This window comes from Mytilus edulis, chromosome 10, assembly GCF_963676685.1.
Source record: "Mytilus edulis chromosome 10, xbMytEdul2.2, whole genome shotgun sequence".
NCBI lineage: Eukaryota > Metazoa > Mollusca > Bivalvia > Mytilida > Mytilidae > Mytilus > Mytilus edulis.
This window is the reverse complement of record NC_092353.1, coordinates 67017558-67080379: the sequence shown is the minus strand read 5'-3', so window position 1 is coordinate 67080379 and position 62822 is coordinate 67017558. Positions and strand designations below refer to the sequence as shown.

Here is a 62822-nt window from a genome sequence, read left to right as displayed (position 1 = left end):
TATTATTTAAATCATCATTTAACCCAAGTGTTTGATTTTCTGTTGCAATTATAATTTTATTATTATAACCAACAATACTTCCAATTTGTAAAACCATATCACTGGGAGACATATATAAACCAAGTCCATAAGCATAATCAACTTTACTTCTTGCGTATTTTAAAACATTTTGATAATTTGATATCTGAGTGGGTAAATCAATAGGACTATTAATAACATCTTGTACATTTGCTAAGAATTGTTTTTGTGCATCAAATCCTGTTCCTACTTTTAAAATTTCTGTTTTTGTTTGAGATTGAGCACCCAACAAAGCCCATACGTAAATTTTAATACTTTCATTAATACGTTCAATACCTGCTCGTGTAAAACCTTCTGATTTATCTAAAATAAATGTTGTCCAAGCCATACTTATATCTTTTTCATGATAAATTGTATCACGAATATTAAAGAATGGACCATCCTTTTTATGATTTTGTCTATATTCACCACTTGGTTTATAATATTGCTCAAAACTTCCTAATCCTTGACATGATGATTCTAGTTTTTGTCTCCAATCTGTATTTGGAGAAATATTAAATTCATCACATAATTTCTGGTATGCAGCTTTGTCATATGGGTTCTTGTAATAACAGAAAGAAGAATCTGTTGGTAAAGGTGATTTAAGTTCTTTTAACATTCTTGCAATGCAATAATATAAATGAAACATATAAAAAGACTTTGTAAGATTTGAAGTATTTTGTATATGATCATTATAAGAAATCCCACATCCTGTACTTGCACACCATACTGCAAAGTTTAATTGACATTGCCACCAATCAAATGAAGAATGAATCCATGTATTCCATGGTTCGTTAGTGTGTATTGATGGGTTTTGATAGTTTTGAAATAAATCAGGAAAAGATGTTTTAAAGTTCTCTTTTTGATTTACAAATATCGTTTGATTTACAAGATTTGTTTTTAATTGATGATCTTTTTCAGAATATTTAATACCTGGATTATATGAAACATTAGGATTATATTTAAATTCTTTTGTTATCATTTTTTTATATTAAAAATGTTTCATACTATTTCAAATATTGATAATACAATAAACTTAGAACAATACATAAATAACAGAAATGGAAATAAACGTATTGGTTTGAAATTTATAAGATACAGTATAGGTTGGTATAATGTTTATCATGGGTTTATAACAAAAACCGGAGAGGAACAGCAAAGGATTATGAATGGTTATTATAGTTTTCAACAAATAGTGGATGAATTTCAAAAAGAAAATATTGTATTATCCGTAAATGAAGCAAATGGTATCGCTTCATTAAACACTACTACTGAGTTAAAGATAAGTAAGGGTTTGGGAAATATGTTAGGGTTTAATAATAAACGTAAATTCGAACCTAATGAATTACATTATGGAAACAAATTTGTGGATTTTGCTATCCATAAATCATTATATATCCATTTGGAACAAGTTAGCACTTCTCATAATTATCTTGATGGTAAGCCAAGTACATTATTGGCTGTTATTCCAGTCGAGAATAAAGAGTTTGGTGAAGTTATAACAGCGAGATTTGAGCATCCGGAATATAAGTGTTTAGTAAATGATGTTATAACAGAATTGAAATTAGAAATAAGAGATGAAAATAATAACAAGATAATTAATCATTTACCAATTAATTGTGTTTTAGAAGTTATATAATTTATTTAATAAAATGAGCATACTTGGTGTCAAAAAAAAAAACGTAGAAAAAGAAATATTAAATATGAAGAGTGAGCTTCAAACAATGGATACTAAGGATAAAAATTTACATCGGAGTGTCGCTGCCCTAAGCATCAGAGTTTTAAATGTTGAAAATATAGTTAGTAATATTAAAAATAAACCAGACAGAAAAATAATAAGTATATATGCTGGAATTGATGGTCCAATACATGGAAATAAAAAGTTTAATTTTGGTGATGGTGGTGGTTATTATGTAATGAACTTTCCAGGACAAATATTGGGTATTAGTTTAGTAAGTTTAAGAACAAGCACAGATATTATAGCCATTAAGATGATTGTTAATGATAAGTCAACTAGTTACAAAATGAGTTTGGATAATGGTGTCACACACGGTTTTAATAACTTTTATACACCTTTTGAAGTTAAGGCTGGAGATTTAATAAGTTTTATTAGTATGACTAATAATTATACATGTATCAATACTCTAGTATCAGTGGTAATTGAATTATTTTTATAACAAATTTAATCCTTAAAAATGTCGGCATACGGAAACAAATTAAATCCTTACAGAAAAATAAGAGAACCCCGTGGTGTGAAAGGTATTCGTCAAAGTGTATCAATAACAAATAATCCTTCAACTATTGATCAAAATCAACAGCTATTAGTGAGATTCCCCAATCTAAGCAATAATGATGTTATTGTTCCTGGAACAACCAGATTGGCATTTGAAATAGAACTCACATCTACAGACGACAATGCAACTATATATCAAAACATAGGAAGAACAATAGTTAAAAAAACAACAATTCGTATAAGTGGAAATGAAATTATGTCAATTGATGATAGTGATATTTATCATTGTTATGTTGATTTATGGAAATCTACATCTGAACGTTTAAATATGGCATACCAAGGTATTGGTGAAACAAACATGTTAAAACACAGAGTTGGTGCGGATGATAAAGCATCAGACACAGGCGATGAAGCAATTGCAACTGCATATGGTGCAAGATTTTGTATCCCACTTGATTTTGAACTATTAGAAACTCATATGCCTTTTTATCAAGCAGGTCTTGGTGATAGACTTGAATATGAACTTACATTTAATAATTATAGCAATGTTATTAAATCAACAGATACATCTGCAAGTTATACAATCAAAAACATTTGTTTAGAATTTGATATGGTTACTGATGCAGAATTAGCAAGACAGATAAGACAACAAGTTAATGGTAAGATGGTTATTTTGTACGATAGAATACTAAGACATAGAAAAATAACCAAAAACAAATCTGATACATTGTGGAATATAAATTTAAATGTTCCAGCTAGAAGTATGAAAGGAATTCTAATGTTGTTCGAAGATCCTGAAAGAACAAGTACCGAAACTTATTATAATCCTAACATAACAAAAGTAGAAATGACAATAGAAGGTGTTCCAAATCAACTATACAGTCAAGGAATGAAAGCATATCAACAATGGGATGAAATAAATAAATTCTTTGCTTTAAATTCAAAAAGAAATAAAACAACAGAAGAAGTTTTAAAGGATTTAAATTTATCCTATACAACATTAGAAAAATATCTTACAACTAATTATGCATTATGGTTAGATTTACGTTCAACAGATGACAATTCGTTACACGGTTCAGGTAGAAGAATTGAAAATGCTTCTGAAGGTATTACTATCCAAATAACTAAAACAGCAGGAGCAAATAAATTAATAAATGTTTATCTGTTTGTTATACAAGATGCACAAATTAATTTTGAAGATGGAAGATTTAAAGAAGTTAATTACTAGAGGTTCCCCTTTAAAAATGGAAGAGATACACTCCGATTCCCTTTATGAATTACCAAAATATCCCCATTGTGCTATTATATGTGGACAAACAGGATGTGGAAAAACAGAGTTTGTTCTTGATTTATTAGAAGGAGAATATAGTGGAGTTTTCAAATATATAATTATTCTTTGTCCAACCATCCAATGGAACAAAGCATACAAAAATCGTGAATGGATTGATGATGTTAGAAAACCAAAAACAAAAAATCTAATAATTGTTAATCCTATTGTTGAAGTGAGAGAAGCGAACGGTTCCCTTTATAAAGAAGAGAAGCTACAAGAACTACTAAGAATGTTCTTTAAAAAATATGCTGGTCATCCAACATTATATATCATTGATGACTGCAGTGCAACAAAAGAACTAACAAAGAAAAAAGATATGCTGTCCGAGCTTGCATTTTCAGGAAGACATGCGGAACAATCAGTGTGGGTCATTTCACAGAGATACAACTCTGTTTTAAAAGATTTAAGAGAACAAACAAAATGGTTATGCATGTTCTACACAAAAGATAGAGATAGTTTTGATAATTGTCTAAGAGAAAATGATGTTATTCCTACTTTGGAAGAAAGACAAAGAATAAAGGAAGAACTTAAAAAAAAGAAACATCGTAAATTAATATTAAAGACAGATCAACCTACTGATTATTGGTTACTTAATTGATTTTTTTAGCAATTCTCAAGTAATGCTTAAGTAATGCTTAAGTAATTCTTAAGTAATTCTTAAGTAATTTAACCAAAATAAGTAATTCTTAAGTAATTTAACCAAAATAAGCAAAATAATTCTTAAGTAATGCTTAAGTAATTCTTAAGTAATTTAACCAAAATAAGTAATTCTTAAGTAATTTAACCAAAAATAAGCAATAAAAAAAGCAATGCTGTTGGAAATACTAACAATTGCAACAAACACTGCAGTCTTATCATTGGTTGGATATGTTGTATTTAATTTTTTTAAAGTTAAAAATAAATTATATCCGTTTTTTGAAACGTATAAAATGAATGCTGAAGAATTATTAAGCGAGCAAATTGTGGAACACATAAATATTGATGATGAAGCGAGCGAAGTGAACGGTTCCCTTCAAGAAAAAAAACGCGAAAGATTATCAGCTGTTGTTGCTGGTGGGAGTAGTAAACAATATCTGGGTAAAGAATTACAACTGTCGGATATTGATAAAATGACAACAGAACAAATAAACAAACTATACTGTAAATATGAAGCAAGATTGGGAGCTAGTATGACCAAGACATTAGGAAACTCTTTTATAAATTTATATGTTATGGGTGTATCAAAGTTTTTCAAAGTTGTTAATCCACCAATTTTGATACAAGACTTAGAGGAAGATCCTTTTATCAATAATGCTTTAACTAATACATGTTGTGAACTGTACTATAGATATGGAATGTATCTTGCTCCTTTTACTGCAATATTAACAACAGCAAGACATATCGAACCACTCGCTTCGCTCGATTTCCAAAAAAAAGATGAAAAAAATGACATAAAAAATGATGAATGAAAATCCTGAACAAAAAGAAGTATTTAAAAAACCCAAACCAAAAGACCCAAAAAGAGTAGCTGCTGGTAAGAAAGGTGCAGAAGTAAGAATAAGAAATGCAGAATTGAGAAAAAAAGAAGTGGAAAAATTAAAAAAAGAAAATTCAAAAATCAAACAAATAACAAAAGATTCTGATACAGAAACAGATTATGAATCAAACGAACATATTCCTTCGGTTGAGAAACACTCCAGTTCCCTAGTTGATTATAAATTTGTACTTTTTTCTATAAGTATTGTTGGATTGGGATTGTTTTTTTACAACCAAAGTAAGAAACCAGAAAGAATGATTAAAGAAATAACAAAACCAGAAAAACAAAAGAAAGAAATTGATCCTTTTGAATTTAATTAAATTTAGTACATTAAAATGACAACTCAAAAAGACGGAAAACAAATAGCAAATATGTTATATCATGCTGGAGTGGAAACATTGTTAACAGTTGGATATGCAGAAATAGGTAAAAAGGTATTAAGGAGGCCAGCACCAAAAGTGGATTTTAATATGAATGATGTTGTAATGTTATCCATTGATATATTACTTGCAATGGCAACAAAAGATATGTTGATTAAGCAAGGTATTATACCTGCTGATATTATGAAGTAATTTTTGTTTTTATAAAATGGCAAGTGCTTTAACAATGATGCTTGGTGGGGCAATAACAAATGCTTTTGCATTTTCAGGGAGTAATTATTTATTTTCACATATTGGTAGTAATGCAAATGAAGAGAAAATAAGACATGATAAAGCTATAGAAAAATTAGAAAAAGCACAATCAGAATGGAATAAAAAAAGAATACAAAGATTAGATTTTATAAATGAACAATTACAAAAGGAACATCATGCGGTTCAGACTTTTGATGATGTTGACCAGGCAATGAAACTATACTATCGTGTCACGAATAAAAAATTTACTTCATTATCACCTAAACCTACATTAAGTGATTTTTATACTCCATCAGAAGACCAGAAAAATAGAGAGATTGCATTTGTTGTTGGTGGTATGGCATTAACTGGTTTTATTGTTTGGAAATTAAAATAAAAAATTGATAAAAATTAGAATCCCTAATTTCTTTACTTTTCCTGGTAAAAACAGCAAAATTGCAGAAAAAAGTATGTACTATTCCTGTACTTTTTCTGTTTTTAGGGGGTATAGAGAAATAATAAAATAAAATAAAAAATTCTTAAAAAGAAATTTCAGGACATGGTTTTTCAAAAACATATTCATAAACTTTATCTGGTCTAATAAAAGCATCCCAACCAGGAGGAAACTTAGATAACTTTTTACCATCAAACTTTTCCATTACTTCCATTTGTTTTGGAGTCAAAGGACATTCTCCATCATCTCTTAAACAACATATCTGATAATCTGATAACATTATTCTTCCTAATATAACTTTAGCGTCAGGATCATCTTTCTCAGTATAAGCTTCAATCATTTTTTAGTCTTTTATTTTTTAAAATAAAAATTTAAATTATATATTTTTTAATATCCATAAGGAAAACTTCTAATTAGATTTTCATTTTCACAATATACCATTCTTTTATCAAACATATAATCATAAGCTTTAACTTGTTTAACTGTTTTAAGTTGATGATCTTTTCCTATTTTTATATTATTATATTTTACAGTTTCATATTTTTCATTTTCATCAGTAACTATTTTTATTTTTTTATCTAATGTAATCTTGTTTTCTACTTCAGCATTTAATCTAAAACCTTTACAACAGCTAACTAGTTTTTCTGTATCTAGTTTCATAGAATAATCTTTTGGACCAGCAGATATAAATTGTTTTATATGATTAGCGTTATGTTTTGAAACAATTTCATCTGTTAAATCTCCTAATTTATTTCCCATCATACTTTCTATCTTTTTACAAGCTTCAGAACCATCATCATTATAAATACAAGAATCTGTATCCATGTATAAAACTCTTTCTTGTAGAATATCCAATAGTTCGTATAATTTTAATCTAGCATGTGCTGTTGTAAACAAAGCTATATAAACATTTACACTTGGATTAGGTTTAGAGTATTCTTCTTTATTTTTATATTCTGTTAAAACAATATCTTCATCTAATATCATAGTACTTATATCTTTATATTTTTCATTAAATACTATTTTAGTTATATGTTCTAAAGTAAAACAATATTCTTTTTGTGTAAAATTATCTCTCATACCAAAATGTCCCCATAAATTATTTAAACATATTTTAGCTATAAATCTTAATCCTGAATTGTACTTAACTTTGTCAATATCTAGATCATAAGCAGTATTATCTATAATGTATTGTATTTTTGTTTTACATTCTTTATCGTTTTTACAATCATTTTTACAATATTTAGGATCACATTTACATCCTGAAGCTTCTTGTTTATATTTCATAAACGTATCTACATAAAGTTTAAATATATCTGTAGATGTTTTTTCAAAATGTTCTAGTTCATATATTTTTTGTAATTCATAACCTTTTTCTATTGCTTTATCTATTTCTATTGTAGACCATGTACCTACTATAACTCTTTCCTCATCAGAATGTATACATTTTTCATTTTTAATATTTTTACATTCTTTACATCTTTTTATTTCATGTATTTTATCATGTTTATTTAAAGTAGGATCGCTTGACGCATCTATGTGTTTCCTATGGGGACATTTAAAAGATATTTTATTCATACATGTTCTACATAATCCAAAAAGTAATTTATGTGTATTATCACTAGTTGATTGTTTATAAGGTAAAACAGGGTGATACAATCCTTTAGGTGGTAATATTTTACATTTCATTATTCCGAAATAATTATTTTTTATATAATCATCTACAGAAATATCTGTATATGTAATAGGATGTCCTATAGGATATTTACAATATTTATTTACTGATGGATACAGAGAACAAAAATCTACATATCTACCTTTTAAATCAGAAAGATTATTGTATAATTGAATAGTTTCTGTTCTTCCTCCATAAAATGCATCTCTTTTATCAATAGGTTTTAAATGTGGATCAACTTCAGGATATTTTTGTTGATCAAACTCACATTCCCATATTGTATGAATTTTTACATTTGGTTTTAGATTATCTTTAATAATTTTAAGTCTTTCTTTAGTTTCATTATATAACTCTTTCATAGTTTTTTTATTTCTATCTTTTTTGCATATTTCTTCAGGACTATAACATTTTGGACATCCATGCCAATAACATCCAAAAAATTCATAAACATTACGCATTTTATTTTTTCTATCATAATAATAACCATCGACTTTATAACATTTATTATTAATGAATAATTTCTTTTCACCTCCTCTTTTAGCATGTTGAATCATTATATTATATTCTAAAGAAATATACTCTAACCATTGTATTGATTTTTGTGAATGTACTTCTTTAATTGTCATCTTTTTGTGAATTCCAATTGTTTCATTTGTCAACATTAATGTTTTAAATATTTTTGTACAACATTGAGCAATTGTAATATATTGAAATGGATCGATACAATTATTGAATATATTTAAAAATAATTTTCTATATAAGGTACAACCTTTGGCAAGAATTAAAACATCCAATAGACAATAATAAAATATTTCTTTATAGAATTTAAATTCTTTTTCTTTAACTTTATTATACCATTCATCAAATAATTCTTTATTTTTAATTGTCATAGTATTATAACCAAAATATTCTTTATCAGGATAAATTCCCTCATATTTTTGATTCTCTGTTGTATTAAAATAATGTGGAAAATAACCTTTGTTACCCACAAATCCAAATGTTTTTGGGAAAGCAGCTAATCCACATAATGTAAAATTTATAGAATCTATGAATCTTAAATTTATTCCTTTAATAAAAATAGCTGTTAATTTTAGTCCAGAAGAAATTATGTTATGTTCAATTTTATTTTTTACAATGTATCCTAAAATCGGTTGCATATCATAACCTTTTCCATAATGTGAAATAAAAGTGTAGTCTTTAAATTTGTCTCTTATGAAATATTTACAAAAGTTGTCTATTACAGAATTTCCTATAGGGGTTTCATATTTAATTTTTTCTACATCACTAAAACAATCATCTATGTCTAATTCTAACAAGTTTAAATTATCAATATTGAAATCACATTTAAATACTTTTACATAGTTATTTTTAAAACAATAAATATTTTCTAAATCGTAAGCTATACAAAAATTCATTATATGTATTCCTGTTTCTTGATTTGCTTCAAAATCAAAATATATATATTTATTATTTTTTACTTGTTTTGGTACTGATGGTTTCATATAACATAAGTGTTCTTCATTACTTTCCGTGTATTTTTCATAACATATTAAACATATTTTTTCACCACATTTGTGATTTTTGCCTGTATATGTTTTGTTACATTTATCACAAATATGTTGTTTTCTGATAGTTGTTACTGTGTTATCTTTGCATGTATGTTGTTCAGTATAACCAATTAAACATACTTTACAAAACCTACGTTTAGCTAAAAATCCTGTTATATTTGTTATAGTGTCAAAGTGTTCATCATGATAATATAAATATATTTGTTCATTATATTCTTCATTACCATTATATACAATATATTCTGTACTATTTGATGTAAAAACAATTATCCTAATATTAAGATAATTTTCAAAAGCTTTTAAATCATCTAAATTATTACCTTCTTTTTTTATTTCTACTCCTGATTGTTCATGTAAATCTTCAGCAACTCTTTTTTGTAATGGTCTACCTTCATTGATATGTTTTAATTGAGAATCTGTAAAATCTTTTAATAACTTATTTGAAGCTAAAGAAGTTACAATTGCCCTTGATAAACATATTGTATCATCATTTTTTATTTGGATAATACTTCTTTTATTTGTGACATCTAATATTTTTAAAGCTTTACCTTTTCCTTTTCTATTAGGGATAACAGTAACTTCAAAAATAACTTCTTCTAAATTTAATTCTTCAGCACTATTTAATAATCTTTCCATTTGATCCATGAATAACTTTTTAACTGTATTATATGTTCTTATAGGCCAGCTTTTATGTTTAGTAATTATGATTTCATGAATAGGTACTATTTTAATTCTTCCATTAGGGTAATCTTTTATGGAATAGTCTACCATGTGTTCAAAAGCATTTGTAAATGTTTCTTGTTTTTCATCCTTTAGACTAATTTTATAATTAAATACATAAATACTTGCTTTATGTTTATATTCTTTTGTCAAAACAAGTTTATATGAATCTCCTCGCTTGGATAAAATTTTATCCTTTTTTGCCTCCATTTTTTAAGAAAACATTTTAGTTACTTAAAAATGTCTAAAACAAATCTAACAAATAAATTAGCAGATGAATTACATCATAGAGTTATAAAATATTTTCCTAAAAGACGTGTTTATGTTAATTCAATAGATCAAACATGGGCAGTTGATTTGATAGATATACAACAATATTCAAAACAAAATAAACACTATAAATATTTATTAGCAGTTATAGATGTTTTTAGTAAATATGGTTGGTTAATCCCTTTGAAAAATAAAACAGGAGTAGCAGTGAGTGAAGCATTTAAAACATTATTTAAAGAAAGAAAACCAATGTATATTTGGTCAGATAAAGGATCTGAATTTTATAATCGACAAGTAAAAGAATTGTTAAAAGATAATAACATAAAGTTATATTCAACTGAGAATGAAGAAAAATCCAGTGTAGTGGAACGCTGGATAGGAACAATGAAACAACATATGTATAAATACTTTACTGCTAATGAAACTTTTAAATATTATGATATACTAGATAAATTAGTTAAAAATTATAATAATACAGTACATTCTTCAATTAAAATGACACCTGTTCAAGCAAGTAAATTAAAAAATGAATTAACAGTGTATAAAAATTTATATCCAGAAAAAGAAGAGAACATTAAAAAACCTAAATTTAAAGCAGGTACTAGAGTAAGAATAACAAAAAAGAAGGGTAAATTTGAAAAGGGTTATACTACTCGTTGGACTAAAGAAATATTTGTAATTGAAAAAGTTTTAAATACAATTCCTTTTACTTATAAAATAATTGATTTAAAAGGCGAAGAAATAACAGGTTCTTTCTATGAACAAGAATTACAGATGACTAAGTTTTAGATCTTTCTAAATGAAAGGTGCCACATGTGGAGCAGGGTCCGCTTACCCTTCCAGAGCACCTGAGATCACCCCGGTTTTTGGTGGGGTTCGTGTTTCTCAGTCTTTAGGTTTTTTTCTGTGTTGTATTTTGTGTTCTGTTGTTTGTCTGTTTGTCTGTTTCTTTTTTAGCCATGGCTTTGTCGATTTACTTTTTACTTATGAGATATAACGTCCCTTTGGTTTTTCGCTCCTCCTTTACTTACGGTTAATTTATTACCAAAACAATAATCAGTTTCAAAATTTTAATTTGAAAACAAAAGTGCAATGAATACATACAAATCAAACACTATAAACATAATATCACTGTTCAAAGTTAGATCTGTCACATCCACTAAAAGTTACCCGGTTATGAATAACCGTTACAATGTCCCACCTACTGATCATGTATGATCACTCCTTATATGGAATAAGAAAATCAATAGTAAAGAGTTGTCCCACCTACTGATCATGTATGATCACTCCTTATATGGAATACAATATCACATACATATCAAACTTCTTGTGACGGAGTAAGTTTATCATCTGCTGGAATAATGTCTACCTGTCTCCAAAAGGTGGCAAACTGATCAATTTCTAACATTTGTTTAATAAGTTCTTGTTTTGAAAGAATATCATTGATTGAAACATTAATGTTCAGAAAACCTTTAAATCCTTTAAGTAGATTAGAAAGTTGTCTTAATTTCCGAGCATGAGGTATAGATATATCTATCTGAGTTGATAACCATGTGTCCCACGTTGTATTGACCTTTGCTGAAATAAACCAGTCTCTCAAAGCATTAAGGAAATCACCGAAAAGAATGTTAAACAGCATACCTTGGGCATTATGTCTTCCCAAGTGTTTGTATGCTTCTTGTAACTGTTTAACAGGGTCGCCTTCTATATTAAAACTAAACTTCTGCCTCGAAATTGTCTTTGATAAATCCGCCTTTCTGCTCATTAGAAAGGTGTGAAGTTCTTCAGGGGTCGTGATAGTTTGCTTTTTTTTCTTTCCCAGTTTTTCTTTAAATAAGTCCTGCACCTTTCTTTTCGGAGCTTTTGGAAGTTTAACCGGTCCCAAACTCTTAGCTCTTTCGATTGTCTCAATCATGCTCTGATAGTAACTGATATTTTCTATCAAAATGTTACTTTCTTCTAAACTCCATGACCAGTTCTGTGGTTGAGGCTGCACCTGACACTCTTGAATTTCCATTTGTATTTCTTTTGTAGAATTACTTTCTTGAAACATTAATTCACGTCTTCTCACCACTGTTAATTTGAAACGAAAGACCGCACCAGTCTGCTATATGTTTACATGTGATGACAACATTGTCTAGGCAACATGTAAACATACTCTTGACAACCATGTAAATATTTCCAATGATCGATTTTGTCTATTTAAAAGTCATGTCCTATTAAATAGCAAATGTAAAAAGCAATTTAAGTTGTAGTAGTATTGATCCGTTTTATTACTAGACTATATTGATAAAATTAATTAAAAATCAAGGTTGGGGCGCACTGGGGAAATTATTTTTTCTCTTAAATCCCACAGAATTTTTTCTCTGCCTGTTATCCCGGTTTTTTTTTGGGAGTAAGAAAATTTGGTGTTTTTTGGGGTGTTTTTTTGCTTTTTTTTTTTTACTTTTTTTTTTATGAAAATTTAGGGCTCTTTTACTTGAAATGAGGGTAATTTTTTGGGGGTCAAATTTTTTTTTTTGGAGGGGGGTGCTGGAGTCGTTCAAGTACTATACTACTCCCCTTAGGGGAAAAAATGAGTTTTATAAAAAACCCCAGGATTAAGGTTTTGGTGTGCTCTTTACAAAAAATTTTTTTTATTTTTTTTATGGGGGGTATAAATACAAAGTGTGTTTTTTTTCTTCTTAATTTTGAAGTTAAAAATCACACAAAAAATGTTGGTAAAATTTTTATTTTGGATGTAAAAAGGGGTTTTTTTCTTTAAAATGGGGGGGTCAAAAATTGAAGATAATTTTTTGTTTGTGGGGGGGGGCTAAAGGAGTGGTATATTGTGTATTGCCTTCTCCTCTATACAGGCCCAATCTATTGTATTTCAATAAAACTTTATTTTTTTCACGACTTGAACGTGCATGAAATATTTGCCACTGGATGTTAAGCAACAAATAATCAATGCATATAGATGTATAGAAACGTATTTATTTGCAATAAAAAATAGAAAATTTTAAAAAGTCAGCGGTTTTTTGTTGAAAAGGTGCATTTATCGATATTTGTGTAGGAAACTATAAAATGAAGAAAAAAACATTCTTTGAAAATTCTTCGTTCCAACTCTTAAAAAAATGTAAAAACAATGCAGCTACTTAAATCAAAGTTTCAGAAATTTGCCGACAAAATTTATACAAAATCTCCTCATTTCGGAAAATACCAAAGTAATATTCAAATTCATTATGCGAAGACAAACTGGCAACGCCATAAAAAAAACAACAAAAAAAACGACCAAATATTAACAGCAGTCTACAAAAATACAACACAGAAAACTATTACTGAGCAAAGAGAAACCCTTAGGTGGTCTGGGAGGGTATATATTTCCTTCCTGACATGGGACACCCGTCATAATACTCACAAAAATTATGGTATTAAGTTGCAACATATCAGGCAATAGCAGAATCAAGATGAAAACAGGTGAATCTTCATATGATATCAATATGAACCCTGCTTCGTTTTAGACCAACCCAGCCGGATCTTATAACGTTGTATCTCACATGATACCAGTACACAGGCAGACATGTCACTCACCCAGGCGTTTTAGACCAACCCAGCAGGATCTTATTACGTTGTATCTCACATGATACCAGTACACAGGCAGACATGTCACTCACCCAGGCGTTTTAGACCAACCCAGCAGGATCTTATAACGTTGTATCTCACATGATACCAGTACACAGGCAGACATGTCACTCACCCAGGCGTTTTAGACCAACCCAGCAGGATCTTATAACGTTGTATCTCACATGATACCAGTACACAGGCAGACATGTCACTCACCCAGGTGTTTTAGACCAACCCAGCAGGATCTTATAACGTTGTATCTCACATGATACCAGTACACAGGCAGACATGTCACTCACCCAGGCGTTTTAGACCAACCCAGCAGGATCTTATAACGTTGTATCTCACATGATACCAGTACACAGGCAGACATGTCACTCACCCAGGCGTTTTAGACCAACCCAGCAGGATCTTATAACGTTGTATCTCACATGATACCAGTACACAGGCAGACATGTCACTCACCCAGGCGTTTTAGACAAACCCAGCAGGATCTTATAACGTTGTATCTCACATGATACCAGTACACAGGCAGACATGTCACTCACCCAGGCGTTTTAGACCAACCCAGCAGGATCTTATAACGTTGTATCTCACATGATACCAGTACACAGACAGACATGTCACTCACCCAGGACACATTATTCTGACTCCGAGCCGACCAGTCATTGGTTTTACCTCCTTATGGCGAGTGCTTATTAAGAAATGGCAAATATAAGATGTTAGGGATTGCCAATGAAACCACTCTGTTCAAGAAACCAAAATGACACAGGAATTAACAACTATAAATCACCGTACGGCCTTCAACAATGAGCAGTTGAATGAGAAAATACGTTTTCAAGTCTTTGTTTGACCCGGTCGGGGATTGAACCTACGACCTCCTGTAGTTAATGTTTCATATGCCGGTATTTATGAATTGTAAAGCTTTACTATAAAACAAATGCAAATGGACTAAATATCCTTTGTTTATCAAAATCTTCATTATCTGAACTGTCGCATTCGAACTAAAGAAATTATGTAACCTTGTTTTCAATTTTGGCAATAAATCTAGTTCAGCAAATTTGAATGCATGTATCGGAATAAACTTCACCAGGTTCAGTGGCGGGTTCAAGGCACAGGCACTCGTCTCAAATGTCCCCCCTCCTATATACCTTTATATAACACATATAGGAAATTTTTCTTCTTAGACGAGTGCCTGTGGTTCAAGGGGGGAAGGGGGTGGCAAATAAAGTTTTTTTTTTGTTGTTTTTTTTTTAAAGTTCTATGCATTTGAGTGTTGGACATACTAGTTACTAGTATGTTGAAACTCCCTTTTATTCTTGGGAAAATGACTGGATCCGCCGGAGGTTCACTTTGAACCCCCCCCCCCCCCCCCAAAAAAAAAAAGCCAAAACAATAACCCGTATATTGAGTCTATCGTTATGCAGTTAAGTTATAAATTGGAGTTATCTTTCTTACAACAAATACTACAATGTTTACTTTATATTTCAGTACATTGCTACTCTTAATTATAAATCGATGGTGTGTTTAAACTTTAATCTATATCTGAAAGTTCTCAAAACATTTGTAGTAAGAACATTTATCCTTCTCATTACCAGCGTGCTTTACGTAATTGATTAAGCTCCGGTGACCCCCACCCCCGAATTAATAGCAAGGGAGCAATGCTTTTATTCCACCTCCTGACCTCTTTATAAAAAAAATCACAGTAAGACCATGAACACGTCGCATAAAAGCACACTCACTACAAGTTTGAGATTAGATCAACTAGTACTGGTTTGACCGGAATCTTTTATTTTTCAGTTATACTGTGTTAGAATTTCTTCAGTCCTTTATCTCATCGTCATCATCATTATCGTTTTTTCGGATATCAAAATTCAAAGTTTATGATTAGAAGAACCACCAGCATTTATGCATAAATCATCTTTTTAAAGCGATTGCATACAGTATGTGTTTAAAAATTGAGAATGGAAACGGGGAATATGTCTAAAAGACAACAACCCAGCCTAAGACCAGAAAACAGTCAAAGGCCACCAATGGCAATGCATTGGTCTTCAACGCAGCGAGATAATCCCGATCCTGGAGGCGTTCTTAAACTGGTCCCTTTATACAATAATGTATACTTGTTCAGCAAAAATGGTCGTTACACTTAACTCCAGCACATATTAATGAACATTTAAACAAACATTAAAGACTTACAAAGGCAGAGGTTGACGACATCGGACAGACACAAACATGCAGCGAGGTTAAACAACATTCACCGTTTCCATTCTCAATTTTATATACTAGTAGCTATAGGGTTTTTTAAATTTAACCAGTTCCTAAGTAGCGGAGATCTTGAATTTCAAATTAACCGTAACAACAATTTTTAAAATGTGAATCATAACATCTAGATGTATTGTATTTCTCTAGTCTTAAAAACTCTTACTTTCCATGGGGACCACTGCTAAATTGATTTGTGGAGGACGACATCTTAGCCGGATGCAATAGGCAGTCTCAGAAGCAGCTTCCGAGAAAATTAAAAGGATATGGCTGCATGGTATATGCAAATGATAGTCATACAACATTTCAACGACACAAAAGGTTTTTTTTAGTGAGATAATAGATCGCTTCTTATTTTAGGCTAGCCGCTATGTTGCTAACGCATTGCCGTTATCCCTTTATTCATCTAGTTTTATTAAGTTCTAAGCTTGAAAAACTGTTCACATGTACATATCCAGTATGATATACGTACTCTGTTTAGAATATATAGAAGCATTTCGTATGTATGTAAGGTAGACAAAGAATATACTATATACATAGTTATTAGTTATAATAGAGAAATCTGTAGCTGGGTAACCTAAAATAGAAACAACGAAAAAACAAATGTCAACAAAACACTTCACACAAAATAAATAAAACAAATACCCCCCCCCCCTTTTCAGATAAAACAGAGATAAAATTGGGTACACCGGAAGGGTAGGCTGTCTCTGCTTCTCGAGTGGCACATGGCTTGTAAAAATCCTATCAAACCATAATTAATGTCATCGGTTCATTTGTTTCTGACAATAGTATATATATATAATATGACTTGTCAGAACATCAGAACATTATTGGGGCTGGCAGTGATATGGGCAGGGATATGTTGAAATTCGGAACAATCCCGGATCAGTCGAAGAAAAATGTCATCTTGAGTTGGTTCATCGTAGACTTCTTTTCGTCACCTTAAATAAGAATTGGACATGTATTGCTCCTCTTCTTATTTAAAGGTGACGTTTAGGTCATCCATAACTCCTCTAATATGCGTTGCGAAACATATTGTATATATACCCTTTGTTCCCATGTTGATAAGCTTTCGAATGACGTATATGATAGATCTGTAATGAGGGTTGAATTGTCACAGCAGTCAATCCCATTATTCAAAATATTCATTCCATTATTCCAAATTGGCTATTTCTTAATTTCACACGTATTTTGGCATTAAGGGAATACGATATAGTTTTGATTCCATGTTGAAATTTTGCATATAGGCTATTTTTTACCCGATTAAATCAAATATCTAATAAAAAAAAATATACCTTCATGTGCTACTTTTTGTGTAAAAAGAGGTCGAAATTTCAGATATTTGTTCAAAATTCGGATTTGTTGACGTATTTTTCCTTTCGAAAGAATTACATAACTTTTTTGTTTCAAAAGATAAACACAGGCTGTTTTTGTTAAATTATTTGTAATATCTATTCTATATAAGTATCTTATACATTTGTGCATTTTTTTTGTGCTGTATATTTATCAAATTTAAAAAAAAATGCATTACTGACTTTTTTATGAAAATTGGTACAAATATTCTTTATACGTAATTACACCAAATTTAATTTTAAAAACGAGAGGTCCATAATTAAACTCGTTTTCAAGTAAAATTAGTTTGAATGATAAAAATCAGTCGAAAAAAAGCTTTCAAATGGTGTAAAAAAATCTGTAAGTAGGGGCTGAAGTGTCGTAGCAGTCAATTCAATTATTCAAAATAAGTTATTTCTTAATGTTAACGCGTATTCCAACATTTAGGTTCTCAGTAACTCTTCTAATAGGTGTTGCAGGACATATTGACTATAAACCTTTTGTTCCCCTATGGATAAGCTTACGAATAACGTATAAGGTATATCTGTAATTAGGGGCTGCAGGATCGCAGCAGTCCATTCCATTCCATTATTCAATTTGATTTTCACGTATTTTGGCATTTAGGACCTCCGTAATCCCTCAAACGGGCACTGCGGCACATATTGATTCTTACCATTTTGTTCCTTTATCAATAAGCTTTCAAACTGTGTATACATTTTCTGTAGTAAGGGGCTGAAGGATTGTAGCAGTCCATTCCATTTTAAAAATACGCTATTGTAATTGGCCAAGCAAGTCGGTATATATATCATTTAATCTGCACGGTTCGGGTGACCTTAATGAAACGACGTTAATATCGATTTGATTGGTCTATAACTGTTTAAACACATGACGTCATCAATTAACTTGGCAAGATAATTTTGGAAATATGAGGACGATATACCCCAATCCGCGGCTCCTATGAAAGTTTCTTATAGGGTAAAGAAAGGATGAAATACGTTTTTATGAAGTTAGTTTGGTAAGTATTAAATTTATAAAAAAAATTGTTGGCTTCTCTCTAAATTGTAACATTATTTAAAAGTTGCGATTTAATGGTATTAGATAAGTTATATACGTACTTATGGTGGTCTTTATGATTCGGTTGACAGTTTTAACTTTTCCACTACACTTCCACGCAATCTTATCAAACGGTAGTTTTATTTAATCGTCGTTCGATAATTCTAATTGCAAATTTATTTGCTAGCCTGCTACTCGTACAAAGACTTTTTTCTCAAACTGCGAGAAAAGTAAATATATTAGATATACTTATTGGAGGTGTGATGAGATGATTACAGCCTTATTTTTTCTCGGTTTCGCAATTAAATTTATCGACAGATTGTAGATATTCCCATGGGCACTAATTGTACCTCTTTAATAAGTCTGTACAAATGTCGATCTCGGTCCATATGTGGTAATATGAATATCAAATTAGGTCTAAATATAGAAACAATAATTACAATCCTCTGAAAAAAATGATTTTTTTTTGTTGTTGCTTTAAACGCATATTTGTAGGGGCAACCAGCTGTCCAAACGTGATTCTGCGTTTTCCTTGAAATTTTAGCTTTGACCTTGGACCTAAGAAAACCTGACCACAGCAACTCCAAGCGACGACAATATCAATATTTCGATGAGGCTTGTTCTCCTCTTTACAAAGATGCCATATGGGTAGCCTACAGCCGTATGTTATTCCATTTACCCAAAGTCGATAAATATCGTTACTGGGCACCCTACTATTATCAAAAGTTTTCGTAGTCAGTATATATGCAGTCTATGTCTAAACCTTTATACAATGCCTCTGTCCACTCAGTATCAATCATTTCTAACAATTGAAGACCAGTTGACCTCCCTGCAATGAAACCGTGTTGGTTTTTTTTAAGAGAATAGGTTGTTTGTTTTTATGAGCTCTGTTATAAATTCCCGCAACATTTTCTCCATTATTTTACATACAACTGATGTCAAACTTACAGGTGTATAATTTGGGGCATGACGAATGACGATAAAACTTCTTTCCAAATGACGTTAACGATAATTTTTGGTGCAGGACGATAAAATGTACTTTTTCTTTTAGACAATACAATAATTGACTGATTTTGACGAATCACGTTTTAAAATTTTTTACGCTAACGGTAGCCGAAAATGCCCGTTTGACGCTTGTCGGTAATTTAAGAAGGGCTAACATTCCCACCCTCTTATCAATGCATTCTTCCAGTCAGTAGGGACTGACTTACTCTCAGGTGACCAATAACAGATAATGCATTATTATTTAAGCGGGTTTTCTATTGGCTCAGCTATCTCTTTTAGTAATCTAAGGTAGGTGCAGTTTGTCCATACCTGCATGGTGAGTTTCCTATTTTTCAAGGCCTATTAGTGTTTCAGATAGATACACCCTCCTTTATTTTCAGTTTTGACATATGTTCCCGATAAAAAGGTGAGAGGGGGTAGAAGGGGTCCAGATCCCGAAATCCCGGGCTTAAAAAACACGAGGTCCCGAATTTAAAAAAAAAAAATAAATCTCGACATCTCGAATTCGAAAAAAGAATTCTCGGATCCCAAAAGGGTCAATCCCGAAGTCCCGATAAAGGTCATATCCCCCTGAAAGCTTAACAGATGCGGATTTAGGGGGATAGCCCCCCTTTTTCAGTGGAAAAAAGGGTTCATTATATACTATAGATATACATGTGCTACTAGAGAATGACAGACTGGAGCAGGCCCCCTCTAAAGAACATTTTTAGATCCGGCCGCCACTGGTTAATGATCGTTATTAACCCAACACGTAATTAAAAACTCTATTTTCACGGAAAACTTAAATATACATGTATATAAATAGCAGTGTCACTATAAAATCTCGTAAAAATAACCTTCTGAAACAAAAGAATTATGGAAATTATGAGCTGAGGGTAGTCTTTTTGCTACCAGTTGATCTGGTTCCTTTCATAATCAAAATGTGCACATGCGCAGTAATTTGAGTCTTTAATGTCTATGAAATTAGTACTTTCGTCTTTAATTCCCACTATGTAGCGTCATCAAAACTTTGATTTTGGCGACTAAAATCATTTATTTTCTGTTGACAAAATCCTGGTTAAATCTAAAGTTCTCTTAAGACTAGAAATTTTTAAAACGTAAAATTTCGTCAAGTACCCTCCATTTTGAATAACTACGCCGGGATATTGTCAATTGCATATATGGCCCTCTACGGACAATTGCTTACAGGCATGATTATTATGTTTTTTGTTACGATTTTCCAAGAATAAGTCCACGTAGGGTCAACAATGACCATTTAAAATTAAATATCCAGCTAATTTCTAAAGAGAGGATCTCTTCGGACAAGTTATTGGAAAGTAATACATTATCGATTTTTACTGTGGAGTGCGTTTTCCTTGTGTGTGTGAAGAAAGCGTTGACTGAACGGTAACCGACGACAATAATGAGGAATCCCCGATAATATTGAGGATTTTCCCTTCGTCTGTCAACCCTGTGTTTACGTTTTTTTGAGTGCGCGTTGCACAAACAACAATATACTTCAATGTTTTATCATATTTATTGGATTTAGTGACGGAAAGTAGTGTAAAACTGTGATATTATGGCCAATATTTTAAACAAAGATCCGCTCACATTCCAGCAAGAAAAGAACGAATTTCTAAAAGAAATTCACATTTTCAACAAAAACAGAGGGTAAGTTCATCTTTCTTAGTTATTAAATTGTTGTCATATTATTATATAATTACAATATATTTATATTTTCATGTTTAATTATTATATTTCAGAACACCATTTGAAAAACTTCCTAAAATTGGTGGAAAAGAGATCGACCTGTATTTGTTGTATCGGCGTGTGATCAGCTTTGGTGGATTGCGAAAGGTAAAGTCGGTTTGAATTTACCTCCGTTCACAGTCAAGTAGTGTATCAATAGAAGCCTCGCGCTTCTCTTGTTCTTTGATTGTCATTATGATCTATAAATATTGGCAATAATAGATCAAAATATTTTTAATGCATTGCCATTTTAAAGATGGCTTCCATGTTGTGGTTTAAGGGGAGGGGCTTACTGTGTGTATTGCAAGTTGGCAATATTATTCCAAAATCTGCAGATTTTAGTTAGTTTTTGTATTGTTTGAGGTTGTTAAAGAATAACAACAATGCATATGCAATCCCTTGTTATTTATTTTTAGGTTGACAATTAAAAATAGGCCTGTATTTATGCAAAAATAAAGTGCAATCAAGGTCAACTGTGTAGAGTGAGCCAATTTTTTGCAGGATTGAAAAATTGACCCCCAAAAGAAAAGAATAGACATTTATAATTCATGCCAATGATATGCAAAATCACTTTTGATATATTTGAAAATTGATTAATTTTAGAGTAAATAAATATATGCATTGTACTATGAACATGATGAAAACTAAGTAAAAACAAAATGCAAGGTTTAACTTGTGCAACTTTTTTTTATGAATGATTGCACTTTTAATACCTTGATTGTTAAATATTTTTCTTATAATATGTATGCGATCACCAGTATTGCAGTTCCTTATTCATTGTAAAAATGTACATACATGTACATGACATAGAATTCGAATGAGTGAACTTTCGATTTAAGAATAGATACATGTACATTTTGCAGGTCAGCTTGAATCCAACCAAATAAAATTTAAGTTGCGAAAGTTGGTGGTTTGATAGTACATGTAAAATGTATTTCCATTACAATTGTAACACCCTTTCAAAAAAACACCTGGACAAACTAGATATATTTCACTATTGTTTAAGAACATTATGCAAGATTTTTAGTGATATTTTGTCAGAAAATGGTGAAAGAGCAAAAAATGAAGAGATTTCAGCAGAAAAGAATATTTACATTTTTGCTAAGAACATTGAAACCAACAAAATCAACTATCACGTTGATCAAAGAATTTACTTCAATTTAATTTGAAGATTCTAAAATGAAAGTTGAACTCAAAGCTTTATAGGCTAGAAGACATTTCTTTGGTATGAAATTTTAGACAGCCAGAAGAATGTAATGGCAAAAGTAATTCTAGCAAATCAGATTCATGAACAAATGAACATTCAAATTTACAAAAATAGCATATTTTGAAAATGTCTTGTTTATTCTTTAAAACTGAAGATAAAAGCTTCAATGTAAAATGTATGGATATGCTGCTGGGGAAAAAACAAATTATTCATGTAGTGAATATTTGAAAAAAATATATGATAACCAAAGGATAGCAGCTGAAAAATAAAATTATTTCCCTACCTATCTACCCACATTTGGCTTGGCAGGGTCAGGATTGGGGAAACAAACAATATTTTAATTTAGGCCTAACTAAGATTATGCAGAGCTTTGAAGGTTTTAAGTTGCAAATGTACCCCCTCCTCTTGTCATGTTTGTTCATAAATAATTATAAGTGCTGTATATTGAAATGATGTTGTCTGCACATCCATGCAATTGTCATTTGCTATCCAAGATGTTTACATTTAGTACAAAAATGTAGTTATAAACATGATAAAGAAAAACAGATAATTACTTACATTGTACAAGTGATCTATAAATAGAACTGGAATTTACCTTTTAATCAATGACCATGCTCTTAGAGTGACAGTGTAATCTCTGATAATAATTTAAATCTAAAAATAGCTCTAGTAAGCTGGACTCTTATTTATTAAAAACCTTGTATTTTTTTTTGTCCTTCACACTCTCAAACGTTCAGATATTAAATTAAAGACTTACAGGATTTGGATTTCAGTAAAGGTTTTTGTTTTAGTTTTATAAAAAACATACCAAAGCAAATTCCTCTATAATGTATACCATATTTTTCTGAGATTGTAATTGGATGTATACATGGTATATAACATGTGTAAAATGGGTAAATTTTATTAGAAAGGTAGAGTTACATGTATGTGATGGAAATCACCTTCATATTAACTTTACATTCATGGTTAGATATAGAAGACAACTTATTTATTATCATAAGTCCGAGTATGCTGTCATTGAAAGTTAGAGAAATAATTTCCTGTAAGCTTAAAAGAAACTTTTATGTAATAATCAAGAATATTTGGCTCCAATGCAACCCCATCATTATTGATTAAAAGTCAATTGACATTGAAAACTTTCCATAAAAATTGTGGGCTGATCTCACACTACTTATGTAATGTAAATGTATTTATGTAATGTAAATGTATTTATGACTTTTCATAGAAAATAAAAAAATGTTGCAGTCTGGAAAGCCCAAAAGAACATATTGAACCAATTCATTTTAATGTAGTTTTCATACACGTAACACTTACAGTATAATATTTCATTTTTGTCAGCAGGTAATATTCACATGCATGCATGATGCTTGGCATTTTCAAGGTGCCTTTTCCCCACTTATTGTGAAACCAATTAAGTCCCATCTTTAACACTTTATACATATATGTTTTGGATAAGAGAGAAAAAAATATTGATCTATATACGAAATAAACTTAAGCTTCATTGCAGAAAAATAGAAAATTTCTTACCAGGGGTTAAAAATTGCACTAGATGGATTTCTCAGTACAGGGGGGGGGGGGGGGAGGGGGTATTGTACATTGTTTATGCTAAAATTTTCAATTAACAGTACTGGGGACTATGATGCATTGAATGATAGTCACCTTTGACCTGTCTTCAACTCTTGTCAGACAGCTGTTGAACACTAAACCATGCAATAAAATATTTCTAAATAGTTTAGTAGGTACCACTGGAACATTGTCACAGTCTGACAGTTTCAAAATGAAAAACAGAAGATGATGGGCGCCAGATGGGGCTGAAAATTAGTCCCCCCAAAAAGCTGAAAAGAACATTTATAGAATATATGGACAAATAGATTCTACTGGGCAAGGTCAACTGTTACTGATGTTGATGATATAGACAATGTTTTGTGAATATTTTCCAGATCACACCAATAAAAGTCTTCTATGTATGTGGGATCAACAAATATTTGATTAGAAACACTACCTGGTTTCAGATGACAAGACCCATGAACATATTTTCTGTGCCTGTAAATATTTACCACCCATAATACAACAGATTAAAGCGAACTAGATTATAGAATTCATTGTATTATGCAGCAAATTATGAATTTGTAAGGCATGCTCAACTAGTATGTCAGACTTGATGTGCGAGCAGTTCTTCAAGTTCAAACAGGGCTAGTAAAATCCTGCTACCAAAAATCCTGGGCTAGTGAGCTGTCTACAAAAATGTTTAACCCCTGTCTATACTTTTATCCAAAATCATTTTGAACTGTCTTTATTAATTAAGCTGAGCTATATATGTAAAAAAAAATATAATGTAGCAGTTGTAAAATACTGGAGTCTGGCATACATTTTATTCACTGTATCACATTGTAGTTCTTACTATAGTTATTATAATTACCTGCTGTTTTAAATAAATCAACCCTGACACATACATTTGAAACAGTACTGGCCAATAAAACAAGATTTATGGATGTAATATTTTGAGAGTCCTTGAGGTCTTAAAAAATATATATTTTTGTAGATCATCATGATCATGATCAAATCTGTAACTTAAACTAACTTTTTGACACACTGATGATGACAGACAAAAATGTTGAGGTTTTTATGAAGACCCACAGGATAAATTTTGCTACTTCTGAAACCAAATTTCTCCTAGGTTAGTCGAGACTTTTCAGGAGAACTTTCTTTGTCAAAGCTTTAGATTGGCAATGATTGGTTTAGCCTATTGGGCAAGTATGATAAACATTGTATGCTAGTATTTATAGAATAATTCAGTCTTCATGCTCGACCACAGGCACAGGCCCACCAGCACAAAAATGTACTGGTGTAAAAATGCTGTTCTATGTAGGCCCTGTAACAATATCATCTCTTTTAACTAAAATTTGCATAAAATTCAATTTTGAGGCTTTATCTTTAAGATTGGAATATCTGAATTCTTATTTTATTCAGATTTAAGCATGTTAATGAAATGTAATGTAGCCAAAGGTAGTTATAAATTCTGAAAGTTTATATATTTTATAATGTTTTAGCTCACCATGCCTAAAGGGCCATTGTGAGCCATTTTCAGGCTTTGGTGTTCGAGGTCTGTTGTCCTCTGTTATCTTTTATTAAAAATCTAAAACTAGATAAAACTACCAGGCCAAATGCAACCAGATATATAGGGCATTACTGCCGCTCAGCAAGTCAATGCAGTTTTTGTGCCTTTCCCAAGACAGGAGGATCTGGCCTTTTTCATGTTTTTAGTCTTGTACTATTTTAAATTTTATAGTTTATTTAAATGTTTTGGAGTTAAGTGTGCATGACAGACCGTGATGTCCATTTTCACTGAACTAGTTCACAATTTTATTAACAAATGCAGGGGCCAGCTGAGGACCACCATTGGATGCAAGATTTTCTCTCAGTGTTGAAGATCCATTGGTTGACTTCGGCTGTTGTCTGCTCTTTGGTCGGGTTGTTGTCTCTTTGACATATTCCCAATTTCCATTCTCCATTTTAGTCATGGTCAAATTTTAAAAATAACATAGACATGAAGACTGTGTATGGCTGACATGACCATATGGCTGTTTCACACTGAATCAATGTTGAGCAATAATCTAACAATAATCAATCAACATATACGTTTGTCACTGACAATGATTAAATCTAAAGCTCACATTTACAGTAAATGTGCATTAAAATTACATTTTTTTATAATATATCATACATAATTAAACTATTCCTTTGTTGCACATGCTGAAAACAGTAGCAGATGTTTGAGGTCAAAGTAAAGTTCACTTTATTAAAAATGCAAATCTGCAATTAATGTAACCTGCATTTACTATATATACCTCTCATACATGTACATTGTAGTTTTTGTTGCAGTAATATTTTTCTTCTCTTTGGTCAGGTTGTTGTCTCTTTGACACATTCCCCTTTTTTAGTTCCCTACCGACGAAGTCAATGAGGAATTGACTTTGCACTCTGTCTGTCTGTCTGTCTGTCCATCAGTCAGTCTGGCAAATCAGTTTTTCAGACTTTTTTCTTCATGCTTGAAGATATTGATTTGATATTTGGTGTATTGTTTTATCATGACAAGTTACAATCAAGTTCAATTTTCACGATTTTAGCTTTTCTTCTTGTTCAGTTAAAGCCCTTTCCCTAGTTCATTCTCAATTTTATTGTAGTTTTCTTTACACATTCTGTGGACCATTTTGTATAAAGTTTAACTTGCCTTTTTATAGAAACTGCATCCGAACAAATAAGGGAGAATACTCAGTGATAAATTACACGTTCTTCTTTCTAGGAAGCTAATAGTGCGGTGACAGAAGTGTAAAAAGTCGTCTAGATCGCGAGTTTAATCTCCCCAAATAACACACGACTAAAAATGGTCTTAACTGAAAGACAAATATGTCTTCTTTAGTTTTTGCCCTGTCGTCAGAATTTCGTACGGTCACATTTTTCTAAAAAATCGTTTTAATGACTAGTAGTATATTGGAAAGTTTCAACCCCCCTTTTTCAAATTGAAAAAATGTGTATGTTTTCTCACATTTAATTGAAATAGTTTTTCCTGAAGCCATTTTTATATGTCAAAATATTCTATTTAGTATTTTATTTTCTTCTAATCTATAAAATTTGCAAAGTTTGGACTGTTTAAAATTGAGGTAATTTTAATTGCAAATTCAGACACAAACTTTGGTTTCTTCTTCATAGCAGTAATAAAAATTATCCCATGATATTTTAAGCATATAGTATTTCATAAAACTAATAAGTGATAAAATTTTCGGAACCAAAATATGAAAAAAACCTTAAGAAATCAATGGAAAAAGAATGGATTAAAAACTTCAATTTCAACACGGAACTTAATCACTTGCCTTCCGTCACATTTTGTGTATTAGTCAATAATTTGCTCTCAACTGATAGATGGAATTACTACCTTTTTCGTTATTATATACACATATTTTCAATTAAAGTGCACATATATGCCACATACTTTGTTTGTATATGTTTATATTCTATGTTTTTTGTTACAAAACATCAAATATACTTTGTCAGAAAAGTCTTATTGTAAAATCAAAATAATTGACGGATAGTTTCAGTAAATATTCCGTGATATGTGAAGTCCGTTGCAACTTGCTCCAATAAGTCTAAAAGAAAAGAATAAAGTCGTTCAATTTTATGCAGTGCTTAATATGCAAAAAAAAAACTCGACTGAAATTTTGAGTCAATTTAACCATATAGGGAAGTCGATTTTTGTATCTGCATCGAATAAAAGATTGGATGAGGTGAACATGTTTCATGAAAAGGCACTTGTTTCTGTCAATATGGGTTTACTATCCATACCCGTACGAAAAATCACCCGTACGGGTATGGATAGCAAACCCCATATTGACAGAAACAAGTGCCTATGATTTCATGCGATAGCTGTTAATTCGAAGAACTCCGTGCAGGCAGTTTACCATCGTTCATGGTACAAAAGTTACAAAAGTTAACATATTTGTGCCCCCTTTTAGAGCGAGGAAGCTTCTTATCTGATATTTAATGACGACATACAATTATCGGACTGTTGTCCCACAGTTTCGAGTATTTGTATGCGTTCTAGAATGCAGTCGTTCAACTGGAGCGCTTGTACATTTTGTTGCAACAAAACATTTTAGAAATATCATAAAAACTACGCAAGTTTGAATCAGATGAGCGTATGAAGAATGTTTTATCCGTGTCAGACAAAGTTAAAATTGAAATTGTTTTTCCGTCCATCTTTTAAACTTCAAGCACTCTGTCATTTTGGTTGCATTACAAATCATTTGCTAAAAACGAGAAAAGACCCAAAAAAGTCCAAACCCGTGGAAGCAGATATCTCAGATCACGATACTGCTTTTACTAATTTTATTTTGGCTATTGACAACGATTTAATGGTCATTCCTCGTGACACCGTTACTTGATAAATACAGATCTACTCTAATTTAAAATATTCTACTTTTAACATGCGGTCTAAACTTATTGATTTCTATTGAAATTCAGTTGTCAAACAACAAGTTCAAGGCAAATATAACATAATATATAGTAGCAAAATAACTATTTGAGATGCAATATCAGCTGCTAGGCAATTGAAAACTGACCTCAAAATCTTAATGTCAACGGTAATAGACACACATAACGGACAGATATTTCATTCCGCTGCAAGTATACTTAGAAAAGACATCGAAACTCTAAAGAAGAATACCCAACTTCGAATGAATTGTCTCTTCCTTCTTCAATTCAGTCAATGCCTTCGTATTTATTGCAATTCATTTTATAGTTACTCGATGAAACTGCATACAGCCAAGACTATTCTCAGGAAATGGCACCAGAGAAACTGCGTCAATGCTAAGAAATTGTTAAGTCAATCGTGTGTGTGGCCAATTTTGTTTTACTCTTTTTTATTTAGGATTGGCTTTACAAATGTACCATGAGTTTAGTTCAAAACACCTTGTTGAAACATTGAATGCCAATGGACGTTATGCTTCTTAAAGTAAAGTGCGACGCTATCTGATGTATTGCAAACCATGACATTGATCGAATTCAAGATAGTGTGTTCATCTCGTATAATGATTCCTCAGCATCTTTACAGACACGCATATGGATGTCATCACACCTTCCTAAACCCCCTTTTAGATCTCTGTTAAATCTTGGATGAATTGATAGGGATGGTTTGAAGCTGGTATTTTTTTTAGGAACAAATGTCTTCGGACTTCCTACAATACCTTGTCTATACTTGTAAAGAAAAACTCAAAATAACGTGTTTGCTGTGAGCAGAACCTTTCATGTGCAGACATGTGGCCATGAGTGAAATGAGTAGAAATATTAAAACATGTCTTGTGACGGTTGATGAAAATGAAGATGATGAAGATAACGGTTGATTTGGTATAAAGCTTGTTGCACTGGTATACCCAGGTTCGGGGAGTGTTGGTGCGCCCTTAAAAAAGTTTCACCCGGCCACATTCTGTATGTGTCAGTTTCAAGTCACGAGATGGTAATGCAGTGTTTGTCGTTTGTTTCTATTTGTTTTTTATTCATTTTGTACATTAATCGGGCCGTTAGATTTTTCGTTTGTTTTACATTATTTGTTTCGGGAATTGAAGACTATGCAGTATGAATTTAATTTTTTACTCATTGTTGAAGCCCGTACGGGACCTATAATTGTAAGTTAATTTATGTCTCATTTGCAATCATATCACATCTTCTTTTTTTTATATGGAATACTTTTGAAGTTTGTGGTACGTTGCAAGGAAAAAAAGGGGGGATATATAGGTACAAAACCTATAATGTAATAGATTTTAACCAGAGTAAAATACACAACAACAGATAATACTATGGAAGCAGTAATAATTATGAAAAAAACCAAAAGCAACGAGTAGTCTTTAAAAAAAAATAAAGTATCCGCAAATTCAATTTGAGGTCATATTTGACTGTAGTGTTCTATTGCTTTGGTTTCATATCTCACCCAATATGATGGTTTAAAAAATAATTTTAAAGTATTGTCCTGCATGACACTTGATGTTTACCTGAATTTGAAATTTGTCATAAGGTTATGGTGCTCTAAACATTTTATAGGTTGAAAACTTGATTTTTAAAGTTTTGTTTATAAAACGTCGTTTTATGATTTTTTTTGATAAAAAAATCTCAATGATTAAGGTTTATGTATAATAACAAACATTACTAAAGCCAAAACAGTATCATTTGTATTTAGGTAGAGTTTAGAAATATACAAAAATGTCAAAATTGAAACCCTCCCAAATTTTCACAGATTTTTACATATGACCTTTGACCTCAATTTAAAAAAAATGTGACCATATCAAGTATTGACGACAGGCATATTATTATAGTACACGATTTCCTCTTTCCAATGATATATTATATAGGTGTGTGTTCGGTGGGGAGATTAAATTAAAAAAAATCTGCCTTCAGTCACCGCACTATAATGAGAGATAAATGAATGATGTTACAAAGAAGCTGGAAAAAAGGGAAAAAAATCAATAGTTTATGCGACATTTGTAGTCAAGGCTGTGTCAGAAAATTCTTTAAAAAAAATTCAATTTTAAGGGAATTTGAAATATTGATTTCATTCTCTGAATAAAAGTTTATCAAAGTCTATCGGTAGGTATATTAGAGAAAAAGGAAAATCTGTGGCCTTTGAAGTTCTTTCAAGTAAATGATTGATTAGATCTGAGTCTGAGTACTAGAATTAATGGATACCTACAAACAGTTCTGAATAAAAAGATTATCTTTGTGATCCATTAGAGGCCATGATTGTAGAAACCATCCTTTGTATTGAACTAATGCATGTAGTGCTTTAAGGATACAAAACATACCTAATCATGTAACGCTGTTGTTATTAAAAACATATTCTGGATTAAGAAAATATAACCATACTGTAAATTTACTGTTGAAAGTCAGGAATAGCTGAAGTTAAATCAGTTTCTTCATTGGCAGAGTTATTGGTGAGTTTATTTCAAAAGCATTATGTAATTTTCTTTAAAAGAGATGTAAATATCATATGCATTATATAAAAATTTATGGAGGTTTGGAATGTAACAGAAGCTAGACAATACTTGCCTTGGATGCTGCTTTATCCTGCTAAAGCAACAGGGTTATGTAAAACTCTTTATATCTTATTCCTTCTTTTACATGTACAATAAGATTCCATTTGATGGGGAATTTTGATAGTGAATGTGGTTGATTTTTTTTGAAATTTCTCTCTTTATGATTCATATATATTATGGCAGTTGTTAGTGTGGTCATTTGCTCTGTATAATGGTTAATGGTAGCTCCAGTTATTTTTAATGTTTTGAAAATCACACAGTCTCTGACAGTCTGATTCAGTTGCATGATCAACCATTGAGCTAGTCTCTCAGTATATCAGTTTGTCGAACGAACCAAGTTTAGTGAACCTTGAATTTTAATCTTGTGAACCTCAAATATAAGCCTGTGTCCAAGGCATCCATAGAGCAAGTAAACTTCAATTCTGAGTCTGTTCAAGCTAAGCAGTCCTAGAACTAGTAAATTTCAATTCTTCAAGTCAAACTGTATATTTTGTAATTCTGAGTCTGTGTTGAACCCTAGTGAACGTGTCTGATTCTATAACCTTGAACCTTGGAATACTGGTACATTAAATGTGTGTTTGTGATGTACCCTAGAATACAACAATTTGGTCCCTACATATTTGTGGTGAATCTGGGAATAGATTTAATCTGAGTCTGTGTTTAACCATGGAATACTGGTACATTTACATTCAGTCTGAGTCTGTGTTGAACCAAGGAATACATTAAATGTGAGTTGTTGTGTTCTGGGAAGTTCATACAATCGGAGTCTTGAACCCCAGTTTTAAAACCATTTATAAGTCTTGTTATGTTTTAAAGCTTAGTTTACCTTTTGATAATATTATAATCTATGATAATACAATACATAAAAGATGTTAGATGATTATTAAGTTAAGCAATAAATCCTTGTTTACATTTACATACATGTACTTAACATACAAAAATTGGTTATGTCAGATGTACACATAGTCAGCTTAAGTATAAATAGCCTCTTTAGATGAAGCCTAATTTTATCACAAAATAAGGCATCTATCCTACTAAATGAAGAGACTGATATCATTGAGCCGCAATTCCTCTGAAACTATACAAAGTTTTAAATATTTGAGATTGACGTATAAATGTAGTGTTTTGTACATGTACTTCCTAAATTTGTCTTTGAAACAATCTATTTTCCACAGAAAATGTCAATTTTTGAGAAAATATCCAAATTTGGACACCATTTTGGGTCTGTATCCCATATGCTTTAGCGCATGTACAGTTGATGTACTGCCCGCAAAATTTTAAAACTCTTTGTTCATGTTGTTTCAATACTTTCCTGATTGTGCTGTGAAGTCGTGGACATCTTTTAGTTGTTATAACATTTATCACTTAGTACCAGTGATTACCACTTTGTATTGCTTGATTTCCACCTATTATGACAAATTTTCTATTAATTTAAAGTTTGTGATTTCCTTCAGTCTGAACAGTGTTGGGAAGTTTTTGTTCATATGACAAACTGTCAGTATAATCTTTATTCTTTATTAATAAACAGAAATGTTCCATGTACATGATGTCTGTTATATTAAGTCAGGTCTATTTGTTGTACAATGTAGTTAGAGAAATGTAGAAACATAGTAGGCACTTATAAACGTCAGTTTGATAAACCATTTCTAATCAGATGTTAGAGAAATGAAAAGCGTAATAGAAACTGACAATGGATATCTTTTGTTGTCCTGGTGTAGGACAGAATCAATATTGTACAGGTAAAACACCTGTCATTCATGCTGTTCAACTTAATCAAAATGAAAACCCTTGCTTAACATGCCTAATGGGGTGGGAAAATGTAACAGTACAAAATGGGATTACTCAATAGAATAGAGATGCTTTGAAAGCACACTTGGATTTTAAAGGCCACACTACAGGTGATAATTAAGTTGTCATTGTGTGAGGACAAAGAGTCATGACAAGTAATTACATTGACGGTCAGCTGTTACCTTTATCAGGTTTGATAATGTTCAATGTTTACATTTAAATATCAGATGTACAGGTGAATAACGGCAGTGTTAGTGTTAATTAGTGTTTTGGCGTAAAGTAGGGTAGAGTGTGCCAGATGTATTTTACCAGAAGTGCATAAGTGTGTGTTTATTTAGTATTGGCAAAGATGAATTGAATTTGGGGTCGTGTGTTCATATATTTATAAAATAATTCATCTGCTTGGTAGAGATCAAGTTTTCATATTTAAGTTGACTATTATTTAAAAGATTGCAATTCTTTTTCAGATTCATGATGAAGAAACCTGGAATCAAATATCGGCAGATCATAAAATGCCAAAAGCTTGTTGTAATGGAAGTCAAGCCTTAAAACATATCTATGTCAGGTAGGAACTTTGTACATTATATAAATGAATTCAGTACAAGTAATTAATCCTTCATCTAAAACAGCGGGGGTGCAAACCGTGTAGTAAGATGTTAATGAAAAAATATTTGTATTACAGGCCTTTTGACTTGACTCAAAACACAGTTATTTTTTTTTCAATTGATAATTCACTTTGATATTTTGCGTTTTTTTTTTAAACATTGCCTTTTGAACTTCTGGTTGAAAGCTTAAGTGTACTTGAGGGTTATTCCAGAATGTGTTTTTGCATTTTTAATTTTCTGGCAAACAATTTGAACCTATGTTGTTCTATTCTTATAATTTACAGTTTGGTTGAATAGTTTCACTTTCTATTGCATGTATTGTAAAACTGTTTAAGGTCTCTTCAGACAATATTAAAAAGTCCCTAACCTAGTATCTTACACGCTGTTTAAACCCTTTCACAGGCAATGCTTATGCTAGTTTTCTGATTTTACTTGATATTTTATAGAGGTTCTGAGAAGATAAGCTGGTTTTATAAGACATCATTTTCGAATCTAATGTTTTCTTATACCTATGGGATATTTGGTCCAGTCAAGGAAAATAAAACCATATTTTATACTTTGTCCCACAGGCCCTGTGAATTGATTGTACATAGCAATATGTTTACAGCAAGTTTGTTCTCAAAGGGTCACTCTACAGTTATACTTAACTTGATATATTATAATGGGAAGTTTTATACCTAAGTTATTTTTCAAAGAAATCTACTCTTTTTGATATTTCGTTCATGTGTGTTGAAATGTAGACAAACAAATGATGGAAAAAATGTAAAAAGAAACGAAATCAATTGATGCTGTGCTGGTAGGATAAAAGATGAAACACCACAGTCTTTATTGACTTCTGAGATTGACTTAACAAACCTTTTATAATTCTTATATGATTTGCATATTATGGAATATGTTGATATGATTTGTTGAGAGGACTTCCGTTAGCAGTTCTTGACGTTGTTTATTTTTCGATAAACAACGTTGACCAAACTTCTTTTCGTAACCAATGTTAATGCTGTGCTGGTATGAAAGAAACACAGCAGTCTTTGTTGACTTTAGGCAGTCTTCACGATTAACCACAAGTCCTACAGCCATGGCTTTTGTGAAATTCTTCTTTACAAGCCAACAGAATCCAACTAAAAAATTTGGTAAAATTGAGCTTCGGGTTTGTGGATTGAAATGTTAAGCGTGACGACTGCAGTGATTTTAGTAACCTTTTATAAAGCACTTATATAGTTGTTTCCTGGGTTAAGTGAAACAAGGGAATTATATGTGTATAGTCAATTATTTAAATTCATTCTAGCTCAAATACAATGTGTTGGTGTTATTAATTTTGCATCACAACACTGGAATTTCATTCTTTTGTTTTGTTTCAATATCCTTGGACCTATATGTTTTATGAGTGACCTTCTCTTAATCACAAAACAATATTTTCTGCAGATATTTAGATAAATATGAGCGTGTGCATTTCCATGGTGAGGATCCTAACAAGAAAGAATTTGATGATGATAATGACCATGCTCCGGCCAGGAAGAAAGTTAAGCTACCATTATTTGGAATTCCCCTTACATACAACCACGAACAACATAAAGTTACAGGTAATTCTAGGAAGTGTATAACCATACTATAATGTGTCTGTTGTTTACTTTTGATTAATTGTATTTTTTACTCTCAAATGTCATTTTGTGTCTGACGGATCACCTGGTACAATCCTATTAACAGAATATAATTTGATATTAAAATGTTTAGCATGTCTAAGTCAGAGAAAGAAAAGTCATGGTTTGGTGACAAGTTTTAAATGAAATAGATTATCATTGCTGTAAAACAAGGAGTGATTTACCTGATGACTTGAAATCAATAAAAATATTATCAATGGGCTAATCTTCTTAAAACGTCTCTAATGGTATCGTAAAGAATTGTAAAGCAAACTGGAATGAGAGAATCTTGGCTTTAACTATGTCAATGTATGTATCAGGATGGAATTTAATGAAAAGGAAATTTGTGTATAAATGATAGAATGCTATAAATGTTGACATTTTGTGTGATTATCGGAGATTGTGATTATTCGTCATCTATTGAGGCAGAACTGTGTAACTGTTATGTCAGGCAGCTGACTAACCATGCCAGATTTGAGAAATAAAAGATAAATGGTTTAATATTGTGACAAAATAATTCAAAGAAAAAAAATTGAAATATATTTATAATCAGTTTCAATTCAGCTCAAGTTCTACTCTGATTGATTTTTGTATCAAATGAAGGTAGTCAAGGGAAATGCCATTGTAAAGATGTTTTCATCCTGTATTTGATTAAGCATGAGTAAATTTATTGTTTTGTCTGCTGGATATTGTTTGATCAAATCTGGCAGAGGTTATCAGATAAGCTACAGAATGATGAATTGCATCATTTGCATATTTTAGCTTTAAAGCCTGGAAGTAATAATTCAAGAAGTAATTCTTTTTTTTTTAATGAACAATAAAATTCTTGGTTATATATTGAATAAGAAAAAAGTATCCATATTCAAAGTTATACTAGCAACTGAAACTTCAGAGACTAATCTTTAGATTTATTGAGATTTATTACATATTGCTCACAATTTTAGTGGTTATTTTTTTTTCAAGGATTCAAAACTTTTATCAATACCTTTAAATGTACACTTTTAAATTGGCGGCATTTATTTTGGTGATTTTGTTCTATCCGCGAAAAATTAACACCCAGAGAAAATAACGCGCTTTACGGTAGTGGAATGTATTATTTAACGGTATTATCTACAGTCTGAGAGATTTATGGACTGTCTCAGAATCTTGATTTAACTGTCACTTTTATTTCAGATCAGTGTATCCTAACCTCTGTCTGACTGACAAAATGTCAGATAAAAAAAATCACAGGGTCCGACAGAAATTTTTAGATTTTTAGTTGCAAATATAGTAGGAAAAAGTCAAATTTCTTTTTCTGTCAGACCAACACTAAAACAGATTGCCAGACTGTCAGATTCTTCTTAAGATGTATGAACTGTTTCAGAATCTATTATTATTATAGTGTTTATTTAACCGCCACTTGTCCTCTTTTGCAGATGCTTCTAGAGAGATGTATGGACTGTCTCAGGATCTCACTGCCTCAAGTGATTATGAAAAATTGGAAAAATCGTTACTTTCTGGACTTCCAAATGAAGTGGACTTTGTGATTAATGTTTGTACACTTCTGTCCAATGAAGGTCGCCATATTTTACGACTCGATCAATCTAGATATTTACTTACCTTGTTATTGGCTCATATAGGATTGTTTGATTACAGTAAGTTCTTCATAAATGTTATGTGGGCCTCTGTGGCTGAGTGGTCTAAGTAGGTACTACTGTAATCACTAGCCAGTTGTGAGTTCGAACCCCGCTCGTGCGGGTGCACTCGACTCCAATCTCAATTGACTAGGATTGTCAGTTTTCCTATCGAAGGTTGGTGGTTTTCTCCGGTCACTCTGGCTTCCACCACCAATAAAAACTGACTGCCATGAAATAGCCCAAAAGCGATGCTAAAAAGTTGATTTAAAAACACAAAAATCAAAAATCATAAATGTTATGCAAAAAAAATTTTGTTCAGCATTGAACTTGTTGATTGGAGTGGCTGAAGTTTATTTTAATCAATATGCAGACTGATATAGTTTGCTCTGCTCATAGGGTGCAATCAACAGTTTTTTTCTATGACGTCACATTTTGAGGGACCATGCATAAGTGACCCTTAGTGGTGGACTGATTAATAAAGATACTTGTATAAAACTAGATATCACTGGAATCAGAATGTTCTCTAGTTTATAATGAAATAAAAATAATGTGTACTTTTAATATATTAAAAATATTCCATCCAATGAACATGGGGGAAAAAAGGTCTAATTTGAACAAAAAAAACTTGAAACCAGGTCATGTGCCCACCCATGAAGACATGATCCATGCACATTTTACATAATCAAAACTGTATGAAATTTGTAGGTTTTTACCTGGCCTTTCAAAAAAATCTTGTTTCAGGGTACGGTTTCCTGCTCCAAAAAGAGCTACAGTGGCTGCAAATAAGTTTTCAATTTTCACTGCCAAAAAAACAGGTTGTTTACAGTGTTGTCTCCCCTCAAAACATGTAAAGTTAATATAATTTTTAAAATTATTTCAATCATTCAACCTGTTTTAATTCAAAGCTAATTAACTAATTTTTACAATCAAATACAAAAAACATGATACTTTTTCACCAATTGAGTAAATAAACAGGGGTTTCCCTCCATGGTTATTTTTAGTCGGGGAATAACCCCTAGTTTTTTATACGAAACTGTTTATAGCACCCAAACCAATGTGGAAAGGAAGACTACAAATTATTTGTTATCTGTTCCACACTGTAAACTTGCAGTCAAGGGGAAATAACTCTTATATTTTAGAAATAGATACAGAAGTCTTTGGTAAAACTATTTTAAGTTGCCAAACATTCAGATGTGACAAACAGGATTGATTTAACATGCTATGCAGTTAAGTGATTTTTAGAATCATTTCAAAATGACTGATTTGTCAAGCACTTAATTAACAACTGTGTAATTGATTTGTTGGTCGTGTTGACATGGTGTGAATATATTGTTTAAAATATATAATGTACACTGGGAAAAAAGAAAAGTATTCAGATTAGCAAAATGTTATGATATGTTATTGATTAATTGATTCTGAAATGAAAGATTTTTTAGGCTTGGGAAAACTACTTGACAAAGTTCTTTATTTTGTTGAATGCAAATTCTATTCAGTTTCAGTTTTGTTAGATTAGAACAAAACAAATATTTAAAATTTAAAATTCTTGATAGAAAAAATGTAAGTATCAGTTAATAAATTAACAGCACATTCCATATGTTACAAGACACATGAAAAAAATGATATTTTAGCTGTTTTGATAGTTATTTAATTTCAGTAAAACGTGCAAAAGATGTTGAATTTGAATTAAAGAAGTAAGCATTATTAAGACGTGAATTTATAGATAAGGTCTAATTATAATAAATGATATTTTCTAGGTAAAGATGGATTAGAAGATCTTTATGTGAATGGTTGGTATAAACATTCTAAAAGAAATTTTGTAAGAGTAAGTATTGTTTGTTCTGTAAACTGTTTTCTTGTCGGACGTTTTGAATCGTTAAATTGATCAATAGAATTAAAAGGAATACCTTCAAGTGTTAAAAAGAGCTGACAGTTTACCTAGAAAAGTTTTTATGCCCCACCTACGATAGTAGATGGGGCATTATGTTTTCTGGTCTGTGCCTCCGTTCGTCCGTTCGTCCGGAATATTTTATGATTTTAATGACAAAGTGCTTTTGATGAAGCTATCTGTTTACATTTTAAGATACTGGACGGTCTCATGCTAATAGCTATCAAGCAAAGTATCATTAAGGACTATGAAGCATACATTATAGTATCTAATTAATTGCACAAGAACAGCAAAATTTCTTCTCCAGTTTTGAATGTATGAAATTTTTATACATAAATATGCATCATTTATGAATGTATTCAAACCATTCTTAATACTTTATTGTTGTTTATTTTACAGTTCTGGTTAGACACAGTGAAGGACAGTTCAGCAAAAATGTTAATATCCAGTACAAGAGAATGCCAGATTGGTATGTGTTACAGTGCTACATGTATTTTCTGTTTATATTTGAGTTATCTCACTTTGTATAATAATAAAAGAGAAGTTAGATTATTTAACTAGTAGGTGAGTGTAATATTAGAAAAAGACGTCTAGTTAAGGACTTTAATGCACCCACCTAACACACGGCTAATTTCTTTTTTAAATGAAAGAATAATGATTTAACTTTGATTTTTGCCCGGTCGTCACAAAATCGTACGGTGCAATTTTTGTAAAATTGACGTTTATTTCAGAAATTAATTGAAAATTGTAAAAATACGACATGTTTTTCAAGCAAAAGAAATTAGTCGTATCTCTTCTTTTAGACAGAATAATTAAGTGAATTAGATTCTTAAAAAAATGAAAAACAATATTTACAACTATAACTCCGCATGCTTTTGCATTCCTTCTAAATATTTGACATTTTGTACGAAAATTTTCAAAATCCTGACCTTTTCGGATCACTATAGTTTCCGGAATCCCTTATCTATTTCGTTATCGTTTTTTACTGAATATATTAGTCGATTTCCGTGTACTTATAGTGCTTTTAGAGTACGATAAATCATATTTAAACGGTTCTACTTCTATCTTGAACTTCAGTGGACTGTTCACGTAGAGGGGAGGATTGAGATTGCAAAAACACGTTTAACCCCGCCGCAATTTTGCGCCTGTCCCAAGTCAGGAGCCTCTGGCCTTTCTTATTTTTGTATGATTTTTTGTTTTAATTTCTTGAGTTTATTTCGAAGCTTAGTATGACGTCCATTATCATTTCAAACTAGTACACTTTTGTTTAGGGGCCAGCTGAAGAACACCTCCGGGTTTGGGAGTTTCTTGCTGCATTGATGACCCATTGATGGTCTTCTGCCGTTGTCTGCTTTTTGAACGGGTTGGTGTCTCTTTGACAAATCCCTCATGTCCATTTCAAATTTTTAATTCAATCTGTATATAGTAGATCTTGTGTCCGCTTTGCGCAAAACCTCTGCTGTACTGGTATATGCCCATGACAAGGAAGTTGTCTTTGTATGGATATTTTGACCGATAAGAATGATGAGATTACAAGTTAAAATGAAGCTATAATATTCCGATAGCGCAATATTTTGACACCTAAATGGTCCTACAACCCATTGGTCCGACGTTTCGATCTTTTAGATTATACGCTAACGGGATTTTAACATAAGAAAGCCAAATAAAAGGTTCAATATTAGGATAACCTTGTCCTCCGTTTGAAGCGGTGAAACAAGATATAAAAAAGTAATACGTAGTGCCAAAGTAGCCGAAGTTCATCACTAGCGTAATTTAAAATAAGTACAAACTCCTTTGTCAAGTGTTGTTTGATTAATAAGATATCTCAATATACACGGCGGCCGACTAAAGTAAAATCAAACACAGTTTAACGTACAATGAGTGGTCATATTTTCCTTTTGATGTTTTATATTAAAATTGTCAATTTGTTGATATAAATATACTAGTAGCACTTTACTCATTTTAGTAATGTTAGTTAGTACTCTTGTCTTATCTGATTTAGTGATGTAAATGAAATTGCAGTATGATCCAGACTCAACATATTGCACTACAATAATAAAAAAAATCCGCCCTATGGTTGTCTGATCTTGAAGCGGTTGGTAGGCTTTCAAACTAACAGGAGACCATACGCTTCCTCAATTTTAATGTACAGCTCATCATGGGACTTTTCTGAACAATTAAAAATACGTCATATGTTATATTTTCCCCATGCTTCAAATATTTTGTTTCGAATTATTTATATCAAATTTGCAGATAATGATATATGTTTGTAAATACGTGCATCAAATGATATGGAGGTATTATAAGATTTAGATAATGCAAGGGCGACTACAGATACATTTGTGTGACTTAATGGTTGATTTTCAAAGACTCCGAGAGAAAACGTTACGTAACATGCGGTACCGTTTATAAAATCAACAAAAAATAATTAATACTATGATAGAAATATATTTTCCCAACAGTAATACAGCATTCCTATAAAATTGTTTCATTTTTGTATTTGTTTTGACTCGATTTTTCTACTGGAAGTATCCGTGAATTGAAATTGCACCCATAACCTTTGACCTCGATTTAAAAAAAAATGCACCATAATTTCTTTTGACGACCGGGATTTTTAGAAAGTACACATTCTTAGCTTTCCAGTGATATATAATTTAGCCGTGTGTTAGATGGGTGCATTAAAAATGTGAATTTGGCTCTCATATCACTCGCCTATAGTTTACTTCTGAAAATATGTTGTTTTTTTCAAAAAGAGATTTTTACGTCTTTTTTTAATACTGACTACGAAAAAAAAAGTTTTTCATCACATTGATAAAAAAAATCATTTTGTTTCAAGGCTTGAATTTTTTATACAGGTAGAATCCACAGAATTAATGTCAAATCAGGTTTTGCTTCAGAAATTAATTATTTTGCTTATACAGATAAAACTGTTAATCATTGAAAATTGAGAGTAAAACTGTAAAAAAGTACAAATAATTTCAATTATTTTCGATTTTAGTGTTGAATATGTATCAGCATTTTTATGTGTTATGATATATGTATCATTTGATTATTATGTCATGTGTTATGATGCATCTATTATTGTATAAAATGTATTATTTGATTATTACAGATTCATTAACTGGAGAGGAGGTATTAAATCTTGGCAGGGACTTGGGTAAAAATGATAAGGAAGGTCAACGTGTGATGCAGGTGAGTTACTCTACTGAAATATAAACTAAAACATAACCACAAGCAGGTCTCACTTTAGCATATTTTCAAAGAACTTAATTTGTCAACCTGTCATTGTAAATAGGATCAGAAAGATTTATCATAGCTGTTTGGTTGAAACAAACTTTAAATCAATAGCGTAGAATTTAACTTTATAAGTTGCAGTGTTTTAACCTCATAATTTTGTAAACTGACAGATAAATAAATGGGAAATTGATATAGCATTTTGTTTCTAGAAATTTAAAACATCACTTCTAAACACAATCTAAGAAATAACTTTAAACAGCAACAATCTTTCACATTATATATTGATAAGCATAAAGCTGAAAGGTTCTATGGAGAACACTGAGGTAACAAGAGTAATTGAGACGTATGATACTATTAAATCATTTATGACTTGTATATATTGTTTTAAATATATTTACAGGTGGCTGTGATTTTAAGAAATTTATCATTTGAAGAAGATAATTGTAAATTTATGGCATCAAGTGACCTTGTATTCAGGTAAGTTAACAGTACGGTAATATCCCTGTACTTATTTAATAATTATTGTATTGCTTTTTACAATACACACAGATTGTAAATACTTAAACATGTGCTTTATATTGAAGTTTATTGTGTACCCCAAAAAGATAACTAATCTTTGATGTTTTTGTTGCATTCTGTTTAAGGAGGTTCCCTACTCAGTTTCAAAATAACAAGCATTTCATAACATAACACTAGTATATCATGTATATATTGATAGGGGATTATTAAAGGGAACAAAAGAGCAAAAAAAAAATTATAGGTCAATGTGCTTGTTTTCGAGATATTAGCCATTGAAATTTTAGCGGCAAAATGTTCTCTCTTGATTTTTCATAGCTTAATCATTGACAAGTTTAGGTGCTCAAAAACTGTTAAAAAATAACAAGGATTTTATAAGACTTTAACAGATGACTTATAATTATACATGTAAAAGTTTTATAAAAAGAAAAATGGGGGTCAATGGTCAATTTTATTTTAAGGCATTCAAATGAATAAAACCAGAGGATTCCGAAAACCGGACAAAAATTCCAAAACATGACGAGCGAACATCTTCAAGTAAAAAGTAAGAAAAATAATCATATTTTGAAAGCGAGCTTTATTCTGAGTTTCAATTGGAAGTTATAAAATATTAATAATTTACATTTCAGATTTTTATTCCTATGTATACACTGTCAGTATGGATCATTGCGGCAGCTGGCTCTAGATACATTTGGAAATCTAGCAGAAAAGGTAAGTGTCACTACAGTTTTAGAACAGAGCAATATTAAGAAAAATTCATAGATCTAAATTACTGCAAATAGATATTTCAGAAAATTTATCATAAGTGTTTTCAAAGAAAGTTGATGTTTAAGTGCTTAAAGTTCAGGACTACAATGGCCAATCACAAATTGTTCAAATAAAATTTGACACTTTTTTTTTGTAATACTGGGAAAAGTAATAATTTTAGAAACTTTGTGTGTTTTTCAGTTGATAATTGATGATGATGCCGACAAGAACCTGATTTTAGATCTGATCAGTAAATGTATTGCATCTAATGATAAATTTGATGTAGTTAGAGGTGAGTGTATATAGCATCATTTACAGAGATATAGAGAAAAAAGGGAACATTTTATCTGGAAATAACTATTAAAATGAACTATATGTAGCAATATATTGTACATGATCAAACTTCAATTAAAGACTTAATCACTACTTCGAAGGTTTCTTTCACACTGACAAAATTACAAAATATTTCTTTGGTTTCTATTGATTTCTACAGAAATGAGTGGACTGATGCAAGTTTGAGGAGGGTAAATAGGTTTATGAGACAGCACATGATTAAGATCAATCATTGATGTAGATAAGAATTATTTTAACATTTTTGGTTGGAGACTGAGAGTTGAAAAGACTAAAAATAAGTTACAATGTTGTACTAGGGAATGAGAGTTGGTAAAAAGACATGCAAAAAATTACAATATTTGAATACATAATACATTTAAAAAAAAAATGCTATTTAAAGAATGACTGTTATATTTTTCTGTCTATGAAGAAATGACATAAAAAATGTGGTGCACACTAAATAACGTGCGTAGCGGGTTATTTAACAGTGTGCACCACATTTTTTATGTTATTTCGAATAGACAGAAAAAATATTACAGCCATTTCTTATGATTTAATTCTAAATTCCATTTTAAACCGTGAAAAACCATGAAAAAATATTGATGATGTCACGGTCACATGACTAAATTATGTCTATGGGCTGATAACAAAATAACGTCAGCCAATCAGAAGACGTGTTACATCCAAAATTAAATTATTTATAATGGTCAATATTATTTTTAGGTTTGGAAATCTTGGGTAAAATGTGTCAAATTGAAGAGAATGAACTACACATTTCTGAGGGTTTAGATGAAAGTATATACAGTCAGTTATTCAGACTAGCCTGTGTATTTGACATTCAGCTGATTGTGCACAGTTTAGAAACCTTATATCAATTGTCAGAACTCGGAGAACAGACAAGTACTAGAATAGCTTCGGTTAAAAATGCAGTCAGTAAGTGTTGAGTTTGCAGTAACTTAAGGCATTAACATTGAGATATGGTTTGTATTTAGAATCAAAACTCCTCACACTGGATTGTTAAAAGAGTGCATTGATATGCCAAACATTGTGCTGTCATACCTTTCTAACTTTATACTCATCAATTTTCTATGATTTCTTTTTTAAGTGAAAAAAAAATCAGTTGTCTTATTCATGTGACTTGAATGAAAACTACTAATGCAAAATTTGCATTTTTTTGGATTTCAAATTGTAGCTTTGATTATCAACCCTTGTGTTTAAAAGTTTGTCCACAGTTTAAACATTTTCTGTATAGAAAATGAGTTTTATATAATTTGGTATCTCAGAATATATCTAAAGCTGTTGTGTTTATAGTCTTTTACTTTATTTTCTCACCAGATTTATTAGTTACACTGTTATCGATCGAGGCTCAGTCCTACGGTCCTAACTCACTGATCGGTATCAAGGTTGTAGAATACTGCCCTCCGTCTGGTGTTCCTGGAGAGAGAAAAGTACATGAAAATTCTCCTGTTCCAGTACCTGCTCCTAATACACCTGTTCAAAGTAAGTACATCTTTAATGATATAAGTGAAACCTGAGCATTCATCTGTATGTCCCAGTACCTGCTCTTAGTACATTAAAAAGAGACTATTTCTGTTCCAGTGCTTTCACATGTACAGACATTTGAACACTTGGTTAATTCTAATGATTATATTTTGAACTAAAAAAATAGAAAATTGATAAACAGAACTTAAGGAATACACCATTGAGACATCTACCTATCAACACACAAGAAGCATGTGGAAACCAACATATAATCTTTAAACAAGAAACAATAGTTCTAATTTATATATCAATATCATCAATGTTACTTCATCAGAGTGGTAACAAATTTAATGTAAACCAATAAAGTTTTATGAAATGTTAAATATTGTTGTATGCTTTTCTATGAATAAAATGTATTAAAAGCCTATGCAACTTTTCAATGTCCAGTTGGTCTTAAATTCTTTGAAGCTAATGTATACAATGTGTGACTAATGAAGTTTAATTATTACAGAAGTACAGCCAGCAGTACTACAGAGTCCACAACAACAACCAGTACCTCCTCCTCCTCCTACTCTTCAACCTGGTGTAACATGTGACGTCGAATCTACTACATGTAATTGGTACGGTCTTTGTTTACATTGTAACGTCAGTCTTTATAAAGTTGAATATGTGGATGGGAAAGGAAATTTTGAGCCTTCTGACTGAAATTGAATATTCAAATGAAAAAAGTTCTTACATAGAAACAAATCAGAAAACTTTGCAACTATTCAATAAATAAGATCAAATCATTATGATATGAAAGAGTGGAAGGAACATCTTTTTCCTCGACCTTCCACACCAGCTCGGTGTAGTTTAAATTATAGAGTTTGGAGTGGTAACCTTTTGTTTGTCCACTTAAGTTCTAGTTTCTTGAGATAAAATGCAAATTACTGTGTAGATCATGAACAAATATTTTAATAGCCAGTAAACAAAAACTTGTTTCAATTTTATACCATTATTTAAATCTGATTTGTGAAGTTGCAATTAATGTTTATTATTATTTTTTTTTGCAGGTTGCAAGCTACCTTTGAAATAAAAGGAGATTGTGCTACATCCCAGCTGCATTTATATGCTGAATATGTCCACTTCTGTAAAAAGTACAGTCTACCGCAAATTCTTCCTTCACATTCATTTCACAATAGTGTTAAGTAAGTATTCAAATCATTGTCCTCTGCTGTATAAATCACAAGGGACATAGTAATAGTTTTCCTGCAGGAGTAATGAGACTTTGATCATTTTTTTTCTATTTTAAGAAAATGACATTTTTTGCCAACTTTTTACTTGATTGTCTTTAAAACCATGTTTTGTTGACTATATTTCCAACAATTTATGCAGGCGTTGTGGGACTTTGACCATTTATGGACAAGAATGGTCAAATCTACTACAATGACAGCTTATGTATGCAACTCATGTGAAACTGTTTGCCAACAAGAATTCGAACAATTTTTTGTCGTCATGTGTTGATGACCATACTTTTTACTGCCATTTGGTGTGACTTTTTCTGCTGGTGCTATTGGACTCTTACACTTTTCCCATATTTAATATTTGTTTATATTTATAATATAAAGAATTGTAATGATGAATTATATTATTTGTTATTTCAGGTCTGTTTTTCCGAGAGTACAGGTTGTAGCCAGTGACAGATCAGATGGAACCAAAGAATTATCTTACCATGGTCTCAGTAAACGCCAAGTTTCTCAACCATTTACTATTCACTGTTCAGGTAACATTTTATCTTATTTAAACATTTAAACAAAAAAATAACATAATTTATTTTTTATTGATTTGATCATTTGTATACAAAAAGATAGATCATATAATTTGTAATGCATTTCTTTATAGTATTTTTGATTGCCAGATACAACTACTTTAAAAAAACAAATCAGATAATTATTTTAGAACGCTTTCAATAACTTTTTGTGACTATAGTTATCCTCTATTGATATCATTTTTTTTTTGATTGACAAGGAATAGATCTTGTAGGATATGTAACCAAATTGAATCTCGTTTTCTACAATCTAACTCAATAGTTAAAAATTGTTAGAGAAACTTTCATATGAAACATGTGAAGAACCTTTTACAGACCATGTATATTAAAAAAAATCTATACTTTTAAGTCATTTAAAATTGATTTGCACAAGATGGAAAGCATAGTTGTTTTAGTATGCATGTTGTTTGTTGTGTGTGTATTGCAAGAATTATAAAGTTTCAATTTGTCCATAATTGAAATATTTCTAGACTCTCATATGTTGTCCAATATTAAACATGAAAAAAATAATCATTTATATACCAGAAACAGTATAAAAACATGAAAAAGTTATACATTTTCTTTCTCTTTAGTTTGATAAATTGTTCAAGTTGAATGAGATTCTAGAAATATTTTTGTTATGGCTCTTTTATCTAGTTTAATTGATTGTCTACTCTGATATGTGGAAATATTAAAAAGATATCAGCTATTACATTATTTTTGACAAACAGAATTTAAATAGAATTTAGCATGAAAAATGTAGACAATTTGTTACTAGATGTTTTTGTGTATCCTTGTCTTACTATTGTATAAGCAGAAAGCATCTTAGTATTTATAATTTTTGAATAGTTCAGAAGCATGTGATAAGAGAATTTTTAAAACTTTGGTTGAATGTCAAAAAAGCAGTATTTTTAAAAGAACTCTGAGGCATATTTTGAATTTGATTGTTAATTTTTGATTGATTTTTTTCATGGAGCATTGAAGCCTTTTGATTCATGAATATGGATATAAAGTATTTTGTGGAAAGAAATTATGCTGCCAAGGGACTGCATCTTCTTGCCTTGCTGCATGACTGTTATATTTTATAGTGATATATTCAAAAGGCTACTCGCAAGATCAACATCAGAATTATTCATTTAAAAAGAAACCTTGGTTACTTCTGATTCATATAGAAATTTATAGAATCTTCATAATTATGTTGCATTTGTATTCAGAGTTTTAAGTTGTGTAATGCACTATTGCTATTTTATAAGGCCAGGAAAATTTTCAAACTTTTGTTTTCCCCACCCCATTGTTTGCAATCTTAATGTTTTACAATGAATAATGGAATAAAAGTGGACCTATTTCAATGTTGAAAATTTTATAATTTTTATGGCCTAAAGCACGTGTGCATTACTTATGTCAGTATTAACATCTTAAGCAAGTAAAAAAAATGATAAAATAAAGACAGATTTTCAAAAACTTGACTTAAAAGAAAGTCTTAAAATACTGCTGTTAGAACAAACTCTTTTTGTTTTTGCGCATTTGCGAAAGAAAAGCTGTTTATTGCATGTTTATGAAGATGTTAATATTGAAGAACATATTGCATGTATTGATTGTGTATATAGAAACTAACAAATTGTTACTCAATTCATGGGAAAAAAATATAAAAAAAGGAAGAGGATAAAATTGAAATGTGTGCATCAAAAAATTTCTTTCTTTTTTTGAAAGAAAAATTGCACAACTCGTATCTTTGAAAAAATTTATATGAACTATTTAGCTAAAAAGTTGTGAATATGAACAGACTTTTTTTATTTACTTTGTTATAAAATTTGCTTTTTAGTATGGTCTGAAATAGTTTTTCCATGAGATGTGTAATGCATGTTATGTAGTGTTGTTTGCTTCTCAAAGTTTGCGTGTTTAGATGTTCCTTCATTTTGCTTTCAGTCAGTAAACCTAGTAGTGTACTGCAAGGCTTTCCATCTGCTAATTCTGATTTAACTCAAACGCCAATGTTACGGCAACGTCTTCTGGATCCTCCACGATTATCTCCCTTACAAGCCTCTCCATCACTTCTTCCTGTAGGTGGTGCCATAGCCTCCAGTCACAGTGCAATACAGTTAACTGCAGCGTCTCCGGTCATGTCCAAGTCCAAGGCTCTTCTTCATGCAAAGCTGCAACAACCAAAAATACAACAATCTCCCCTGGCTCAGCAAAGTTGGCCCCAGTCACCTCAGCAAACTTGGCCTCCGTCACCTCAGCAACATATTGTCACATCGTCTGGTGCTATTCCTCATGTATCTCAAGGAGTCAGTGTTGTTATTGCCCAGCCGATGGTGGCTGGCATTCCACAGCAAACCTTGCCACTTGTTATCGAAGGAATGTCTGCAGATCATTTGGACTCAGCTAATAAACCAATAGAAACCAAAATGATCAAGAATTTGTTAGCGAAAAAGCTACGACCCCAATCTACTCCAGTCCCAATCTGTCCAAAGATTTCTGAACCATCGTCTAATCCAATGCATTTATTGACATTCACTGCACAACAGAGTAATGTTATCCAAGGACATATTCAGAATCAGCCAATCATACCACAAGTAATCATTCATCAACCAGTGGCTCCGCCTCCACGACCAGTTACACCAAAAGCTGAAAAAACTCCTAAAAAACCAGTTGCATCTAGTCAAAAACCACAAACTCCTGTAAGTCAAAATCCACAAACTCCTGTATCTGAGAGCAAGAGGAAACCAACGAGGAGTAGTTCTAGGGTACCATCACCGAAAGGAACCTCTCCTAAAAGATCATCTTCACCAAGAACAAATTCACCAAAATCACCAAAGACTTATGATCTTGATGTTTGTGGCAAAATTGAAAGAGCAAAAGACCTTACTCAAATTGGCATAGAAGCCAGAATTGAGCATGTTGAAAACAAATCCGTACCAAAGTCAGATCCTTTGCCTGATCCGTCCTCATCTACAGTTGTGCCAGAAAACAAAAGTGAAAATAATGACATTTTTACAAATGGTGAAAATCAAAATAATTCCTCAACCATATTGTCAGATAGTGCTATTATCACCGACTCATCATCATCAGTCGTCTCATCTACCTCTAATCTCATCACAAATGATACCCACCGTAGTCATAATAATGTGTGTGAAACCAAGGAAACATCATGTGACATATTAAAGGACCAATCAGAAAGTCTTTCACTAGAACAGAGTAATCCATCTGAAATCATTTCATCTCATTCTTCATCCACAAACAGTGAATGTGTTAAAAAAGTATGTGATACAAATGATTCTACAAAAAGTGTAAAAACAGGTGTAGATGATTTGAAATCGGTAGAAAACAGTTGTGTTCAAACAAATGGTCGGATAAATGGCATTAAAAATGAATTAAATTCTGATACTCAACAAAATCTAGACAAAAAGGAAGTTAGTGTTAAATTGAACCATGAAGACAGTTCAAATTTCGGGACAATGAACGGTAATTTAAGTTCACCCGAGGTCATCATTCCTTCTCCGACAGGGGAAACCAACGGGAATAATGAAATGGAAGATCCGTTTGAATCAAGAAAATCACAGGAGTTAAAACAGGCAATTAGCAAAATTGTTGATAAGGTTGGGAAAATGAATGGTGCAATTAATCATAACATTAATGACTATCTAGAGCATAATGGTGAAAATACATTAGTGAATGGAAATGATGATGTAGATTGTAAAGACAATACCGTGAGAGTTGTAGACGCTAATGGTGATGAAGTTATTTTAAGGACAGATGGAGTAGATTTGGTTGTAAACGAAGGAGATCAGTTAATCATCGCTTCACAGGGAACAATTGAGGTAAATGGTCTCCCAGATGAGGACGAGGACGACCCAATGTTGATTGATGATCCGCCTGCTGAAGCTGATACATCAGATCTGGAAGTAATCAATGCTGTCAATTCTATTCCACAAGAAACAGAAGAAACGCCATTCATGAAAAATTCTGCTGTTAATTCTATTATACAACCCCTCCCTGATTCTGAAACTATTGATGCTGTAAATTCTATTCTTGATATGGAACAAGAACCTGAGGAAGAACAATCTGAACAAGCATTTATGGATAATACATCTCATTGTTATGAATTAGTAGGTGAACCATCCGAAGAAGAAACTGATGGTGATGAAGTCATCATTGAAAATGAAATGATGCTTCAACCATCAAAACCTATAGGTAATGATACCGCTGCTAGCAAGCAATGTAACGATGCAGTTATGTATCAAGAGGATGGTTCTGCCACTGATTCTGCCACTGAAACTGTAGATGAGGTTACTCCTGCTGTGTTGGTTACTGAACAGCCACCACTGGCTATGGATACTGATGACAAAAATCAGACTGTTTTAATTCTTAACACAGAACAAATTGTTCACCCTTCTAGCAACATAGTTCCTGAAATTCAGAAACCAAAGGAGGAACCTCAAATAAAACCTAACCCTCCTTTACCTGAGAGTGAAGAGGTTAAAATACGCATTACTAATGAAATTTGTACAACTCGTCATGTGCCTACTCCTGAATCTTCTCGTGATAATGAACTTAGTTGTGATAGCTTTGCATCATCCAATACGGACTCCGATAAACATTCCATGCCTTCACCAGTGGCATCCACAACACAAAATTGTCACTTCAATTTAAACATTATCCATAGTAATCCAAAACCTGTGTCTTCAAGTAGACCCAAACTGCCAGAGAAAAAATCAAAGAAGAGAAGTAGAAGTGGGTCAGGAGATTCACGGGGGTCATCATCAACTACCACAGTTATTGCATTAGAATACATGTGTGAATGGAGTGGTTGTAAAAGGTAATATATTGTATTTAAAAACTTTAATTAGGTTTTAATCTAACAGTCATTTACACAAACTATATTGATCATACACAAAAATGAACCAACACCTGGTAAATATTTAATATGATACAACTCTGTAATAGATGCAGGGTCTTAACAATAAAACCTATTAAGGGGGTAGACCTTGGTTCAGGGAGATAACTCTTTAAATCAGTAATGCGTTTGTAAAAGTCAAGTTTCATCAATGAATTTTAAGCATTTACCTGAAACAGATTGGAAATAATCTATGTATCCTAAAAACTTAGAACATATTTATGAAAATGGCTGACACAAACGTAATGATGATTTTAAGAGTTATTTCCCTTAACCTAGGTCTACCTCCTTAAATGAACTCTTATAACAACGTATAGTCAGATATAAGAAGATGTGGTGTGAGTGCCAATGAGACATTTCTCCATCCAAGTCACAATTTGTTAAAAGTAAACCAGTATAGGTCAAAATACAGCCTTCATCACAGGGACTTGGCCCACACAGAACAGCAAGCTAACATGTCTTATTAAAATTACTGCCGTTGTTGAGAGAGTTTACAAAATATTTTATATATTCGTCTTAAGCGTAAGTATTCTGCGAAGAAGAAGACAATTTATGATTCCTTTAAAAAGAATATAACATGTTCATGATCAGGATGATTCACTTGAAAAGAGTATAACGTGTTCATGATCATGATCATTCCTTTGAAAAGAGTATAATGTGTTCATGATCATGATCATTCCTTTGAAAAGAGTATAACGTGTTCATGATCATGATCATTCCTTTGAAAAGAGTATAACGTGTTCATGATCATGATGATTCCTTTGAAAAGAGTGTAACGTGTTCATGATCATGATGATTCACTTGTTAACTATGCAATACAAAATTACAAGATTCAGAATTTGAAGTGATATGAGCATTTAGGAATAAAAAAAAGTTATGGCGCTTAATACCTTGTGGAGGAATTCTGATAGAATAAAACAGTTTGAAGAGCAACTGACCCAAAATAACAACAAAAAGGGGTTACATAAACAATGGTATCTACAATGTTCATGTGTATGACATATGTCTAACTTGATACGGTATATGCACTGAGAAGAGAGATATCATGAAATCCTTTTAAAAAATCGAGAGAAAAAGGGATAGGGTTTAGATATACATGTACTGTGTAAATGAAGAAAAATTAAGACAAGTTATAAATATAATAGTGGTATATAACATAAACTGATTTATATGTTGTTTTAAAGAAACTTATATCTTGACCAATAGAAACATGAGAAAAAGACTTTACAATGAGATCAAACAATTTGTTGACTTATGCCTATGTCAATTCTAAGTATTTACCAATAATGACTTTAACTAATCATATGAATAGTATAAGTAGTTGTATTTATTTGTCAGAAATTCAATTTCTCTATAAATTAGTTGATAATTTTCTGTAAATTATTTTCAGATGTTTTGAGAATGCCAAAAGTGTATTTGTTCATGTATATCAGATCCATCTTAGTAGGAATCCAGAGGGTTATTGTCTTTGGGATGGTTGTGAAAAATTATTACGCAAAAGATGGTCATTGGCAACTCACGTACAGGTAGGATATTTGTCTTTTTTAAGGAATAAACACAAAGCGTCTTTGAATAGCTGAATTTTATATCAGAAGAATATATATTGATTCAGAACTGGTTGAAATTCTAAGGCTTACATTTGTGATTGTGACAATACTTTGATTATCATAACCTAATCTCGGGAGTTGTAATTGCACTAGACAGACCTCTTTTTCTCACTACTAGACTAGATGTATTCCAATCAAGAGTTATTGTATACCAATGTCTGTTTGTCAACACAGGATGATCGATAAACCTAGTTTCTTTAACCAATCATCACATGATTTTAGGATTCACAGAAGAATGCTCCAGTTTGTTTTGAAAATTTTATACTTTGTCATTCAACAGTTATGGGACTTTAACTGTTGAAATTAACTCCAGGGTGCCAGCAATGTGCCTAGGGGTATCATAATGGAATTTTTCTAAGGAGACATTTTATTTGCTTTTGATAAATGCCTTCTAAATATTCCAGTTTATTTTTGCAACAATTTTAAAAAGAACAATAAGGGTGTATCACAAGCTGTTTACTATGTTTTCAAAAACATAACAGGCTTGCAAAAAAAATTGTCCAATCATTATTTACAATTTCTCTGTAATAAATATACCAAGGAACAAGAATCACAGATGCCAAGTGATGAGAAAAGTATATTGTTGACCATGATTTTGTTCTTAATATTATTGTATACACCAGTTTGTATTACATAACATTACTTCCTAATTTCAGGACCACCACTGTTCAGACTCTGCCTTACAGACTGCAGCTATAAGACGATTCCATGCCACACAGACTGGTGCCCCAGCTCAGAACCCCAGGATACCAGCATTAGTCTATCCACCTGATGCTGCATGGCAGGCCATTAGAAGATTTACACCAAAACCACCATATCCAGAATTCATGGTGAGAATCATATTACATGAGAAATTTATAAACACATAAATTTCAGTTTGAATTGATATATTTTGTAGTGATTTTAACCCAAGTCCATCTTTTAGTAGGTTTTATCCGCATGAAATATTTGGAACTGGAAGGTAAGCAATGAACAACAATCAATTATTTTAGCAATAACAGTTGTAGGGGAAGTTAGAATACACACATATTTTCCAAGTTTAATGTGATTGTAGGTGAATATTTGTCCTCTTTTAGTTGTTACTTCAGGTTTTTTTTTGTGAAGAATAAAGTGAAAGAATGTTTTAAACCCGAAATTCTAATGAATATCTAAGAAATATAATACATTTCCAATTACCATTCAATGTTGTACATGTATGAGTTAATGGAATGTTCCCAAAATTTATGGCTCTTCATCAATTTGATTTACAACTGAACCATGTGAACGTTTTATCGAGAAATTGATTCCAAAGAAACCACAAATATATGACAACTAATTTAACAAACAAAAAATTATGAGCACAGAAACCAGAAAGACAATAGTTTATAGGTCAAAACTAAAGTTTGAGTTGATGTTTTTTAGGAACCTAGAGAAGGACCAGTCACAAAACACATCAGACTGACTGCTGCACTCATACTCAGGAATTTAGCTAGATATTCTTCACTTGGAAGAAGGTAAGTTATCCATAGAAAATAATGGACCAGATTGTTCAATGGCCATATTGCCTGCATTTTGAGCATCTACAATGAATGCAATAAAATTAAGATTTCAGTAATATTGCAGACAACAAGAAATTAGAAGGATTGTTTCATGTTTATTTTTATGCAACAATAAATTAAATGCAAACTCAGATCTCTGCCAAATAAATATAATTAATAGAACTATTTATGTACATGTATAGCTACCTGCATTTAAAAAAAATTAGTATATTTCATTTGTTCATGAACATAAATTCTACAAAGTATAAAATCTTTTGATAAGGATTGGTTAAACCTAAGTTCAAAAACACAAAGAACCCTGTCAGGAAACATACATGTTGAAATCATCAACTCAGTTTTGATCATCAATTTTTAACCGGATTTTTGGAACAAAAATGTCGGTTATTGATTTGGGGATGTACGTCGGGCGGTCGGCTGGGCGGGCAAGCGGGCGGGTGGCAATCAAATGTTGTCCGTGCATTAACTCATGAACCGTTCAACCAAAGCTTTTAAAATTTTAATATGTAGTTACTGACACCTAATGGAAGGTCATGTTAAATAATGGCGATTTTGACTTTTACCGTTCAGGAGTTATGGTTCTTGAAAGATTGAAAAATTGAGTTTCCAGTCGTGTCCGTGCATTTACGCATGAACTGTTCTACCAAAGCTTCCCAAATTTTAATATGTGGTTACTGATAACAAAATTGAGGTCAAGTTCAATAATGACGATTTTGACTTTTACCGTTCAGGAGTTATGGTTCTTGAAAGATTGAAAAATTGAGTTTCCAGTCGTGTCCGTGCATTTACGCATGAACTGTTCTACCAAAGCTTCCCAAATTTTAATATGTGGTTACTGATAACAAAATTGAGGTCAAGTTCAATAATGACGATTTTGACTTTTACCGTTCAGGAGTTATGGTTCTTGAAAGATTGAAAAATGGAGTTTCCAGTCGTGTCCCTGCATTTATCCATGAACTGTTCTACCAAAGCTTCCCAAATTTTAATATGTTGTTACTGATAACAAAATGGAGGTCAAGTTTAATAATGACCATTTTGACTTTTACCGTTCATGAGTAATGGTTCTTGAAAGATTGAAAAATGGTGTTTCCATCACGTTGTTGCATTTACTCATGAACCATTCAATCTAAGCTTTTCAAATTTTAATATGTTGATACTGATGACAAAATAGAGGTCAAATTTGATCTTGAGGATTTTCACTTTCACCATTCATCAGTAATGGTTCTTGTGATATTGCCAGGACACAAATAAATGTTAATAAATCCGGTTTGCTGTCGTTGTGACAGCCTCTTGTTAACAATAAGAGTGAAGATCAATAGCAACATGTAAAAGCATTTGAAATTCTATTTAATGACTTAGAAAATGTCATACATAGTTAGGCTGCTAAATTTTTCTTAACACTTTCACCAACAAGTTCTGGTTTACCGGAATTGCCGCTTCAGCCAGCTATTGGAAATTCACTCCGTTAAGTTCAACAATGAAACTGGAGATAAAAAAGATTTATTTGGTCCACACACTTATTACACAAGACAGATTTTGCCTGTGACTTTATAATGTTGTCAGATGACATTTTATGTATTTCTTTTTCTTTTTCAGTTTAATAAAAAAGCATGAGTCTCATATAAACTATACAGCGATGAGTACGGTAGAATCATCAACAGCTTTAGCAAACTGTTTGTATGAAATTCTACATGATACCAGTTGATGATCTGTCAATCTCAATCTCATCAGTGCTTAACTTCATGTGTGCAAGGTCATCAAGATGTTTATATGTTCCATTTATTATGTTTGTTTAGGCAGCATGTATCAGACATGGATCTGTTTCATTGTCATCTGGATGTTTGTCCTATTAGTGTCCCAAAGTGAAAGTGTGTGTTATATAGACAGAATGTTAAATGTTATGTTATTTAAAAAATAGTTTTTGTAATTTGGAATAAATTCATAAAATGGTGATTCCGATATCATTGTTGATAATTTTATGTGCTGGCATATACTTTTCAAAAGCAATTAAATTTTATGAATGTGTTGATATCTATTTATTATAGAATAAATGAGTATTTTGCATTTAAGAAAGTCATATTTTCATTGAAGTACTTTTCTCCATAATTCATATGCTATGTGTCAATATTTGAAAAAAGAAATTTTAATAAATCTTTATCTGTATTTTGTATTTATGATTTCATGTTGAATTCTTTCATACAGTAGAATCTGAATATTTAGAGGATACTGAGTTGGTCCTTGACCTTCATCTGTGTTTATAAAATAATGCTAAACAAATGGTATGGAAATGACCATCATCAGTTACAATCATGGCAATAATATATGATGTTTGAAAGTATAAACTAGAGTTAAACTTTATATACTGTAGATTCATTATTATTTATTACCAATTCTAGTTGATATCATGGGTGTTTGGAAACAATGAACTCAAATTTTCAGCGAAGTTTATATTTTGTATAGTCTGTATAAAAGCTTTTGCAAAACTACAAAATCAATTATCAAAAAAAATTAAATTTGCTCTTTCCAAGAAAATTGGTACCTGAATGCACATTTTATGCTATATTATATTTAAACATTTGAATTTTTGCTCCAAATGAGTTACCTTTTAAATTTTATTCCTTTGCATACATATTTAAGTGAATTTCATGGGTACAGGGTAACCACTATTTAAATGTTAAACCAATCACAAATATTCTGTTGGAATATTTGCAGACTTTGGGAAAACCATGGTCCTCACTCCATGAAAAATTTAATAAGCAAAATTAAATGAATCACAGTAAACGAAATTACAAATTTTTGAAGTGCATCACCTGGCACTTACAAAATTCATAAGAGTAATTTGTGGCCAATATTTTACCTATAATTTCACCTTAATAGTGTGAGAGTTTAAAATCATTTCTCATAATGTCCACAGAATAGTACACCTACAATAGTCTCAGCAGAAAAGAACACCTAATATTATTATTTCAGCATTATACTACATCTCCAATCTCAGCAGGATAATACAACTAAAATAATGTAAGCAGAATGATATATATCTATAATTATGTCAGCATGATAGTACACCTTTAATTATATCAAATAAAATAGTACATTAATGCATGTCAACAAAAGATTTCACCTCAAATAATGTCAGCATAAGAGAACACCTAAAATGATGTCAGAAAAAAAGGACACCTTAAATGATGTCATCAAAAGGGAACTTTAAAATGATGTCAGTAAAAGGGAGCTTCTAAAATGATGTCAGTAAAAGGGAACTTCTAAAATGATGTCAGTAAAAGGGAACATCTAAAATGGTGTCAGCAAAAGAGAACACCTAAAATTATGTTGGCAAAAGAGAACACGTAAAATGATGACAATTAAAGAGAACATCTAAAATAATGTCAGCAAAAGAGAACACTTATAAAGACGTCGGCAAAAGAGAACACCTAAAAAGATATCAGTAAAAGGGAATATCTAAAATGATGTCAACAAAAGAGAACACTTATAAAGACGTCGGCAAAAGGAAACACCTAAAAAGATATTAGTTAAAGAGAACACCAAAAATGATGTCATCTAAAGAGAACATCTAAAATGATGTCTGCAAAGAAAACACTTATAAAGAGGTCGACAAAAGAGGACATATAAAAAGATATTTGTAAAAGGGAACATCTAAAATGATGTTGGCAAAAGGGAACACCTAAAAAGATATTAGTAAAAGAGAACACCTAAAAAGATATTAGTAAAAGAGAACACCTAAAATGATGTCATCTAAAGAGAACATCTAAAATGATGTCTGCAAAGAGAACACATATAAAGATGTCGACAAAAGAGAACACCTAAAAAGATATCAGTGAAAGGGAACATCTAAAATGATGTCAGCAAAAGGGAACATCTAAAATAATGTCTCTAAAGGAGAACACATAAAATAATGTCAGCAAAAGAGAACCATAATGATGTCAGTAAAAGAGAACACCCAAAATTATGTGGACAAGAGAGAACACCTATAATGATGTCAGTAAAAGAGAACACCAAATATTATGTCAATAAAAGAGAACACTAAAACATGTCAGCAAAAGAGATCACGTAAAATGTCAGTAAAGGGAACACCTATAATGATGTCGGTAGAATGGAATGCCTAAAAGGATGTCGGTAAAAGAGAAAATTAATGATGTCAGTTTATGGAATTACCTATAAAGATGTCAATTAAAGCCTTTAAGAGTATATATGAAATGATGTCAGTTAAAGGAAACCCCTAAAAAGATGTCCGTAAAAGAGAACACCAAAAATGATGTCAGTAAAAGAGTACAATAAAAAGATGTGGGTAAAAGAGAACACCAAAAATGATGTCAGTAAAAGAGTACAATAAAAAGATGTCAGTAAAAAGTACAATAAAATTATGTCAGCAAAACGGCAAAAGAGAACACATGAAATGATGTCGGTAAATAAAACATCAAAATGATGTTGGTAAAATGGAACTCATTCAATGATGTCAGTAAAAGAGTACACCTAAAATGATGTTGACAAATGATTTCACCTAAATGATGTCGGTAAAAGAGAACACATAAAATGATGTCAGCAAAGTAGAACACATTAAATTAATGAAATGAAAAAGAGAACACATACAATGATGCCAGTAAAATAGAACATCTCAATTGATGTCAGTAAAAAGGAATACATAAAATTGTGTCAGTACAGGGAAACCCCTAAAATGATTTCAGTTAAGGGTACACATAAATGATGTCAGTAAAAAAAAACAAATAACATAATGTTATCAAAAAATGATGTCAGCATTATACCTCAGTTAAAATGATGTCACACTAGAGAAAGAGAGGCAAAAGATACCTAAGGGACATTCAAACTCAGAAGTGGAAAAAATATTCTGACCACACCATTGTTGAAGACGAACATTGATCCAGGTGAGCCACACCTCTTATTTTGATCATAAAAGAAAAAATATGTTCAGTTTCAAATCCGAAATCCCAACAGTTTTCTTCACAAACATTCTAATAGCATACAGCAGAAAAAGGGTATTTCCAAATGTAAATCAAATGCTACCAATGGGATGACAATCTTACTCGAATATATGGTCACAAATAATGATATCTTGATTTTGAGGTCATCACATCAAAGGTCAAGGACAAAGCTATTTGAATGTGTAAAGATAGTCGTTTCCAGATGCAAAAATACTAACCTTACTTTGATATATGGTTTTGTATAGTAAGAGGAAGATCTCTAGCTATTGGTATTTAACTTATCGTTACTAAGCATATATTTTTTGTATAGTCTGTAACAATTATGACAACATTGCTGCCAGAAAGATTAGATCTTACAAAAAAAATGACAATTTACGTATTTCTTACCTTTTGAGTTGATCATCTTTATTGAAGGTGCTTGTCCAAACACGGTATTGGTTTTCCTACTGCTATGATGTAATCGAAGTGCACGTGAAAAATTTCCTTGGGTTGCGTTCAATATCGTAGCGGCTACGTAGTGCTACTTAGATTTATGACTATTGAACGTGTATTTAGCCTAGATGCTACACAGATATCGATAGCAGCTACGTAGCCGCTACGATATTTAAGACGACCCCAGGTTGCCCACTGATTACACGATTTACATGGTCAACGCCATGGTAAAAAAGCGAACAGCCCATACAAATACAAAAGATGATATAAATGGAGAATTAGAACACCAATCAAACGTTTTTATGCCCCACCTACGATAGAAGGGGCATTATGTTTTCTGGTCTGTGCGTCCGTTCGTCCGTCTGTCTGTCTGTCTGTCTGTCTGTCTGTTAGTCTGTCCATTCGTTCGTCTGTTCGTTCGTCCGTCTGTCCCGCTTCAGGTTAAAGTTTTTGGTCAAGGTAGTTTTTGATGAAGTTGAAGTCCAATCAACTTGAAACTTAGTACACATTTTCCTTATGATATGATCTTTCTAATTTTAAAGCCAAATTAAACTTTTGACCCCAATTTCACGGTCCACTGAACATAGAAATTGAAAGTGCATGTTTCAGGTTAAAGTTTTTGGTCAAGGTAGTTTTTGATGAAGTTGAAGTCCAATCAAACTTAGTACACATGTTCCCTATGATATTATCTTTCTAATTTTAATGCCTAATTATATTTTTTATCCAATTTCACGGTCCATTGAACATGGAAAATGATAGTGCGAGTGGGGCATTCGTGTACTTTGGACACATTCTTGTTAATATTTTAAGTGATATAGTCTATCTACAATGGTTATTTATTCTATTAATATTTCACTTTCAGTTAATATTTGTATGCCCCACCTACAATAGTAGATTGGCATTAGGTTTTCTGGTCTGTGCGTCTGTTCAGGTTAAAGATTTTAGTTTTGATGAAGTTGAAGTCCAATCAACTTGAAACTAAATATACAGGTTCCCTATAATATGATCTTTCTAATTTTGTACCTATATGTTGTAAAACATTTGGCTAATAAAGAATTGAATTTAAATGCTAAATTAGATTTTTGACCCCCAACTGTACGGTCCCCTGAACATAGAAAATGATAGTGCGAGTGGGGCATTCCTGTTTGATAGTTGAATTCTGTATATTAACTCTGTAAATTGGCATTTTTTTCTCCGGCTTTCTTTTACAGCTTTCAAGGCTGAAGCAATTAAGATATTTCTTTTTCTCGGATTCTTAATAGAACGGTTGTTAAAAATTGTCGTATCCATTGCAAAAAGTAAAATCACCAAAATACTGGACAAAACGGAAAGTCCATAATCAATGGCAAAACCCAAAGCTCAACCACATCAAACGAATGGATAACAACTGTCATATTCTTGACTTGGTATACAGGCATTTTCTTATGTAGAAAATGGTGAACAAACAGACAAAATACATATGTAGGTAAAAATGTCAAACATAGAAAAAACAAAAAAAAATGCAACAAAGAAGCACAAAGAGGTATTAAAAAAGTATATAAGCAAACATGAAGGAAAAGAATACAAAAATTATCAGAACAAAACACAATGACGGGATGTATAACTGTACAGAGCCATGTATCAAAAAACACAAGAAGGCATATTGTCAAAGCAAATTGGCAAAATGAAAGACAATACTATACGAAAATTATCATAGAACAATAACACAGTGACGGGATAGGTACGTCTTATGAATATCATCCAAACAGATTAAGAGTAATATTCAAATATATAAGACAAATAAAAGAACGATTACATGGCCTGCCATTACACTATCGGATACTATCAAACACGGGGGTCAGATCGGGATCTTTTGCCAATGGCAGTACCACATATTGAAGTCAGTATTTCATCAATATAACACGTCCATCGACCAATAAACATACAAATCCTCGCTTCAGTAGTAATACTTGACATAACTGCGTCGGTCAAAAAAATGGCTTCAGGTTTTGATGTTGTATTTGATTAAATGTAAAATTCTGGAAAACCGTTTAATCGTATCGAATAATTACAAGATATATATAAGTTTTAAAAGTTTTCATATCAAAAGTATACTCCAAATATGAGGTAAGCAATATGAATTATATAAAAAAAATGTGCTGCACAGAATTAAAATAATCATGCCATCTAATGCTAATTAAAAAAATCATCATTTAAGACTATAGCATTCCACATTATGATGCATATGTATAAGATAAGAATATTTTTTTTATTATTAAATGGATAATTTAGTTCTTTTTTTAAGGGTGAAGTCTGAAGATTATCATGTGTAGACATTGTGCAAAAGATTTAAAATATTTCCCGTGCATGTTTTTCTTTTAAAAAAAATGTTATAAAAAGGGATTCATTCTGGAAAAATGCATTGTCTATCAATAGTGGTATTTGTGAGAAAAGTCATTGCTTCAGTTAAGATAGAAAAGGAATTACATTATATTTTTCGCGATTCCATCCAAAACAAATTATTACATGAATATTTCATATCGGGGAGAGAGAACTTTATACGTTTGTTGAACTTGTGTCTC

At 31.5% G+C, this 62822-nt stretch overlaps 2 protein-coding genes across 3 annotated transcripts; one reads left to right on the top strand and one right to left on the bottom strand.

The window, feature by feature from the left end:
- Window positions 1-6588: 6588 nt before the first annotated feature.
- LOC139492921 (uncharacterized) lies at window positions 6589-10374 on the bottom strand. Its single transcript, XM_071281070.1, has one exon. The coding sequence runs from the start codon at window positions 10372-10374 to the stop codon at window positions 6589-6591; it is 3786 nt and encodes a 1261-aa protein (XP_071137171.1).
- A 10437-nt stretch (window positions 10375-20811) lies between these two features.
- Window positions 20812-57037, top strand: LOC139491719 (AT-rich interactive domain-containing protein 2-like). Of its 2 annotated transcripts, none has more exons than XM_071279549.1 (21): window positions 20812-21339; window positions 21432-21525; window positions 33459-33556; window positions 35019-35176; window positions 36649-36867; window positions 38604-38671; window positions 39134-39203; window positions 41847-41926; window positions 42372-42448; window positions 43117-43198; window positions 43436-43526; window positions 44291-44500; window positions 44903-45067; window positions 45561-45669; window positions 46102-46236; window positions 46693-46811; window positions 48900-51654; window positions 53123-53258; window positions 53996-54169; window positions 54741-54832; window positions 56471-57037. In XM_071279549.1, exons 1-21 carry the CDS (start codon window positions 21248-21250, stop codon window positions 56577-56579), a joined length of 5133 nt encoding a protein of 1710 aa, XP_071135650.1. In that variant the 5' UTR covers window positions 20812-21247; the 3' UTR covers window positions 56580-57037. The 2 variants fall into 2 exon arrangements, with proteins under 2 accessions (XP_071135650.1, XP_071135649.1); XM_071279548.1 differs by having other exon boundaries at window positions 20818-21339; window positions 48762-51654.
- The last annotated feature ends 5785 nt before the right edge of the window (window positions 57038-62822 follow it).

Bases quoted from the DNA above. Each gene is read 5' to 3' on its own strand.
- LOC139492921 (XM_071281070.1), bottom strand. From the start codon at position 10,374: ATGGAGGCAAAAAAGGATAAAATTTTATCCAAGCGAGGAGATTCATAT.
- LOC139491719 (XM_071279548.1), top strand. From the start codon at position 21,248: ATGGCCAATATTTTAAACAAAGATCCGCTCACATTCCAGCAAGAAAAG. The intron at 21,340-21,431 runs GTAAGTTCATCT...ATTATATTTCAG, and splicing joins ATTTTCAACAAAAACAGAGG to AACACCATTTGAAAAACTTC. The intron at 44,501-44,902 runs GTAAGTGTTGAG...TTTTCTCACCAG, and splicing joins TTCGGTTAAAAATGCAGTCA to ATTTATTAGTTACACTGTTA.